The 72,089-nt window shown below is 36.9% G+C and overlaps 1 protein-coding gene and 1 long non-coding RNA gene across 5 annotated transcripts; one reads left to right on the forward strand and one right to left on the reverse strand.

The window, feature by feature from the left end:
- The first annotated feature begins 14,442 nt into the window (after nucleotides 1–14,442).
- LOC145070852 (uncharacterized) lies at nucleotides 14,443–16,681 on the forward strand. Of its 4 annotated transcripts, none has more exons than XR_013690112.1 (4): nucleotides 14,443–14,718; nucleotides 14,798–15,406; nucleotides 15,486–15,570; nucleotides 15,654–16,678. It is a non-coding gene; the product is annotated as an uncharacterized LOC145070852 (long non-coding RNA). The 4 variants fall into 4 exon arrangements; XR_013690111.1 differs by having other exon boundaries at nucleotides 14,444–15,215; nucleotides 15,308–15,406; nucleotides 15,654–16,681; XR_013690110.1 differs by having other exon boundaries at nucleotides 14,444–15,406; nucleotides 15,654–15,743; nucleotides 16,484–16,676.
- Nucleotides 16,682–17,499: 818 nt separating this feature from the next.
- Nucleotides 17,500–22,145, reverse strand: ATMPK8 (Protein kinase superfamily protein). The gene is made up of 11 exons (XM_079017521.1): nucleotides 21,622–22,145; nucleotides 20,699–21,101; nucleotides 20,437–20,564; nucleotides 20,172–20,231; nucleotides 19,692–19,841; nucleotides 19,446–19,601; nucleotides 19,231–19,368; nucleotides 18,810–18,883; nucleotides 18,347–18,457; nucleotides 18,003–18,249; nucleotides 17,500–17,774 (listed from the first exon to the last, which is right to left on the reverse strand). The coding sequence occupies exons 1-11, from the start codon at nucleotides 21,883–21,885 to the stop codon at nucleotides 17,703–17,705; spliced, it is 1,803 nt and encodes a 600-aa protein (XP_078873647.1). The 5' UTR covers nucleotides 21,886–22,145; the 3' UTR covers nucleotides 17,500–17,702.
- Between the last annotated feature and the right edge of the window lie 49,944 nt (nucleotides 22,146–72,089).

The following is a 72,089-nucleotide window of genomic DNA, read 5'->3' on the forward strand; positions in this document are numbered from 1 at the left end:
AGACAAACAATCGATTATGTGATTCTGCCTCAAGCTCACAACCAAACAAGGAACATGAAATGAGGTGGAGTCACACAGCCCACTGCAAGTCGGATCTTCAAGTATATAACTCTGAAGAATTCACTAGGTACTTACAGATTTAACTGTATTGGTCCTTTAATATCTGTTGATATTGTTCCTCAAGAAAATCCAATATTTTCTTATGAAAAGCTTGATTAAACTCATTCTTTCTATAAATACTTAGTTCATACTAGTTATGTATAGACCAATATCAAACAGACAGTTAATTGTGTGGATCTGCCCTAATGTCACACCCCGGAACCAGATGGCGGAAACGTCCTGGGGCTTGTGCGTGACTTCATCTTGAAATATCATTACAGTGAATATAATTGAAACATAACATCATCATCACACATGTAATATAACAACATTCATTGTTTACATCGAGTATTGTATTTTAATATTACATGCCAAAATAGTAAGAGTATGATGAAACAAAATATAACACAATATCCATTAGTTTGTTTCGTTCATCCTCCTTCAACGGTTTCCTGAGAATACAAGTTATTTTGAAAAACGGTCAACATAAAAATGTTGGTGGCTTCATAAGCACGTTTGTGATAATGATTTGTATAACTTTGAAAACCACCAGAAAATCCTATATTTTCTGCAAACTGTTTAGCGTGTTTGTGTCAGATCTTGTATTAATGCATGTATGTTATTGTTTATTTGACTAAAAGGGGTAAAGAGCATGTAAAGAGAATGTTCCCAGACAACCCGATGTTGTCTGTAAAAGAGAAAGCTGTCATACCAACCCCCGAGGTAGAGTACCAATACGAGAATGTTTCCGAGTAATCCAAGAGAAAAGAGAATGGTCCTCCGTAAACTTCATAACGTTAATTCCTGTAAGTGAGTTGTCATATCCATACTAAATAATGACAATTTCGCCTTTCTTGGCGTTGTCAGATGTCGGTTTTGATTTTTGATTATAAGGTTTTCCTCACCCTTGACTGAGTTAGTCTAACTGTAGCGAACAGCTCAGGTGTGGGGTGTCATCCCCGTATAGATCTATACACAAATCCTCGTTCTCCCACCAAGAGACTCTAATTATAACTACAGGCTACGATCATACACTTAATAGGTGCCAACCGACAAAACTCACTAGATCCTTAATCGAATTTACACGAAGAAAGGTATAATCTCATTCCAGGCCCATTGAACCATGTAAGTGAACCACTAAGGCATCGCTAAACATGTAAATCATTTAAAGGCTCAAATTGGAATGAAATTATATAACATGGGCCCAAAATATATATATGAAAGGACAAATAAGGCTCATTTCACATTCAAGGTATTTACAGGCCCAAATAGCACACAAATAGTATCCAAAGTTCGTCGCACATGTTAATGGGTCAATGAGGCCCAATAAACATATAAATAGTATACAGGACCTATCAAACATAAAAACGGGCCACTATGGCCCAATAACCTAGAAAATGATCAAATTAATTTGTTTGTTAGTTTATTGTTGGTTTTGGTTCAACTATTCACTAATATAGCATAAAAGCCCACTTTTTGTAAAAATGACGTTCTTGGCCCAATAAGCCAAAAATTTACAATTAAGGCCCAATTTTTGTAAGAAATACACTTTATTCTCCATTTTGTTCAAAACTTGTGTTGATGAATAGTTTGTGGTAAAAATAACATTTTAAAACCCATTTATTGTCAAAAATATCATTCTTCGCTTGATTTTTGTGAAAATACACATTTTCTGGTTTTGAGCTTTTCCGACCTAGTTGTTGGAAATTTGTAGAAAAATCATCCTAAGTCGAAATTTGGATCCGAAAATTCTGGAAGTTTGGAAATTTTGTCTACTTTTTTCACAATTTTTCTCATAATTTTTAATGGCTTCTAACAAGTGTGAAATTTCTCACCTTCACAGGCTGGTCCGTAGTTATTTCAAATCTGATAGGCAGATTTGTAAAATTCGCCAAAAATTGTAGAAAAATCGTATGAAAACGTGAGAGTAGTCATATTAAAGGTATAAATATGAAATTTATCCATGTAAAACTGTTTTGAAAAAAATTTCCATTAAGAGGGTCAAAACAGTTCGAGATTGGGCTAAAACTTTCCTGTCAAAAGCTGATCTTTTAGTATAAGTTATAGATCTTTGAGCACAACAGTCATTTTTGCTATTTTAAGTGTATAATTCCCAGATCTACAAGTTTATATGTAATATATGTGATAAAACATACTTTTATAAAGGTTCTTATGAAGATCCAAGTGATAAACTTCAAGTTCTTAACATGTTTTTAGATTAATAAAGTAATCAACACATAATCACCAAATAATTCATGGAAAACACACATAGTCATGCATATACACATAGATATACACAAAGCAACTTGTATTCTCCCCCAAAATCATATGAAAACCGAAAACAGGGGGTATGAACTCACCTTGAGGTGATGGATCGGTTTTAATGAAGAAGTGGAAGAAGATTTTTGATCCTATCAAACTTTCTTGAGTAGATCTTGAACTTAGATGGTTCTAAGAACATAATCCACAAATATATGGATGTAAGAGGAGATCTTTGAAGATATCAAGAAGTTAAATCATAGATCTAAGCAAAACTCACCAAAGATGATGATCTAGGTGAAGATCCTCTTGAAACTACCCATAAATCTCGAAAATTTAGAGGAGTAAAGAGGAGTTCTTGAGAGAGTCTTGAAAGTGTTTGAAAGGAAAAATAGATGGTGAAGAAAGAGACCCTCGGCCGAGATTTAGAGAGAAGAGACAAGAAGGAGGGAAATATGGAAGTGGTGATCTTGGATGTATGTAATTTCCTTGTTATATGGTGCGTTTAAGCATGGAAGTCCACCATGAAAAGATTAGGTGGCACTTGCATGTTTAATCTCTCTCTTTTTTTTTCTTTAGTGTTGGGCCGAGAATTGGGCCAAAGAAGGTAGGACTTGGAATAGCTTGAGCCCTTTAAACTTTATTTAGGATTTTTGGAGTCTAATCCTAAAATCTTTTGGCCCATTGGGCCTTTAGGGTATCTCACGGCCCAATAGTATAAAAGAATGGGTTCTAACGTCTATTAAGGTTAATTGGAGTTGTTATGGCCCAATAAGGACCATTAGGGTTAGAATGAATCATTCTAGACCCAAATGGTCCAAAATGTTATAGATTTTATGAATTGATGATTTATTGGTCCCTTAGGCCCAATAGGAGAATCCTAGTCCATAATGAACTTGGACTGGGATTTCTAAGGTTTCCCACCCTTATTTAAACATATGAGATGTATTTGAACGAGAATAGAGTATAGCATTCACTTTGAGTACAAGCCTTGCAATAGATGATGGTTTCATGAGAGTAGAATTTCCTTGCAAAATGCAAGTTGTGACATCATTCCCTTGTTAGAGGGAATTGCGTCCCGAAATTCTTTCAAAAGATAGGTTCATGAAAGAGAGAATATGTGAGGGTACTTCTGCTTCATCTGGCCTTCGCATTCCCATGTGAATTCCATTCCGCACTTAGCGTTCCCTCGAACCTCACTTTCCTATCCATAATCTCAACTGGTTCTTCGACAAACAGGAGATTCTCGTTTATTTCGATCTCTTCAAAAAAATGATAAGTGTTTCATCATATATGCATTTCTTCATATTAGAGATGTGGAACACGGGGTGTACGTTGCTGAGCTCCGAAGGTAGCTACAGCTTATAAGCCACTGGACCAATTCGGCAAGAATCTTGAATGGTCAGATGTATCACGGGTTCAATTTTCCCGATTTTTCCAAAGTGAATCATTCATTTCCAAGGAAAGACTTTCTAGAGTACCCGACATTAGACTTGGAATTCCAGAGGTTTTCGTCATTTGTCAGCATAACTCTTTTGTCTGACTTGTGATGCTTGAAGTTGAGTTCTGATTTGGATTATTTTCTCTGTCATTTCGCGAATAGTTTATGGTCCCTTGAGAGTACTGACGACTGATCTGCATTTATGACCATATAAAGCCTCAAAAAGAGCAACCTTGATGCTCATGCGATAGCTATTATTGTAGGAGAATCCAATCATGGGCAATCGGGTATCCCATGACTTTCTGAATTCAAACACCCAGGCTCGGAGCATGACTTCGAGTGGTTGAATGGTCCGTTCGCTTTGACTATTGGTTTGAGGGTGGTAAACAATGCTTGTGTCTAGCTATGTTCCCATAGCCTTCTGAAGTGACTGTCAAAATCTTGAAGTAATTCCGTTATCCCGATCCGAGATAATAGATACTGATATTTCATGGAGTCTCACGATCTCTTTGATATAGGTCCATGTTAATCTTTCCGTCTTGTTTGATTTCTATATTAGCAAGAAATGGGCAGATTGGGTTAATCTATCGACGATCACCCGGATAGCGCCCAACTCAACTCTTATAACAATAAGCTTTGTCTTTTGACTTCAAGAGTTTTACCCATCCATGTAGTGCTTCCTCCGTGATATTCTTCGGCTTTAATGCTTTCAAGGCCGGTCATAGATGTTGACAGGATTTTGTTCTTGCTTCGTGATCAGGCAAGTATGTTATCAATGAAAATACTGAAAAGGCCGACTAGGAATGGCTGAGAAAACTCAGTTCGTAGGGTCCATGAATACCGTGGGAGCATTCGTTAGACCGAAGGGTATCACGACAAATTTGAAATGGCCGTGACGAATTCGGAAAGCAGATATTGGAATGTCCTCTTCTCGGACTCGGAGCTGATGATAACCGGTTCTTAGATCTGTTTTGGAGAAGCAACTAGCTCCTTAAAGCTGGCCTAATAGGTCGTCAATCTGAGGGAGTGGGTATCGATTTTTGATAGTGAACTTATTTAATTTCCTAAAATCAATGTACCTTCTAAAGGATCCGTCTTCTTGAAGAACAAGACCGGAGCTCTCCAGGGTGAGAAGCTTGGTCCGATGAATCCTTTGCGTAACAATTCTTTTCAATTGACTGGAAAACTTCTGAACTTCGGCGAGAGCTAACCTGTAGGGTGAATTGTCAATTGATGTGGTTCCCAGTATGAGGTCCATTCGAAATTTGACCTGTCTCTTTGGGATACTCCCGGAAGTTCTTCGGGGAATACATCCAGAAAATCGCATGCTACTGGAATACCTTGTATGGTTACTTCTTCCTTGGTCTTGTCCACAACATGAGCTAGGAAAACGTATTTCTTCTGGTGCAGGCACTTCGGTGCCTTGATGCACGAGATAGGACAAGGATTGGTGCCATGTTTATCACCATAGATTATTAGAGTTTCGTGATTGGGGAGGTGAAGGCAAACGGCCTTCTCGCAACACATTGCATCAGCATAGTGGGGGATTAACCCATCCATGCCGATTATCACATCAAAACTCCTAATATTTACTGACATTAAATATATTTGAAATGAATGGTTGTTTAGTGTTATGGTGTACCCTATATAAATATATTTGGTTGATTTGGTTTTCCCATTAGTCATCTCCACCGTTAAGGCTTAGTTTAGCTTCTAGGGTTGTTGTTTTAGTAAGTGCTCGAATTTTTTACCAACGAAGCTTCGCTCGGCTTCACTATTGAATAAGAGGTAAGCGAAAGAGTTGTTAAGTGGGAACGTACTAGTAACAACCGTCGGGTCTTGGACTGTTTTTCCTTGACCCAAGGTCAGGATCATTTCTGATCCTTCTGCTCCTTGATTGTTATCCTTGGGGCAATGGCGCCTGAAGTGACCGGTTCCTCCACACCCATAGCAGGTGTGACTGGTCTCATCATTGGTGTTGTTTTCTAGGTTGTTGCAATTGTTGTTGTTTTCATTTGGCTGACGATTCTGGCATGGATAAGTTCTACAGTATTTGGTGGTGTGATTCTTTCGGTTGCATTTCTTACAATGCAGCTCCCGGAAGGCTCCCTTATGATGGAAATTGCACTGGTTGCATTTTGGAAGGCTTCCAGCATATGGTCTCGTGGTTGTTGGTGTAATAGGGGTCATGGTCGCATGAACAGCAACAAAATATTGCCTCTTTGAGAACCCTTGAGTGGGTTGTCCCTTTCTCTTACTTCCAGACTTCCACTTCCTGCTCTTAAGCTTGGGGTTTGGAGTTCCTTGATAAGCTGTCACTTGTTGGTTTCCAAGTTCCTTCCCTCGGGTGGAGTTTTCGATGCTATTTCCACCTATATTGGTGTTGTTTGTGTTGAGTTGTGCCATAGCAGCGGTTACTGCCGCTGTTACAGTACCTTGGAATGTAGCGAAGTCCATCTGCATGATTGGTGTCTTACGGGCATGCGTGTTATCTTTGTGGGATGACATTTTCCTGTTGCACGTTGATAAGCCAGATCCTAAGTAATGATCGTCATTCCTGGTTGTACTCTATAAATTTTTCATCTTGTTGTATAATTCTCACTGCTTCCATCTACATCCCTATGATGTATTTACGGTAGTAGGTAATCGCAGATTTGGCACGATCGTTCTGTCTATCCTTAGAGTATATGGGTTGTTTCGGTTTCGAGATCCTTAAGTATCTAGCGGCTTTGAGGGTTCGGTTGTGCATATAATTGAATTTATGTAGTAATCTGAAATAAAGATAGCACATAATTGTTCCATTGGTAAGTACCATCTTAGTACACGAAAGAGATTCATGTCGGATGGTAGGGGGAAAAAGAAAAGGCTAATCCTAATTGTGGCGGAAAGTGTCTGGTGGTGGTGATGATGAAGTTGATGCACCTCGAAGACGAGCTACTTGTTACTCGGTATCTTGTAGTTGTACCTACCAAACTAACTATCTCGCTCGTGAGTCTCCGTTCACTTCCTGTGTTTGTCTCTCATCTCTCTCAATAGCAAACCACATTTGTTTCGTTCGATTTAGGGTGTCCTGAGTTCGGTTATCAATACCTCGTGTGCTCCGGACCATGACTGGGAGGGCCTGGTCAGCTGGTCCTCTATGACTAAGATCGAAGAGACCTCGGTTCCTACCATAGTGTGGTTGTATCCCCTGCTGGTGACTCCATCTCCAAATATCGTGTGCCCATGGGGGCATGGGGCCACCGGGGCCCACACGATAAGTCGGTACTCTGGCCCTACATGGAGGATTGATGACATCGGATTCTGCATCCGAGTCATCATCATTATTTCCCTCGGACTCTTCCTCTTTGAGGTTCACTATTGACTCAGCGGGTCCATCTGCAAGTTTTACTTCGTGTTCCTCCTCTGGTTCTTCCTCTAAGTCTCCTTCTGGGTCTTCCTCTAGGTCGAGCCACCCTGCTACTCCCTGACTAGGGAGATAGGGGTTTCCTGGCTAATAATACTCGTCTATAGTGTATTGCACGAAGGGGTATAAACACTAGAAACAAATAGCATACCAATTACTCCTATAGTAATTTAATTTTGTTTAGGTTTGGTTCTATAAGCTCTTTGGATAATTAAATGGTAAGTTTTGGATTCATTTTCCATCACGATTACTCCGGAACACATGTTGGTCGTATTTTGAATGAATGTAGTTGATCAGGCTACATTCACCCCCAATACGACTACATAACTGCCCGAGTTTAATAGCAATGTTCAAATCCTCCAAAGACTCTTACTGTTCTTGTTGTGTTATTATTCTAAAATGCACACAAAGGTATGTATTTTAATTATTATATTCAGAGTTGTTTAGTCCCATTGTATTTATAGTTTCATATCCTGTATTATTAGATATGCTAGTTCACTATAAACAATGCTCAGATACCCATCTGTCACACCCTCGAACCAGACGGGGGAAACGTCTGGGGGCTTGTGCGTGACTTCATCTTGAAATATCATTACAGTGAATATAATTGAAACATAACATCATCATCATCATCACAAATGTAATATAACAACATTCATTGTTTACATCGAGTATTGTATTTGAATATTACATGCCAAAATAGTAAGAGTATGATGAAACAAAATATAACACAATATCCATGAGTTTGTTTCATTCATCCTGCTTCAACGGTTTCCTGAGAATACAAGTTATTTTGAAAAACGGTCAACATAAAAATGTTGGTGAGTTCATAAGCATGTTTGTGAAAATGATCTGTATAACTTTGAAAACCACCAGAAAATCCTATATTTTCTGCACACTTTTTAGCGTGTTTGTGTCAGATCTTGTATTAATGCATGTATGTTATTGTTTATTTGACTAAAAGGGGTAAAGAGAATGTAAAGAGCATGTTAAGAGAATGTTCCCAAACAACCCGATATTGTTTGTAAAAGAGAAAGCTGTCATACCAACCCCCGAGGTTGAGTACCAGTACGAGAATGTTTCCGAGTAATCCAAGAGAAAAGAGAATCGTCTTCCGTAAACTTCATAACGTTAATTCCTCTAAGTGAGTCGTCATATCCATACTAAACAATGACAATTTCGCCTTTCTTGGAGTTGTTGGACGCCGGTTTTGATTTTTGATTATAAGGTTTTCGTCACCCTAGACTGAGTTAGTCTGACTGTAGCGAACAGCTCAGGTGTGGGGTGTCATCCCCGTATAGATCTATATACAAATCCCCGTTCTCTCTCCAAAAGACTCTGGTTATAACTACAGGCTAGGATCGTACACTTAATAGGTGCCAACCGACAAAACTCACTAGATCCTTAATCGAATTTACGCGAAGAAAGGTATAATCTCATTTCAGGCCCATTGAACCATGTAAGTGAACCACTAAGGCATCGCTAAACATGTAAATCATTTAAAGGCCCAAATTGGAAGGAAATTATATAACATGGGCCCGAAATATATATATATATATATATATATATATATATATATATATATATATATATATATATATATATATATATAAGGACAACTAATGCCCATTTCACATGTAAGGTATTTACAGGCCCAAATAGCACACAAATAGTATCCAAAGTCCGTCGCACATGTTAATGGGTAAATGAGACCCAATAAACATATAAATAGTATACATGACCTATCACACAAAAAAACGGGCCACTAAGGCCCAATAACTTAGAAAATGATCAAATTAATCCGTTTGTTAGTTTATCGTTGGTTTTGGTTCAATTATTCACTAATATAGCATAAAAGCCCACTTTTGTAAAAATGACGTTCTTGGCCCAATAAACCAAAAATTTACAATTAAGGCCCAATTTTTGTAAGAAATACACTTTAGTCTCCATTTTGTTCAAAATTAGTGTTGATGACTAGTTTGTGGTAAAAATAACATTTTAAAACCCATTTTTTTTGTCAAAAATATCAAAATTTCTTGATTTTTGTGAAAATACACATTTTCTGGTTTTGAGCTTTTCCGACCTAGTTGTTGGAAAACTTGTAGAAAAATCATCCTAAGTCGAAATTTGGATCCGTAAATTCTGGAAGTTTGGAAATTTTGTCTACTTTGTTCATAATTTTTAATAGCTTCTAACAAGTGTGAAATTTCTCACCTTCACAGGCGGGTCCGAAGTTATTTCAAATCTGATAGGCAGTTTTGTAAAATTCGCCAAATATTGTAGAAAAATCGTATGAAAACGTGATAGTAGTCATCTTAAAGGTATAAATATGAAATTTATCCGTGTAAAACAGTTTTGAAAAAAACTTTCCATTAAGAGGGTCAAAACAGTTCGAGATTGGGCTAAAACTTTCCTGTCAAAAGCTGATTTTTTAGTATAAGTTATAGATCTTTGAGCACAACAGTCATTTTTGCTATTTTAAGTGTATAATTCCCAGATCTACAAGTTTATATGTAATATATGTGATAAAACATACTTTTATAAAGGTTCTTATGAAGATCCAAGTGATAAACTTCAAGTTCTTAACATGTTTTTAGATTAATAAAGTAATCAACACATAATCACCAAATAATTCATGGAAAACACACATAGTCATGCATATACACATAGATCTACACAAAGCAACTTGTATTCTCCCCCAAAATCATATGAAAACCGAAAACAAGGGGTATGAACTCACCTTGGGGTGATGGATCGGTTTTTATGAAGAAGTGGAAGAAGATTTTTGATCCTAGCAAACTTTCTTGAGTAGATCTTGAACTTAGATGGTTCTAAGAACATAATCCACAAATATATGGATGTAAGAGGAGATCTTTGAAGAGATCAAGAATTTAAATCATAGATCTAAGCAAAACTTACCAAAGATGATGATCTAGGTGAAGATCCTCTTGAAACTACCCACAAATCTCAAAAATCTAGAGGAGTAGAGAGGAGCTCTTGAGAGAGTCTTGAAAGTGTTTGAAAGGAAAAAGAGATGGTGAAGAAAGAGGCCTTTGGCCGAGATTTAGAGAGAAGAGAGAAGAAGGAGGGAAATATGGAAGTGGTTAGCTTGGATGTATGTAATTTCTTTGTTATATGGTGGGTTTAAGCATGGAAGTCCACCATGCAAAGATTAGGTGGCACTTGCATGTTTAATCTCTCTCTCTTTTTTTTTCTTTTGTGTTAGGCCGAGAATTGGGCCAAAGAAGGTAGGACTTGGAATAGCTTGAGCCCTTTAAACTTTAGTTAGGATTTTTGGAGTCTAATCCTAAAATCGTTCGGCCCATTGGGCCTTTAGGGTATCTCACGGCCCAATAGTATAAAAGAATGGGTTCTAACGTCTATTAAGGTTAATTGGAGTTGTTATGGCCCAATAAGGCCCATTAGGGTTAGAATGAATCATTCTAGACCCAAATGGTCCAAAATGTTATAGATTTTATGAATTGATGATTTATTGGTCCCTTAGGCCCAATAGGAGAATCCTAGTCCATAATGAACTTGGACCGGGATTTCTAAGGTTTCCCACCCTTATTTAAACATATGAGATGTATTTGAACGAGAATAGAGTATAGTATTCACTTAGAGTACAAGCCTTGCAATAGATGATGGTTTCATGAGAATAGAATTTCCTAGCGAAATGCCAATTGTGACACCTAAACCCACAACAAAACAAGGAACAAGGAATAAGGCGGAAACCACACATTCCACAGCCTATCGGATATTCTTCATACGTAACTCAACTGTATAGACTAAGGATTTATAGAAATAATAATGAATATTTGTTAGTTGAATTAGAAACCAATTGTTTTAAAGTACTGATGTTTATCCTAGAAAATCCTATATTTTCCCTAAATGTAAGTTATTGAGTTATCTGTTACAAATCGAAAAGTATAAGTATCTACCATACTTATGATGTTTAAGCATTGTTCTGTTTGAAAGCACTAACTGCCACCAGTAACATATAGTAGTTCTATTACATAAATAAAACTAGTTGAAAACGTGTTGTTCTGTATACTGAAAGTATTGTTAATGCCCTCCAGTGATCACTTAGTACATACGAGTTATAGAAAGCAAGATTAAACAGACAGTCGATTGGGTGATTCAGCCCTAAACCCACAACCAAACAAGGAACAGGGAATGAGGCGGAAACCACCCATCCCACTGCAAGTCAGAGGTTAATTTCGTATCACCCTGATGTACATACTAAGTAATCCACTAGTTATTAACCCTGATGACTGATTGTTAAGTACATTATTACGTGAACGAGTCGTTGTTTCCCCAGTTAGTTCTTATAACCATACTATGGACGATAAACATTACGATGTACTTCGGACGTCGTGAACTAAATGACGTTTGTCACCCTAGGTTGACTGGAGCTAATAGTAAGGGTGCGGGATTGTCACTCCCGTATAGATCTATACACAAACTCACGCTCTCCCTCCAGGAGATCGGGTTACAAAGAGTAGACTTCCCAGAAGACGTGTCTCACATTGTAGTTCTCTCAACGAATCCACAAATAATATTATGAAAACCCCTTTTTGTTGTTAACATGAATCCTTATAAAATAGTATCTTTCATTTTATAATTCGTAAGTTTGTTTCCTTGTTTGAAAAACTGTGTTTGCAAAGTTTGTATCTTAACATGTTTATAAAACTGTCCGCAAATCTAGTAGTAACTATGTTTATTATGTTTAGTAAGTTCTACGTTCGATGTGTGCTAATGATAGGAAAATATATAAACCAAATTATATTTTTAAACACAATATTACCCGTGCTTTTACTTGTATTCCCCCCTGAAAACGTTAAAAATCATAAAAGCGTAGGGGTATGAACTCACTGTTAGTTTTGTGCAAGCGTCGAATCAATGAACTGGAAAAGAAGACCCTCGAGTTGTTGTATGTGGAACTTAACGGAATCCTAATAATAATTAAATACATATATGTATCTAAATTGGTGATTTCGTTAGATAATGTGTTAGAAAAACACTTGCTTTCGGTTAAGGAATCTTAATGGGACTTGATTGAATCGGGGAAAACGGGTTTCCGGTCTAATTTACCACTTAGGGAGGGTTTGCGGCCGTGAAGGGGGTTTACGGCCGTGAACAGTGTTCTTTAAGGAATTATGAATCTTTGAAGGGTTTACGGCCGTAAACGGTTTGCGTCCTTTGAAGATTTGAAGATTTGAAGGGTGTACGGTCATAAACTCAAGAACAATGATGTTGGATTCGATGAAAAACGCGTTTTAGATACTCCAAAACAACCTCTAAAGGTGATTCTTGATGATTTTCAGAAGAAAGAGGGTGTTTTGAGTGGTTACGGTTGAGAGGTTAGAGAGAGAAAGAGGGAGTTTTCGGCCAAAAAAGTATAAATGAAGGGTAGGGGCTCGTATTTATAGAGGGGTTTAATGGTCGGTGGTGGGGGCCACCTGTCACTAGCCGTGAAAAAGGTTACGGCCGTAAATGGGTTTACGGTCGTGAACGACAGTTAGGCTGTGAACTGTTGTTTTGTTCGAAGGAAAACTCGGAATTCTGCGAGGTTTTGGTCCCGACTCATATATATAAAGTTCAATTATATAAATTAATGATTTTCCAAGCTATAAAAGTTTGTCGGAACAAAATAAAATTCAAAATTTATTTAATGAAATTGGGCTAACGTTAACGGGAAAAGTTTTGGGTTGTCACACTTTCTTTCTCTGTCTCTCTCCTTCACCTAATCTATTTAGTTTATCCTCAAAAAAAAGTTTTCTCAATGACCGATTTATGTTGTGCTTCTCGTTTAAATCATAAATTGCACAGCGAAATGAAATCATGTTTTAAACTGTTAGGAACCAATCAAACGATCAAGACACCCATATGATTTCCCTTTCCTAGTTTGAAGATCTGGGTATGCAACTTCAAGATCACTTTTAATCATCTCATCTAGGGAGTTGTGAAGATCGAGGAAGCTGGAGAAGTTTTAACCACTCCATGAAGACGATCTATAACTCAGTTGCTACAGAAGAAGATTCCAAATTGAATCCTTCAGGAGACGAAGAACACCCCCCACTACCCCTTCATCTGTCTACATCTCTCTTCTTCTCTTCCTGTCACCCTTCTCGTTTCCTGAAACCCTAACACCGCCTCCTTCTCATTTCAAGATCTGTAAGAACGAGTCTATATTAGGGTTTTGTTTTGGTTTCAAGATCTGAAACCCTATCACCACCATTATCCTAGTACAGGTTTATGAAACCCTAACAATGGCATCGGAGGTGAAGAAGGTGTAGACAATGATGTATTTGTTCAGATGGCGGACCTTCGATCTTCTTATTTGTCTTCGATCTTTTCATTCGTCTGACCACATCCCTATTATCAGATCTGTAAGAGAGATGTTGATAGAGGTGGCGTCCATCTCTGAAATCGTCTCTAGATCAAAATCGATTTCCAGATGAAGCTGAGGGATGAACACCCAAGAATTGATTTCCAAAAATTTAGAGCACGCACACACAATCTTAAATTAATTTCTAGAAACACAAACATGCACGATTTTAGTTTTTGATTCGAATTTAAGAATCCGATTCTTAAGTTACCCTCGAAAAAAAGAACTCAAATGATTTCCATTGAGTTATGATTTAGAAAAACCAAATGAAAACGAGAATGGAAAGATAGCTAGATGAGATATTTTCTTCAAAAGTAGAGAGAGAGAGAGAGAGAGAGAGAGAGAGAGAGATTTGGCTTTTTTAATTTTTTTAATTTATCTTTTAATCAGAAAAATATTTAAATAAATAAATAACTAAAAAAAAGCAAAAAACAAGGGCAAAATCGTCTTTATAAAAAAAGTTCAAAGTAAATTGTACCAAACTCGCAACAAAATGGAAAGTTTGGACCTCAAGTGCTGGTCCAAACTTTTTTAAACCAAAGTGACAATTTTCAGCTAACCATAGGGACCATTTGTGCAGTTATATAATATATATATATATATATATATATATATATATATATATATATATATATATATATATATAGAGAGAGAGAGAGAGAGAGCGCTAGGTTCAGGTGTTTAAAGTAAGTATTGTGTTATTGTATACATAAATATGGGTCAATCATTTTAAAAGGGTAAATATGTAATCTTATATTTAATTAATTATGGTAAATATATAAATCAATTAATATCCCTTTAATTTAAGAATATTAGTTTTAAAACCTAATATATATCCTCACGTCCACCTCTTCTCTCTTCTCTTTTATTCATCGTCGCCCCCAACCTTTTCCCTCTCATCTCCCTCTCGTACACGATCAGTAACCATCGAGAAACCTTCATCGAATTTATCATCTTCTTCCTTTAAACACCACCGATTTCAGAATCGGGAAAAACTATTTACCCAATCGAGGTCTTTTAGATCCAGATTATTGCCCACCATAACTCTATGTTTTACCAAAAGAAACACCATTGCCATCTCCAGAACCAATCGCAACTCTTATTTCCCCAATTTTATGGCAGGCATGTGATCATTAATTAAAAAATTTTATCTGTCTGAAACTTTTATGCACAAATTTAGGGTGGATTCATTCTATTGCAGCTAAACAATCTGGATTACACAGGTGGATTGAAGAAGATGTTGACACAGTTGGGGCAGTCGACCACCGTGAACGACTGCAAGGCATGGGCGGAGGCACGTGAGGGCTAGGGTAAGCCCAGGCCCACCCTCAAAATTAATTTTCAATTTTTTTACTAGCCCAGGTTCCAGACATACCCTCTTTCATAGTTCAAACCCGTTGAATTAGGAAGTCAGAAACCCAAAGTAAAAGACAACGTTGCGTATGTAAGAGAAGAAAAACAACAACGCCAAATCAGAAGGTAGATTCGAAAGTTTGATTTTGCTTTTGTTTCTTCGTCGATCATTTCGGTGATGGAGTAATGCTCGCCGGAATGATGAGATTTCTTCCTGTGGTGAATCGGAAACGAGCAATTCAGCACCAAATCAATGTTCCTTACTTGTAAAAGCATCTTCAATCCCCTTCGTATTAGGTTTGATTCTATATTTTTTATCTCAACTTTTAAGAGGTTTTACTTTTTTCGTGGTTGTTAGGTGTAGAGTATTGCTCTATATGGAACAAAAATAGTTTTTCTACTTGCAAACTATATGACGATCAACTCTCTTACATTATTGCTCTCTTGTTCTTGTAAGGTTTGTTAATCAAGAATCACTACTCTAGATACAAACTAATTTTATAAATCAGTTGTTAAGTGTATTTGTTTATCAACAGGTAACAGGTCACGCATGATGCTAATGGAACTACTTAAGGATCAGGCTTTATTGCATTTTCCACTTCTGAGAAAGCTTCTAGAACAGTAAGCAGATATTTGCATTTATTATTTTTATTATATTCGAATAGTATATGTAAAAAGTTAAAATTTTGTATCTAATTTTATAGTTGAATGAGATGAATGGAACGATGGTTACTGGCAAGCCTCTTTATGTTGCATTTTCTCAACACAAAGAAATCAGAAGGGCAAGATTGCAGGTTTGTCTAAAAATTTTTTGTATACTGGATTTGTTGCATATATAGAAAAACTGAAAAAATATTTTAGTGGTTAAATTTGATTGCTTGCAAGCCTTTTTATGTTGCACTTTTAGTTATTTCTTGTTATGAATTCCAACAAGCTATAAAAACAAAACTTTTTAATAGTTAAATCACATAGAAAAACTAAAAAAATATTTGAGTGCTTAAATATGAACATTCATCCTGTTGCATTCTAATAGAACTTTTGGTGCTATTGGAACTAGTAAACTCAATTCATAGTTTTTGGGTATGCCAAAATGACTTGGATTTTGCCGACCAACTTCAAGATTTGGACCTAGTAGTTGCAGTTTAAGAACAACATTTCTTTATTATTCTTTTAAAAAAAGTTAGTTTCCTTTATTAGGTTCAAAACATGAAAATGGAACTGTCCTATTTATTTTTGCAAAATTCAATGTCAAATTGAAACCTTTCTAAGTTGGATGTTTTTGTATTATTTACTGTGTTTTTTTTTTGTAATGATGACGGTAGAACTGTAAGTAAGGTTTTGAAAACCAGCATTCTTAAAGAATATGAACTTAGTAAAGATTCTAATATGAACTATTATGCAATAATGTAACATTGTTATTTTTTATATCAGTATATTCTGTCAAAGTTACTATAATTTGTTTTATTATTTGTCATATTAAATCATTCTCACATATTTTTATTCTACATAATTTGATCTGCAATTATTCTCATAGAATGTGTGAAGGGAATGTGATGATCAAAGGCTTCAAGAAGTTTTTTTAATCAAAATATGTATAATTGTATTAAAATATATAAGGCTATTATTTTGTAAGAATATGTATGAATCAAATTTCTGTAAGAATATGTATGAATCAAATTTCTATGTTGGTGAATATATAAGGATCTTGTTATTTTTCAACTATGGTTCAAGATTGTTGTCTTTTTTCAAGAAATGTATAAGAATATGTATGAATCAAATTTTTGTAAGAATATGTATTATGTCAGAAATGTGTATCTTAGTGTTCTTATAAAATATTATTCTAACAAAATATCATTCTGACAGAATAAAATCGGATAGAATTAAAAAATACGTTAGAATTAAAAAAATCAGGTAATTCATAAAATCGGATTTTTAAAAGTAATAGAATCCATGATCCCTTAAAATATGCAAATTTCCTTTATTAAATCTATATTAATTGACTAAAATACATTTCTAGTTAAATTAGATGGTATTTTTCAATTATATTTAATTCAATAATATGTATTAATTACTTTCTTAAAATATGTAAAATAATTGGTCCATATTTATACATACAATAACACAATAATTACTTTGAATAGAATAACCTAAGCCTATATATATATATATATATATATATATATATATATATATATATATATATATAAAATAAATTAGGTTTATAATTTCATGTTATGTAGTTTTAATTTAAGGTTATTGTTTAAACTTAATTATTAAAAAAAATTATTTAATGCATGTCATGGTTACCATTCCTAGTGTGGCAAAAATAAACATGGCAAAATTGAGATGGCCGCTAATGTGACAAACAAAAAGGAATGGTAATAAGTTAATAAGACCACTCCCTCCCTCTGGTCTAAGAGGCACAACCCCCATGACCACCACTGGCATTCATCATATTCGGAATCAAATTAGCCTGACACAACTATGTACATTACAAGACACGTGACTTATACTAGACTAGTGGAGAAGCACTAGAAATTTAATAGCCAATTAAATAAAAAAAATTATGATAACCTTAAGAATAGTTGAAGGACAAAACATCTTAAGTCATGAAATCTTTGTAGTTTTATACTTGGTAACTTAAACATTGTATTAATTAACAGAATATCAACACCCTCAGGAGTCCTACCCGTGTAAGAAGCTAATCTCAGAACACGAAGACTAAAAATAGAGTAGCTTTTTCTAAAACATCGTCATGCTTTTAGAACAGCAAGCTTTTGTGTTAACCCATCAATCTCCTCTTGGTGTTCAGTTGTACCTTCTTCCTGCACCACCATTTTAATAGTTCATATAATTTGATGTGGAAAAAAAAAAAGTTGAAGTAGAATGCTATAAATGGGTAAAGTCCATAGTGTTGCGAATAATAAATGAAAGTAAACATGTAATAAAATAAATAATAGTAAGTTGGTCTGTTGTTGAAGGAAGTAGCATGTTATGTTAAAAATAATATAAAGTTGTTGAATGATATTTAGAAGTGAATGGTTGAAAGTTACCTGGGGATCTGTTCTTGTTCCCTGGACACCTATGCATTTGGAGGCACTGATACTGGCACTCTTCATCAAGCTGCGAGCGCTCATGTTTCCCTTTTGTTCATCTGCTGCTGCTGATGGATTGTCTGATACTCCTGTAGGGCTTGACGTGTCAAGTTTTGTAGCAACAGAAGCTGCATTCCGCTTTTCAGTATCATCAGATGTTTCTTTTTCTTTTTCTGTTTCTGCCTTGGGTGCAGGAACCCTTTCCCTGAAGAGAAAAATAAACATATAATATTAAAACATACTGTTACTGTATAAAACTTATTGCGAATTAAATTTGCTGATCATGTAGAGTAGAAACTTACCTAGGGAGTGAGGCATGCTGTCTTTGCAGGGGAGGAGTCGAGCTTTTCTCACCTTTTTTACCATAATGCTCCTCTAGATGTGCGAATTGTCGTTTAAACCGATCAACGCCACTATTGTATTTGTAAATTACAAACATGGGTGAGAATTTAAAATGGAAAATGTTATTTATGCATAAGAATAATCTTTTTCAGATGGATTAAAGCATTGGACTGGGACTTGGGACTCAGAACCATGTATGTCATTGTAATTTTTTTTTCTCCCACCCAAACACTTACAACAATGGGCTGCCTCTCGAGCAAAAGACATCTATCTCATCCTCTTCATTGAAATAGACCTAGAAATCAAAGGGCATTCACGTCTTTTCAACTGTTATCAAAACTAACATTTGGGTGGGGACAACTATTGTATTTGTCAAAGTCAAATACAGTACAACTTGTCAAGTGGGCCCAGAAAGCATATGACCTTGGGTACATGAAGCTAGTTTGTTCTCCACCACGTAAATATTCCTGAAGCATCTGAGGATGATACTCTAAAATCTGATACAATTACAAATAAGACAACCTTAACATTAACCAAGTTTTTTTCATATGAAGATTGCAAAAATATCCTATTCTAATCTGGCAAAATTTAATTTATCTACCAAATATTATCATTACTAATTTGTCACAAAAGATAACAGGAAGGCCTTGTACCGACAAAAATTGCAAATTTTTTTGTCTCACTTGAAAAGGTGAGACTAAGATTTGCTCTTAATCTCTATTTTGTGTGAAAGGAAAACAGTCATAGAAAGCATATCCCATGTGCATAATAAGAGCATTTGGTTGATGATATAAAAATTTAACTTCAAAATGATGTATCAAAAAAAAAAAAGTTGCAACCAAACCTCTCGATAGATGAGCTCTCTAACATCATCTTTTCCCAATTTCCTCCTCTCAAACTCAAACTCCATCTTTGATATGGCATGAGTTGAAGGTTCTCTCTCCACATTCGCCAAGCCTTGAAAGTAGGGATCCGCCAGTGCCTGCAAAAAGCAAAATCAATCCCCAATTCTTTCTTTCTTGTCAATTGTCATCTTTATAGAATCAATCATACACCTACATCTTCAGCTGATGGGCGATCCTTTGGATCAAAAGAAAGCAGGCGTTCCAATAGGCGAAGGGCCAAAGGATCCACATTAGGAAACTTGTGTGTAAATGGAACAGGCGCTTTCTTGCGCATATTACTAAGATACCTTCGTGCCTTTTCATTGCGAATCTGCACTTTTTTAAAGATTAGATATAACTCATTTGAAGCATCATTTTGAATGATATTAAAAAAAAAAAAAAAAAAAAAAAAAAAACCAACCCTTGCAATAGATTCAGAGGAAGGAGTGCCAAGCAAATCAGTCATGAGATCCAACTGATGAACTACATTTTTTCCAGGAAATAATGGTCTTCCAGTAAGAATCTCAGCAAATATGCATCCAATGCCCCAAATATCAATGCCAGGAGTATACTGCAAACAAGACATCACATGATGAAAAAAATATATAATTAAAAGACAAAAACAGTGGGCAGGTAGGTGCCTATGTAGTTTTTACTTTTCACATACACACACATTAAATAAATCTTGTTTCCTTATTACTATAATATCACAACGTAAAAAAAAACCACATTCAGTTTTTTGAAACAACTAGTAAATTCGTTTCAGGGTGAAATCAGTGTCAACAATTCTTAACAGCTTCAACAATCGGTGAATAAGTAATTTTAGCTTTAGAAGCTGTTAAAAAGGTAAAAAGTTGGACTACATAAAAAAAATGAAATGGAGGAGGAGGAGGCATTGTACTTTTGAGAAAAAGGATCCACAGAGTTCAGGAGCACGATACCATCGAGTTGCAACGTAGTCCTGCAACAATTAAATTAAATTAAATTAAATATTGAAATAAGAAGATACAAACATATGAGTATGACTGATGACACATACATAATCTGATAATCATAATCATATATTTCGATTTTTGAACAACAAACCAAATGTAGTAATATATTATATACAAATACAAATGAGAAAAGTGACTGAAGACAAAGCATACATATAGGTTTAAACATACCGTCCAGAATATGGCTGATGGTGCATCATTAAATGACACACGAGCAAGCCCAAAATCACAAATCTTCAATTTACAGTCAGAATTAGCAAGAATGTTTTTAGGTTTTAAATCTCGATGAAACACATTTGCTGCACAAATGACAAATAGTCAAACACAAAAGTATACATACATACATACATATATTTGCACCATTCTTTCATACAAGTATTTGTAGTAAGTAGGTATCAGGCTTGTAAATTATCAAGATAAAAAAAGAACCAACCTGCATGAATATATTTTAACCCACGAAGAAGTTGGTACAAGAAGAACTGATAATGTTCAGGAGTTAGATCATCATTTGCCCTGATAACTTGGTGAAGGTCAGATTCCATCAATTCAAAAACTACATAAATATCCTTAAACTCTCTTCTAGAAGGAGGGAGCATTATATGCTTGATTTCTACAATATCAGGATGCTTCAGCAACCGAAGGAGTTTGATTTCTCTAAGAATCCTAGTGGCATCGGAAACATGCTCAAAAACATCATTGATCTTCTTGATTGCAACCTTTTCGCCTGTGTGAGTATCAACAGCCGACCCCACAACACCATAACTTCCTTTCCCAATAACTTCTTGAACTTGGTACCTACTTGCCTCTCCATACTCTGTGAAGAACTCTGCTTCAATCTGGGTCAACAATAACAAACACACCTTTAATCCACAAAACAGAAACAAACTAGAGATGCATCTTGTTAATGCAGCCAAATGGGCCAAACTTTGTATTCAGTTGAAAGTCTGTTTTTATGCAACATTTACGTCATCTACAATGGGGTTGGTTAGACAAATCAAATCAACTATATTACAGTATACTTGTTCTTGTGGCCAGTGGGAGCCACTGGTCCTCATACTTACTCCCACAAAACTGTCAGTAGAGGGATCAACTTATCAACAAAAGCAAGAAGGAAAAGGACAAATGAAATCAATCATCAACTTATTCAATTTATCGTCTTGTTTGATGGTTAGTTTGTGTATTTTGCTATATATGGTTTGTTCTTTAAAACCCAGAGTACAAATTACTAAAAATCTATGACGTCATGAAAACAGCGACGTTAAGGATCCAAATTGACATGAATTAATCGCAGCAAAACTCATTACTGATATTCATAATAAAAGATCTGGAGAGCGTGAGAGATGAAAAGAAAGAAACCTTTCTGTTATGATCCATGGGGGCGGAAGGTGAGGGGAAAACAGGTGGAAAACTGATGCGTTTGGGAACCCTAATAACCTTAAGTGCAGAAAAATCAAAGTCTTCGGTAATGGTGAGTTGATTCGAAGATGATGACGACGAGGGTAATGATTTTGTTTCAGAATCGAGATTCACATGGCCATCAGGATTAGGAACAGAAGAGGATCGACGATTGTGATGGTGAAACCAACGAAGGACCCCGTCCACAAATGTTCCACTCCCCATAAAACCCGCAAAGACCTACAAGTTTACTAGTTTTCAAAGACAAAAAACTATCGATTCGTCTTTTGGTTTCACAGTCAATCGATCTCAGCATCCCCTGTTTCTTATAAATCAACAGATACAGTTGTCTCCCATGGAGTTTGCTTGATAAGGAAAGAGAGGAGGAAGATAGGAAAATAGAGCTGTCGCCGCGTTACGTGAAAGGGGAGAGGAGAGGAGAGGAGATGGGGGAGAAAGGTGAGAAGTGAGAGCTGAGATGTGAGATGTGAAAGGCGATAGGTCATAGAAGGGCCCACTCGTCGTGCTTTATTTTATATTTCATTATTGGCTGTCTTCATTTTGTCATATGGTTTTTATTTGTTGTCGCTTCTCGTGTCTATTAAAAAAAAAGTTCGATTTTTGGTGAACTGCAAAAATAGTCCTTCAGCTCTATACAATTTGCCATTCTTAGATATTTAACAACTCATATTTTGCAATTGTTTTTGAACGACATTATTTTATTATTTTATTATTTTATTAAGAAATAACAATATGTCATACATATTATAAAGATAATATCTCTAAATATTATTAAAAGAGAAACTTGATTACATCATCTTCAACAATCAAATTCATTGATTGACTTTCCTTTATAGTTTTCCACCATTTGATCAATTTGATAATGTCATCTAAAAAAAATTAAAAACTCCTTTTCTTTTGAAAAAATGTGTACACAAATCGTAACCTCTCCATAGTTTCCAAATTTGGATTGCACTAGTAACCTAAAATCACACAAACCTTAACCCTATTTCGGCTCCACCATTACAACTTACACCCGCGATGCTTTCTCTGCCGACAAATTATGTACACCATCAGCCATCCTCAAACAACATCTCTTCTGTCTCTCTCCTTTTTCTCTTGAGTCTCTAGCATCCATTTGTTACGAGTACCCTCCGTACGTTGTCGATTGACTCGGTTTCGAGCAAGAAACTGCAATATCAATGGTAGGTAAGCTTCACAATGTTCCCTTTTAGCACAAGGTCATCTCCTTGACAATGCTCACAATCTTAATCTATGGCTAATCCTTAAGATTAACTACATTTTTTTTATTTTAGTGTAGGATTTGGAGTTTCTGTTTAAATCATGACAGAGTTTGCAAACCTGCAATTGCAATTCCAAAGTTATTTAGAACAAACAGGTATTTTAAATTACTCTTAAGTGTTCAAAAAATTCTTTTGTTCATTATTAACCTAAAAATTTGTTTTTTCGTTTGTTTTAAAGAGTAAGTGAAGGTATTATCCATGGCTACCTGTGGATACCATAAGGTCGTGACAAAAATCAAGACTATATATAACATGGCCACCGCCTTTAGTTTGAGGTTTATTTTTCTATTTTTCATTTTGATTTCTATTTAATTCATTAATTTTTATTGAACTCGACTAAACCATTGTTTGTGATGTGAAAATGTCATTAACGGACAAGGAAAAGTTTAAAAGACACATTTTTAAAGTGATTTTATTAATATGCCCACCAATTGTTTGGTAAAATGCCTTGCTTACAAATTTTTCTTATCATCTTCAGGTAACTAACTTATCAATGCCACAAAAGTAATTTTTAACTTACTTGTTCTGATCTTTATATTTTAGTTTATTTTCATAATTTTATTGAATGATGTAGGAACAAAGCTGAAAGAAGTTGGTAAGTCTGCACTAACTAAATATTTCTACCGAATAACTCAATTGTCATATGAAGAACATATCGATCAAGAAGATGCTTCAGCATACAAGAGATCATTGATAAGTCCTTTACAACAAACTTAAGAAGTGAATAAATTCTAAAAGATAATCTACAAAGAATTTTATAATCAAAATGCATGGTCTTGATTATGCATGTGTTTTGGGCTACTGGATAATTACTCTGTACATGATTATGTGGGCTATTGCATTTGTCATTTTACAAAATTTAGATTGGTAAATCTTGGAGCATATGTGGGTTTCATGTTCGTTCTTTGTCGTCACTGCTATATTGGCACTACATGGTTGGATGTTGGCTATTGCATTCGTCTCCATTGTTTTTGGTGATTGATAAGTTAGTGTAAAAAAAAGGGGGGGGGGGGGGTGTCACACCCCCAAAACCTGAGAACGGCGGAATACGTTCTGGGGTGGAGGACGTCATGTACAGTATCATAACAATTGCATAATAGTAAAAACAAGCGACAACAACCATTGCATTAATATAATGAATTTAATTACAAGTGTATTCTGTATAGTTTTGATAGACACCAAAAGTATAACAAAATAAAAGATGAGTCTTGTATACACTCCATCTTCTCAAAAGCTGCACCAGTACCTGTCTATCTTTGACTTAAGGATACAAGTTATTTTGAAAACGAGTATCAGCATAAAGCTGGTGAGTTCATAAGAATTTAGTGTCGTAGCTTGTATAAAAGTGGTTACATTCATGTAATATAAAAACTGAAATTAACGTTTAAGAATAGTAGAAATCCCTAAAAAATCCTATATTTTCTAGAATTGAGCATATGTAAGTTAAATCCTTCGAATGTGTAAAAGTATTTCCATTGAAACTTTCAGTTATAAAAATAAGGTAATAAATTTCATTCAAGTAACGTAAATGAAGAAAAGTATTGCCGGTTGGCTGTAGTAGTGTTGCAGACTTCATTTAGTAATATATGTTTATTTACTTCGGGAAGTTAGCTTAGACTTTAAGTCTTAGTGTGTTAATTTGGATATGAATATGATCTCTCATGTAACCAAACTGGATGATAGTAGAGGGTCCGATGACCTTCCCGGTCATACGTAGTGTAGCGATGTAGTGCCACCCCTGGGCCTAGACGGCTCGGACTGTAGTTAACAGTCGGGATGTAATAGTGTTTGTCATGTATAGATCTATACATGTAGTGTTGCTTTCCTTTCGGGAAGCTCTGGTTACATGGTATTTGCGCAGTAGAGTGTCGTATAGAGGGATAGTGTGTTATACTCTGGATTAGTGTATTCTCTTGTGTTATAGTATATTAAACTTTTAGTATAGTACATAGAGTGTTCTCTTTAACGTGAATTAACTTGTAATAGTAGCAATTATAGTGAGTATAGTAGTAATAGAGGTAACGAGCAGTAGTATTAACTATACCTATTATAGTTAAATAGAGTGTAGGATTGCATGCCTTTGATTTACAAGGTATTAAATAAGATGAAGACTTTCATATCTAACACAAATATATATGATATATAACTAAGAAATCAACGACAGTCGGATGGATGACAATATACCCTAAGACCACAATCAAACAAGAACAGGAAATAAGGCGAGTTATCGGTCCTAAGTCCTTCAAGTCTTACTTATATAAATATATTAGTATAGATATAGTTTAAAAGGAAAGTAGTTTAAACACAATTTGAAAATAGTTTAACAACAATCTATCCTTGAAAATGCATTTGATAATTATTTAAAGCAGTTTTATTGATAAGTAGCTAGAAGTATAGAAAATCCTTTTTAGTTGCAAGTTATAAATCACATATGATTTGATACTAACACTTGTTGCAATTAACTTGTATCCCCCCCCCCCTAAAACATGTAAAAACATTTGAAAAGATTCATTAAGGGGTATGAACTCACCTGTAGCGTGTGGATCGGGTGAAAATGTCGGGTAGGATGCTAGGTGTCAAATGAGAATTTGAACACTTACACGGATCCTGTGAAACATGTAGTGACACATAATGATGTCTAATTAGTTATATAATCACTAAATAAGTAAGTAAGTAGACCCTAATGCATGAAAACACTTTGTTTTATGTGCTAGAAGGCTATTGGGTTGCAAGGAATTAGTGTAAGGCCTCACTATGGAGTTTACTCCTCAAATTCTCACCTCAGGTGAGTTTACGGTTGAGGGACCAATTCCCCCATGAGTTTACGGTCGTAAACTCAATGACACTTGTGCTGCCGTCCTTACAGACTACAATAAAGCCCTAGATGAGAAGAACATCGCTTCACATGAGATGTTCCATGTTAGAGGATGTTTGGACAATAAGAGACTCAAAATTGCAATGTTAGAGAAGGATTTAATGTTAGAAAAGGATGCTAGAATGCTTAGTGAAACTCAATTAGAAATAGCCTTAAATCAAAGAGATCTAGCACAAAATGAAATTGTACGCTTAAATCTTTTAATTGAAAAGCCGTTTAATGAAACTGAGGCTATTGAGAATCTTGTTAATAATGGGAATGTTGATAACACTTTTAACTGGGGTTGGTCCAATGGTTACCCAACCGCAACGGACTCATCACCTCGGTCACACCAGAACGTCCCTATGTCCCACCAGACCGCAACTTCTTATTTCCAGTCAATGACAAAACATTTCCTGAGGATATCCAAGCCCACTTTGGAAAACTTCATGATCTGAGTAATAATTGTGTTATAGTAGAAATTCTCCCTGAATCTTCTACTCATGTCAACAACACAGATTCTCAGACATCATCCGTAGTTGATGAGGAGATTCTTATTGAAAGTCCTGAAGTCTCTTTAGACTTCCCATCCTTACAGTCTGACCGTAGTGTCTCTAACTGCAGTCACATACCGCAATCTGTCTCATTACCTAATATCAATTATCCCAAAGAAGTATTCACCAAGACTTACTCTACGGTAGTCCAAAGCACTACTCCACTGATCGAAGTCAAGAGTTATGTGATTATTGAGCCAATTAATCATGAATTACCAATTGAAAACTTTGAATTTGGTCAATGTTCTCAAAGTCCCAACTTTTCAAGTTCAGATGAATCGAGTCACTATTTTTTAAAATCTTCTAAAGATTCTAGGAAACCGCAATTAAATATCACTAACTGCGGTTCTCCTAAGACCGAAGCAAAAAGAGTTTTTAAAGAAGAATTTCGCTCTCGTGACAAGCAACGAGAAATTTGCTCAAATGTTAAGAAATCTGTGAAATGTCCTAAATCAAAAAGTCTTGAGAAGCTTACTTTTTCAAATTATCTTTTCAAGAAAACTGTTTCCAAGAAAACAAAAAGAAAAGAGTTCACTTTTTCTGACAATACTCAAAAAATATCCAAACATGAGGATAAGTCTTTTCGTTCAAATGGATTTCAAATCTATTCTATCAATGATCCAAAATGGAAAGGTATCTTACCTACTCCAACCTTTTCAGTGTCAAAGTCTCAAAAATGGAAAGGAATTTTGCCAACTCCGGCACCCAAAAGGTCATCTCAAACGTTTAAGAAATCACATCACAAAAGCTTTGCACGTGCCTTCACACCTGCCAAACCTGCACAAAACACCTTTTCAAAACACACAAACAAAAAGGTCAAATCTGACAATCCTCGGAATGGACAAAAACATACTTTTTCTTTAAAAACTCAGAACAGGTCAAATGTTAGGAAAAATGACAAAAAGTTCTCTTGTCAATGTCAATGTAAAAGAATTCAAAGAACTTCCAACACCTAGGATTTCAGGGTCAATCCTTATCTCTTCAAAAGTACTCATAATTACTCACAATCTCACAAAACTCCAAAGAACTTCAAACACCCAGGACTAGGTTTGAAAGTTGACTTAAAACCTGTCCCTGCCACCTCGCATCATGCATCGATTAACAAATCGTATGTGACCACGGGCTCCAAACTCACTTGGGTGCCCAAATTAACCACTTAATTTTTGTAGGCATTGTGCAAGGAGGATCAAGAAGAAGAATGGTTGATCGACAATGCCTGCTCCTTGCACATGACCGGAAGGTTAGAATACCTTCGAGATTTTAGGCCTATATGCAATGGTGGAAATGTCACTTTTGGAAACAATGCAAATGGCATCATACGAGGCTACGGTGTTCTCACCACGGGGAACTTTTCCATTCAAAAGGTTACTTATGTAGAAAGCCTTAAACACAATCTCATCAGTGTTGGCCAATTATGTAAAGCAGGCCATCGAGTGGAATTTGATGATCAATTCTGCTACATAATGACGGGTGACAGAAACACTTGCTTAATTAAGTCTCGCTCCGAAGGCACAATGTATCCTCTGGATATCCCTCTCATCATTGGTAAACCGCAGTTGTGTTTTCTTTCTAAAGCTGTATCCGAAGTCAGCTGGCTATGGCACCGCAAGCTAGCTCATCTCAACTTCAGATACATCAACAATCTAGTCACTAGAGAACTTGTCCGCGGTCTCCCTATTCTCAAATTCAGCAACGATACTCTCTGTCCAGCTTGTGAATGTGGAAAACAAGTCAAAGCAAGTCACCCTCTGATAATGGATTCGTCCATTTCAGAACCTTTGGAATTATTACACATGGATCTCTGTGGTCCTTCAACTGTAGCCAGTCTCCACCACAAGAAATACATATTGGTTATTGTTGATGACTTCACTTGCTTCACATGGGTCTTCTTTCTCAAACTCAAATCAGAAACACCGCAGATTCTCATAAACTTCATCAAAGAAATAGAACTTCAGATCAAGCTTCCAGTTAGACGCATCCGTAGTGATAATGGAACCAAATTCACTAATCATCTTCTCAATAGTTTCTTGGTGTCCAAGGGTATTTCTTACAACTTCTCAGCACCCTACACTCCGCAACAAATGGTGTCGTCGAACGAAGAAATCGCACATTAGTAGAAGTAGCCAGATCCATGCTTAACTTCGCACATCTTCCTCTCTACTTCTGGGCTGAAGCTGTAGCAACTGCATGCTTTGTCCAAAACCGAAGCATTGTGTGCAAACGTCTCAACAGAACACCATACGAAGGTCTTAACAACCGCAAGCCGAATGTTCGTTTCTTTCATATCTTTGGGTGTAGATGTTTCGTGATCAACAACAGAGATCAGCTTAATAAATTTGCACCTAAGTCTGATGAAGGCATCTTCCTTGGTTATTCCACTAACAAGGTTGTTTATCGAGTGCTTATCAGACGTACAAGGCTGATCATTGAAAGCTTCGATGTGAAATTCGATGATTCTCACATCCACGATGCCTCTTCATCCACTGAAACCACCGCAATCATGGAATGTGACATTCCTTCCTCTTCTGGTCCTTTAAATTTAGTAGAAGTCAATTATGATGATCTCTTCGAACCTGTTGAAACGGAAAAACTATCAGAAGTTCTTGTGTCTCCAGCAGCTCAACAACAACATGCTAACATTTCTGGACCATCTCCATCTGAAGCAGTATCTCTTAATACTTCCACCTCTCCGGTTGAGGGGGAAAGCTCTACTCCAGATCTAGCCGCAACCATCGAGGTTTCGGTACTTGATGTTTTTCAAATTCCTACCCACAGAGAAGCATTACCATCAAACGTATCTTCGGATTCGGATGATGAACTCATAGAGAATATTGATACTCAAACCGATCCAAGAATTGTCACTCTCCCATCCGCAGTCCAAGGGGAACCCTCTCAGGTTCCAGATAGACTCCCTTCAGCAATCCAGGGGGAACCTATCAAAGAAAATGTCTCTCTCACTCCAACTAGTCAGGATGACTCAGCAGGGTGTTCTCAAATCCAGGGGGAACTTCCTTCCTCATCCGAAGCAAATTCTGATATTGAAAACGTTCCTTCTACCGCAGTTGTTGATCATCTGATGCCTCACCTACATGTATGAACGAAGGATCACCCACCAGGTCAAATTATTGGCAATCCGTCCGCAGGTATCCAAACTCGATATGCCAAAGATTTATCTGATCACTGTCACTATGCAGCATTTATGTCCACAGTCGAGCCTCGGTCTATCAAAGAATCCTTAATGGAACCAAATTGGATTTCTGCAATGCAAGAAGAACTGGAAGAATTTGAAAGAAACAAAGTGTGGCAACTTGTTCCCATTCCACAAGGTCATGCTATTGTTGGTACAAGATGGGTTTTCAAGAACAAGCTAGATGAGTCTGGTGCATTCGTCAGAAATAAGGCAAGGCTAGTTGCTAAAGGTTATAGCCAACTAGAAGGTGTTGACTACGATGAGACATATGCTCCGGTAGCGAGAATGAAAGCAATCAGAATCTTCTTAGCATATGCCTCTCACAAAAACATCAAAGTGCACCAAATGGACGTCAAGAGTGCTTTTCTCAATGGGGAATTAAAAGAAGAGGTTTATCTTCAAAACCTCCCGGATTTGAAAATATCGAGTTCCCTGATCACTGCTACAAGCTTCAGAAAGCTGTCTACGGTCTGAAACAAGCCCCTAGAGCTTGGTATGAAACTCTTTCTGAATTCTTAGTCTCTTCAGGATACAAAAGAGGAGTGATTGATCCCACACTATTTAGAAAAGCAAACGGGACTCACCTTATGCGTGTACAAATATATGTGGATGATATCATCTTCGGGTCATCTGATCAAGGAATGGTGGATGAATTTGCTAAGCTCATGACAAACAAATTTCATATGAGCATGAATAGAGAGATTAACTTCTTTCTAGGTCTCCAAGTCAAACAAATTCAGCAAGGAATATTCATTCATCAAGAGAAATACATCACTGAACTTCTGAAGAAATATTCTATGGACAACTGCTCTTCTGCTAAGGTCCCTATGGCCTTCAGATATAAGATCTCTGCTGATCCCTCTAGTGAATCTGTGGATCACAAAACTTATAGAGGTACCATTGGTTCGCTAATGTACCTCACCGCAAGTAGACCTGACATTGTCTTCGCAACTGGTGTGTGTGCAAGGTACCAGACTGATCCAAAAGTGTCACACATGAACACAACCAAACAAATTCTTCGGTACCTAAAAGGAAGCAAATCTCTGGGTCTATGGTACTCCGCAGGCAATGACTTCAGTCTTCAAGCATTTACTGATGCGGATCATGCCGGATGTAAACTTGATCGAAAAAGTACATCTGGTGGATGCCAATTTTTAGGAGGAAGACTTGTCAGCTGGTCCTTGAGAAAACAAAGTTGTGTATCTTTATCTACCGCAGAAGCAGAATACGTGGCCGCAGCCAGCTGCTGTTCCCAAGTCCTTTGGATGAAGACACAATTGCTAGACTACGGGTACAGAATGTTGCGGATACCAATTTACTGTGACTTTGAAAGTGCCATAGCGATCTCTCATAATCCTATTCAGCACTCCAACACAAAACATATTGAGTTACGACATCATTTCATCAAAGATCATATTCTGAAAGGTAATATTGAACTCATATTTGTTCCTACTCATGAAGAGATTGCTGATGTTTTTACAAAAGCACTTGACTCTACAAAACTCAATGTATTCCTGTAAATGCTAGGGATGATGAATCCAGACCCGCAATTCTTTTTAAATTGTTAGCTACCGCAGACCATCCTTGGTCTCCGTTGCGGTTCTAACTGAGAATTACATATGATAGATGGTTTTGGTACCGCAGTCTAGGTACTGCAACCATATGTCATACGTATCTCTCATGGGTCCTAATGGTCTGTTATTACTAATTTTTGTTCAAAGTGTTTTCCTCAGTTCCTCACTGCAGTCTTTCTTTTGTTCATCCGCGATGGCGATTCTCAACCGCAATGAAGTTTCCATCCGCGATCATCATGATAATTTCCAAACGGTTTCATTAACTCTCGAATCTTTGTATGCCATTTAATGATCCTTCATTAAATAAAATAAAACATTCCGTTAGACACTGTCACATTCTCTTTCTGAAAAATCCTTTTATCAGACCTATTTTAGGGATGATGACAAAAAGAATGTATTTCCAATAAACTCATCCTTAATTTGTCCTTTCCTCTCCCAAACACGTCCCATCTCCCAAACACGTCCCATCCGTTACCCCTTCCTCTCCCATCACCCCCACGATTACCTGACGTATAAACATGTGTTCGACTTTACATTAAATACAAACCCTTTTTGGAAATCTCCCAAAATCTTTTCCAACCCGTTTTAATATCTATGGTTGAGATTCAATCCATAATTCATCGATTCCCCCCAAAAACCCCAATCTTCGTTTTATCCTCTCCTTACCTTTTACCTAGGGTAAAACCTTTTCACCCTCCCTTTATAAACCCATCTTCTTCCTCATCAATCCTTTACGCTTTCTGAATATCGATTGTCTCTCTCAACCTTCAAAAAACCTCCATAACTCTCAAGAACTTTTTTTTTCTTTTCTCACAATGGTAAAATCAGGTGCATCCAAGAAGCAATCCAGGGCTTCAGGTTCTGTGAATCCAACAGGTTCAGACTCTCCGTCAATCGCTTCAAGCAATTTCCGAGCTGTATTTGAAGATCATCCTTCATACAATGCTCCCATCAAGCTCATGATCAAGTTCCTCAAGAATTACCCTCTGTTTGGACCTTTTGATGCATTTACAGAAAATCATACCAATTTCAACCTTGTTCAAATGTGCATTCTCGACATATCGACCACTCCAAAACCCTCAAGAAGTGCATCTCAATCTCATGAATGACGCATTGGTCATTCTGACCAAGGAGAAATTTCTAAGGTCCATCAATCTACTGGTTCATCCATCGATCAAGTTCTTCTCTCCATCAATGGCGGATATCACTGCTTCTCTATACCAAATGGGATACCAAAAAAGAATCAAGGGTATCGGTGAATTCAAGAAAAATCAATTGCCCGCAGTGTGGCAATATGTGTGCCACTTGATCATCTGAAGCCTATCTGGCAGAACCGGAGGAACCGACAATATGGGGCTTAAGCTCCTTGAATTGGTTTGGAGCATATTCACAGGGCACGATGTGAATTACGGGCAAATCCTATGGGATGACTTCCTTCAATACATCCCTAAGGAACACCACAAGGAAAACCCAACATAACTCACCTTTGCTAGGTTCTGGTCACTGTGCATCCTGGATCTTCATGCAGATGCATACATCCCCATGGGCAACGACACCAATCTTTTTGCTACAAAAGATCTCAAAAGGTACAATCCTTCATCCGATCAAACTCTTTTTGGACCAATCCGCAGGCTTCCCACCCGTATTCTCTCTACTCTTGGTCCTAAGACTGCTGATGTCTCAGACCATATTGAGGCTACGGAGGGTATTGCCCCATACCCTTCTACCCCGCCTCTTCCATCCGCAACCATTATCCCTGAGGGTACCGCAGTCCCCTCTGCCACTACTTTATCCAACCTTTCTCAAAGAAGAAAGCAGTTAGTTTCCAAGAAGAAACAAAGAACACCCAAGAAGGATGCTACCAAACCAACTGCACCCACCAAGAAATGCAAATCCAAACCAACCATTGTATTAAGCAGTGATTCTGAAGAGGACAGGCAACCAATATTGATCCTCAAGAAAAGAAAAACCACCAATACCTCTAGCCAAATGCGTGACCGGACTGATACGTCAACCTTTGCACAGGCTCGGGTAGTCCTTGGGATTGCCGTAGCTCCATTCAATACCACCATCGAATACCACTCAAACTCATCAAGTGAGCCTATTTCCTCATCATCATCATCTGAACATGGAGACACCCCCCCAGTTATATCTCAAGTAGATAAATTTAGTCATCGCCCTAAGATCTCCAGGGCTTCCCGACTGCATTTCTTTTCTCCCGAGGAGTTAGACTCCATCCTTTTGAACATATCCCAAACACTTCAAACACCTGACCATTCGCAGGGCACTTCTTTCCCTGACTGCATTACTTTTCTCCCGAGGAGTTTAAGACTAATTGGTTGCATATATGTGTGATTATATGTTCATTAGGATCATAGTGTGTGTACAAGTTCTCACTTGACACCTAACAATCCTACACCGTTCAATTCATCCAAACCACCATCTTCAGGTGAGTTCATACCCCTTAATCAATGTTTTAAATGCTTTAATGGGGGGATACAAGTAGAAAACAACATGTTCTTAAATCACTCATATGTATTTATAACTGTGTTTTCATCCAGTAGATTTCACATACTTCAAAATGTGATGCATGAAATGGTTTTCTGTCTTAAAAATACCTTGGTAGCAAAAGTATTACATTTGAAATGTTTATTAAAATGACATCAATTCATTGTTAATTATTGTTCAAAACTCATAGATGTCTCGTAAAACCATTTTATCTTCTTGAACAAAACTATATCTATACACTTATGTTGTTATATATGTATTGATGTTATAGTTTTCAGCCTTCATTCAGTTTCCCACACTCTTGTGTAGCAAGGGTGTATAAACCTGCTTGAACAACCAATTACCTTCCAGTTAACTATTATAGGGATAGTTAGAAGATACAAAACATTATTCATATTACAAGGAATTACACCAGAGTCAGTTCATTCATGAGTCTATACTATACATTACATGTTACATGAATACGTCTACATAGATACGCTTACATGAATACCTTACATGAATACCTTTACATAGATACATTTACCTGTATACACTTACATGGATACTTGTACCTAGATTCACTAGGATGATTTACTAGTATATTATGTGTAAATTGTCCTGCCTATCCCAGTTCAACGGGATATCTAGACGGGACTAACCATTCCGGAACCCACCTGTTAGCAACCGTGGTAGGTGAACATCTACGGATGCCTACGGTTATTACTTATACTAGGGGTACCTTTACGGGACTAACCATTCCTTTAACCTGCTGTTCGCTACAGAGGTAAATGACCATCTACGGATGCCTACAGTTAATACTTATATTAGGAGTACCTTTACGAGATTAACCATTCCTTAAACCTGCTGCAGCTATAGAGGAAAATTGAACAATCTACCGATGTTCAAAGGTTATACATTTCGCTTTACGCGATGTCGTGTTAATCCTAATACAAAAGGATAACACTTACATGATTACATTTTTCCTATTACTTTATTTTGTGATACATTAACATAAACGATGAGTTAGACTAAGTACTGTTTGTAATAGTCAAAAGGAAGGAAAAACTATCATTTTAGTAGCAAAACATTCGGGTCTTGGTAGAAGACTACATTTCATACTAGTAGGAAATATGGGATTTTCTAGGGTTTTTCATACTTATATCAATTGTTTCATTCAAAGATTTACATAGCATACATAACAGCTTTCCAAAACAAGACAATGACACTTAAATACTTATGAATTCACCAGCTTTAGGCTGATACTTGCTTTCAAAATAACGTGTATTTTCAGGTCACCAGTAGACAGGTATGATGGACAGGTTTTGAGAAGACGGAGCACAAACAAGACTCGTCTTTTATTTTGATTACATATTTTGGTGTCTTATTACAATGAAAGAACACACATGTATTAAAAATTTACTTTTAATGCAATGGATGATGTTGTTGCTTGTTTACTACTTTACACTGTTGTGACACTGTACATGACGTCCTCCACCCCGGAACGTTTCCGTCGTTCTTGGTTTTGGGGTGTGACAGATTGGTATCAGAACATTGTTTATAGTGAATATAGTATATCAACCCATAAAAGATATACTAACTATAAATACATTGGGATTAAAATACTTCTAAATAATAAAATATTTAAGTAAGTATACGTGCCTGCATTCATACTAAAATCAATGTCACAATGACAAGAACAAAAGTATTACGATTGTTGAATATCACAAGTAAGCCTGGGGATATATGGTCAGTCTTGGGAATGGCATAGCCTGATCAACCATGCTGGTCCAAGGAGTGATTAGCATATGCCCAAGAATGGTTGTGATGTGGCAACAAGTCTAAAAACTTACCAACACAACCATAAAGAAATACCATAGGGGTATTTGGTCTTACTGTAATTATCTTAGTCAGTTTGTCTATTTAGCTATTTCTTATATCCTTTTTCTCGCGTAGATTTTAATGGCTGGATTTCATCACGGCGATCCATACTTCCCAAACCAAGGCAACGCTGGATGGCTAGGGGAAGAACCAGAAGATGATCACCCAATCACTTTTGATGATCACCATGCTGAGGGTTTTTCCGATAGTTCTGACTCGAAGCCTGAAGTCAACAACCTACTCCCAGCTGCTCAAGACCCAAACCTGAACCCTCGTCCCGCATTTCAAGGACCCACACCTCTATGGGCCACTAACTTGAATAGATGGAGCAGGAACAGGGTCAACCCATTCCCTACAACGGAGACAGAAGTTTCTACAACCTCACTGAGGGAGGTTCTGCTGACAGGGTCCTACCCATCATGGTTCGTAGGATCTTTAGGAACACGATACTGGGTCAAGCAACTATCGATCGAGTCTTGGAGATCGACGCCAACTCTGGCGTTAACACTGTCCACATTCGCCAACTAGAGTCTGCTCATGAAAGGACTCTGGTCCGCAATGCAGCTCTGCAGAGGGAACTTGCTGAAACTCAAGCTGAAGTTAGGGAACTTCGAGCTCAGTAAGTGAGAGCTGACAGGCATATAAGGGACATAGAACGTCTACTGTCGGGATCAAGAACTCATGCTAGCAGTTCTCGTCGCCGATAGAATCTCGACGACTCATCTTTTGGATATAACCTAGTTTATGTAAAAACTTTGGTCTAATTTCCTATCTTTGTAAATCTTAGACCTGTTAGGTCTTAATCTAGTCATAGTTCTGTCAAAATTTTCCTATCTTGGTTGATGTAGGCCTACTTATAGGCCATTTTTCCTGAACTTGTTACATCTGTAATCCCAGTATTTTTGACAAATATCTAATCATATGGAAATTATTATCCAAATGCTATCATCTTCATTTAGTTATACTATTCATTGTGTTGTTGGACTATGGAGAGTTAGTCCATGAGACACACTCATTATTCATTTATTCTTATCCATGTCGTCATCTTTTAAATGTATAGTTAAAGATGCCGCCACTCAGGAATCCCAGGCGTAACCCAAATAATGAAACACCGATACCACCACCTCAACCTCCTCAACCACCTTCTCCTTTCGATGCCACTATGTTCCAGGCAGCCTTCACAGCAGCAGTAGCAGCTGCTATGTCAGCCATCAATGCTCCTGTCCCTAGTGGATCGGGATCAGGTGCACATCCCTCAAACCACGACGAAAGCCATGGACATCCCCGGGAATGCACCTACAAGGACTTCACGAACGCCAAACCACGAAGCTTCAATGGAACTGGTGGGGTTATGGTGTTAAGACAATGGATTGAAAAGATGGAATCAGTCTTTGAAATTTGTGCTTGCCAGGAGGGCAACAAGGTCAAGTATGCAGCTTATACCTTCTTTGACAGAGCACTAACATGGTGGAACGACCATGTTAAGTATCTGACTTTGGTGGTGGCTTATTCCATTAGTTGGGAACACTTGAAGAAGATGTTGATGAGAGAGTACTGTCCTCGAGGTTAAATACAAAAACTCGAGCAGGAACTTTGGGGTCTACAAATGGTTGGATCCGACATATCAACCTACACAAATAGGTTCTGTGATCTGGCAATCCTATGCCCTGATATGGTTGCTCTCGAGAGCAAGAAGATAGAGAGATATATCTGGGGACTATCGCCTCAGATCTAGTCAAGTGTGTTAGCTTCCAAGCCTGTCACCTTCGATAGTGCCAAGGAGCTGGCACAATCTCTCATAGATCACGGGAAACAACAGAACCAAATAATCCCTACACCCGGACCACAAAAGGTCAACAACAATAAGAAGGGGTGGAACAAGAAGAAAAGAGGGGCTTCGCAAGAATCCTCCAAAAGACAACAACTTGTGGCAATCAATGCTGCCACGGTAACTCCCGTTGTCCCTGCGAACCCCCTACCAGCAAAAACTTATGCTGGAACTCTCCCGAAGTGCAACAAATGCAGCTTCCACCACCACGGACCTTGCAAGGAGATGCAATGCTCTAACTACAACAGGAAGGGGCATACACCCCGTTTCTGCAAGACTCCAACAGCTCAGGCCGCCCAGGTTCCTAACGCCGGTATGGGCCAATCTTGCTATGGTTGTGGCGAAGTGGGCCACTACAAGAGGAACTGCCCTAAAGCGGGGATGGTTGGAGGAGTAGGAAGAGTTATGGCCTTGGGCCATGAGGAAGCGGTAGCTGATCCTACGATAGTTACTGGTACGTTTCTCCTCGATAACTCATATGCTTGCATACTTTTCGACAGTGGAGCAAAGAAAAGTTGCGTAAGTCATAAATTTGCACACCTGCTTAAAACAAAAACCATGTGCATTAGATAATTCATTCACGGTAGAAATGGCTAATGAGAAAACAGAGAGTACTAACTGCATATACTTAGGTTGTACTATCACTTTAGATGGCCATACTTTCAAGATATACCTCATGCTGGTCCCAATTAAAAGTTTCGACGTTATCATCGGCATGGATTGGTTGAGTCTTCTTCGCGCTGACATCTTGTGCTTTGAAAAAACAGTTCGTCTTAACCTTCCTAACAACGAAACCTTAGTTATCTATGGCGACAAACCTAGTACGAGCCTTCGCATCATTTCGTGCATCCAAGCCCAGAAGTGCTTGCAAAAGGAATATCATGCATTCCTCGCACACATCGTCGATACGAGTCAAGAGGTGAAAGACATTCAGAAAATCCCCGAAGTACGCGACTTTCCCGACATCTTCCCAGAAGAACTTCCCGGATTATCACCACAATGCCAAGTCAAGTTCCGAATCGACTTAGTGTCAGGAGCTACTCCCGTAGACAAGTCTCCTTATCATCTGGCACCGGCCGAGATGCAGGAACTTTCCAGTCAGCTTAACGAACTTCTCAAGAAGGGATTCATTAGGCCAAGCTTCTCACCATGGGGGAGCACTGGTCTTGTTCGTCAAGAAGAAATATGGATCGTTTCGCATGTGCATCGACTATAGAGAACTCAACAAGCTTACCATTAAAAATTGTTATCCTTTGCCCCGCATTGATGATTTATTTGATCAACTTCAAGGAGCCAACTACTTCTCAAAGATAGATCTACGATCCGGATATCACCAACTACGAGTGTTAGAGGAGGATGTTCCCAAGACAACCTTCCAAACTCGTTATGGACACTACGAGTTTGTGGTGATGCCGTTCGGATTAACTAACGCGCCCGCGATATTCATGGATCTAATGAATAGGGTGTGTCGTCCTTACTTGGATCAGTTCGTCATTGTTTTCATTAATGAGATACTTATCTACTCTCGAAGTAAGGAGGAACATAGTCAACATCTCCATAGAGTCTTAGAAACATTGCGAGAGGAGAAGCTCTATGCGAAGTTCTCCAAGTGCGAATTTTGGATCCGACGAGTCGAATTCTTGGGCCATGTTGTTAGCGAAGAAGGAATACACGTGGACCCTTCCAAAATCAAGGCCATTGAGAACTGGTCAGCACCGAAGACACCTACAAAAATTCGTCAATTTCTAGGTCTCGCTGGCTAGTATCGCAGGTTCATTCAGAACTTCTCCCGCATAGCAAAACCTCTTACAACCCTGACCCAGAAAGGCGTGGCCTTTGACTAGGAAGAGAAACAAGAAAGATCGTTCCAAACGCTCAAGCGAGCCTTGTGCACAGCACCAATACTATCCCTCCCCAAAGGGATAGAAGACTTCGTTGTCTATTGCGATGCATCAAATCAAGGACTCGGATGTGTTCTGATGCAGCGAGGTAAAGTCATAGCCTATGCCTCAAGACAACTAAAGACACATGAGGTTAACTACACCACCCATGATCTTGAGCTAGGAGCATTTGTGTTTGCTCTTAAGATCTGGAGACACTACCTTTATGGTACAAAAAGCACGATCTTTACAGACCACAAGAGTCTACAACACATTTTCGACCAGAAAGAGCTCAACATGTGACAACGACGGTGGGTCGAACTACTTAGTGATTACGAGTGCGAAATTCGTTATCATCCGGGTAAAGCCAATGTAGTAGCCAACGCCCTAAGTCGGAAATAATATGCTGGTCGTAGAGTCAAATCTTTGACTCTAACTATCCATTCACACTTGTCCACACAAATTAAGGAGGCTCAGCTCGACGCTTTGAAACCTGAAAACATGGCAGGTGAATCCCTTAGAGGGATGGATAAGAACTTGGAAGTCAAGGGTGGCAGAGCCTTATACCTCATGGATCGGATCTGGACACCGAAACACGGTGGCTTTAGAGACTTGGTCATGACCGAGGCTCACAACACTCGTTATTTCGTCCACCCAGGTTCAGATAAGATGTATCTGGATCTTAAAAAGTTATACTGGTGGCCTAACATGAAAGCAGATATTGCTACCTTCGTGAGTAAATGCCTTAGTTGCGCAAAGGTCAAGGTCGAATACCAGAAACCCTTCGGTCTTCTACAGCAACCGGAGATACTAGAATGGAAGTGGGAGCGGATCACTATGGACTTCATAACCAAGTTGCCCAAGACGACGGGTGGACTTGATTCCATATGGGTCATCGTTGATAGACTGACCAAGTATGCACACTTCTTGCCAATCAAAGAAACCAACAAAATGGAGAAACTTACGAGAACCTACATTAGGGAGATTGTACGACTGCACGGTGTTCCCATATCCATTATCTCAGATAGAGATAGTAGATTCACTTCGAGGTTCTGGCAGTTGTTACAAAGTACCCTAGGAACTAGGCTGGACATGAGTACAGCCTACCATCCACAGACCGACAGACAAAGTGAGAGAACTATCCAAACCTTAGAAGATATGTTGCGAGCCTATGTGATTGACTTTGGGAAAGCATGGGATACCGATTTACCCCTTGTCGAATTTTCTTACAACAACAGTTATCACACGAGCATAAAGGCAGCTCCATTCGAGGCCCTCTATGGCCGAAAGTGCAGATCCCCTCTGTGCTGGGCTGAGGTGGGTGATACCTAGTTAGCTAAGGGACGAGTTCCTGAAAGCACTCTCACGGGTCCAGAGATCATTCGGGAAACGACAGAGAAGATCGTTCAAATTCGTGAACGATTGAAAGCCTCTAGAGACCGATAGAAAAGCTACGCTGACAAGCGAAGGAAACTGTTGGAATTCCAGGTGCGCGACCGAGTTCTACTGAAGGTCTCACCCTGGAAGGGCTTGATACGCTTCGGAAAGCGTGGGAAGCTCAATCCAAGATACGTAGGGCCTTTCGAGATCCTTGCCCGAATCGGCCCCGTAGCTTACAAACTCAATCTACCACGCGAACTCAGTAACGTACATCCTACCTTCCATGTCTCGAACTTGAAAAAGTGTCTGTCTGACAAGACTCTTGTTATTCCACTCGACGAGATCGAGATCAATCAGAGCCTCAACTTCTTGGAGGAACCAGTAGAGATCATGGACCGATAGGTCAAGCAAACAAAGCAGAGTCGTATCCCGATAGTGAAGGTTCGTTGGAACGCCAAACGAGGACCTGAATTCACTTGGGAACGAGAGGATCAGATGAAACTAAAATATCCTCATCTTTTCGCTTAGTTATTTGTAACTTCTTATTTGCTTAAATTCTAATTTCAGGACGAAATTCCTTTTAACGGGGGGATGATGTGACAACCCGAAATTTCCATTTTGTACGAACTTTATCAATTCAATAGAAGTTAGATCAGTCGCAGTAAAATTTCAGAATTTTCCGTATAAGTTTGAGTATTTCAGGGTTTACGCTTAAGGAGATATCAGGAGAGTGGATGCACTAGGGTTTTGTGCAACTTTGTTATTCCAAAACTCTATTATATTAGAGTTCATTTCGTGAATAAAATATTTTCTGCCAAAAATCCCAGGACTATATATAGAAATCTGAGCCATATTCATTCATTAGTTACATTTCCAACTAGAGAAAAGCCATTTTCTCTCTCACGGATCTTCGGGTTTTCATCCCAAATCGTGAGTAACTCTCTCTAGTTGTATTATATGGCTTATAATGTGCTTAATAACATAGATTTCATAACAAAACAGCAAGATCCGAGAGTTTACCGCCCAAGAACACCTTGGGGAGTAAACTCTTTTATAAGGGCAAAACGATGCCTAGTCCTTTCCCCTTGATATATAACTACCTTAGACTTGTATGCTAGTGTATATAGGACTAGAAATCAACCATGAACACCAAGAGTAAGGCGTTCACGGCCCAAGAAGTTCTTGGACCGTGAACTCCAAACTCAAGGGCCAAAGAGTGCCTTAACCACTCCTAAAGCCTTGGACAATTACCTAGATTTACTCCTAGTTAAATTAAGGACCTTAAAACATCAAAAACTCATCCCAAAGAGAGATTACAGATGTAATCTCTTATGGTTTTGGTCTTTCGGCCGTGAACATCAAAGGGGGGTACCAAAGTGTGCCTAAGGCCTTCATTAGCCTTAGATAATTGTCTAAAACCTATCCTAGATGAGCATGGGACTTGAAAACGTAAAAACACCCCTGTCCATATGAGTTTACATCAGTAAACTCAAAAGGAAATGGCCTTGGGGCCGTAAACTCCTCAAAGGAGTGTATTAATGCCCTAAACTCTTCCAAGGATTAAAACACCAAGTAGGAATGCTTCTAGGGATCATTTAGAACTTCAAAACACAAAATGGCATGAAGCTTAGGAGCTTACGGCCGTAAACTCAAGGGTTTACGACCGTAAACTCCTTGTGTGAGGTTATTGGAGAGTAAACTCATGTATAGGGTCCTTTGGAACCCTAAACCCATTTGCCTTGTCCCACAACAACTTAGATGAAATCCTTAGGGCTTATAACACTTAAATAAAGTGTTTATCATGTTCTAGTATGTCTTAACATTTTCAATTAGTAGTTTAAGACTAATTGGTTGCATATATGTGTGATTATATGTTCATTAGGATCATAGTGTGTGTACAAGTTCTCACTTGACACCTAACAATCCTACACCGTTCAGTTCATCCAAACCACCATCTTCAGGTGAGTTCATACCCCTTAATCAATGTTTTAAATGATTTTAAATGCTTTAATGGGGGGGGGGGGAATACAAGTAGAAAACAACATGCTCTTAAATCACTCATATGTATTTATAACTGTGTTTTCATCCATTAGATTTCACATACTTCAAAATGTGATGCATGAAATGGTTTTCTGTCTTAAAAATACCTTGGTAGCAAAAGTATTACATTTGAAATGTTTATTAAAATGACATAAAGTCATTGTTAATTATTGTTCAAAACTCATAGATGTCTCGTAAAACCATTTTATCTTCTTGAACAAAACTATATCTATACACTTATGTTCTTACATATGTATTGATGTTATAGTTTTTAGCCTTCATTCAGTTTCCGACACTCTTGTGTAGCAAGGGTGTATAAACCTGCTTGAACAACCAATCACCTTCCAGTTAACTATTATAGGGATAGTTAGAAGATACAAAACATTATTCATATTACAAGGAATTACACCAGAGTCAGTTCATTCATGAGTCTATACTATACATTACATGTTACATGAATACGTCTACATAGATACGCTTACATGAATACCTTTACATAGATACATTTACCTGTATACACTTACATGGATACTTGTACCTAGATTCACTAGGATGATTTACTAGTATATTATGTGTAAATTGTCCTGCCTATCCCAGTTCAACGGGATATCTAGACGGGACTAACCATTCCGGAACCCACCTGTTAGCAACCGTGGTAGATGAACATCTACGGATGCCTACGGTTATTACTTATACTAGGGGTACCTTTACGGGACTAACCATTCCTTTAACCTGTTGTTCGCTACAGAGGTAAATGACCATCTACGGATGCCTACGGTTAATACTTATATTAGGAGTACCTTTACGGGATTAACCATTCCTTAAACCTGCTGCAGCTATAGAGGAAAATTGAACAATCTACGGATGTTCAAAGGTTATACATTTCGCTTTACGCGATGTCGTGTTAATCCTAATACAAAAGGATAACACTTACATGATTACATTTTTCCTATTACTTTATTTTGTGATACATTAACATAAACGATGAGTTAGACTAAGTACTGTTTGTAATAGTCAAAAGGAAGGAAAAACTATCATTTTAGTAGCAAAACATTCGGGTCTTGGTAGAAGACTACATTTCATACTAGTAGGAAATATGGGATTTTCTAGGGTTTTTCATACTTATATCAATTGTTTCATTCAAAGATTTACATAGCATACATAACAGCTTTCCAAAACAAGACAATGACACTTAAATACTTATGAATTCACCAGCTTTAGGCTGATACTCGCTTTCAAAATAACTTGTATTCTCAGGTCACCAGTAGACAGGTATGATGGCCAGGTTTTGAGAAGACGGAGCACAGACAAGACTCGTCTTTTATTTTGATTACATATTTTGGTGTCTTATTACAATGAAAGAACACACATGTATTAAAACTTTACTTTTAATGCAATGGATGATGTTGTTGCTTGTTTACTACTTTACACTGTTGTGATACTGTACATGACGTCCTACACCTCGGAACGTTTATGCCGTTCTTGGTTTTGGGGTGTGACAACATTCGAGCATTGAGTAATCGGTATCAAGGAATAACCTAAACTAGCCATCCAATCACTGATTGATCAAAACTAGCATGCAAGTCTACAAGCTCATACAATAGGCATATAAAGGCTTCTTTCCTATCATTCTATCATACAAATCATGAGCAAATCCTGAGCCCTGATCTAGCATGTGATTCGCAGATTCTCAATTCAAAGCATAACACAAAACATGTATAGGTATTTTGGGAAAACTTACGTGAGCTCGCTAGATTACATGCACCACACCCCTTTCTTTTATTAGAAAAATCCTCTTATAAAGTATTTCTTTTTATGAAAATTTTCCAAACCCTCAGTTTGAGTTTAGACATACCCGAGAGTATGTCCGAACCCGTCAAACCTAGGCTCTGATACCAACTTGTAACGTCCCAAATTCAAAACCCAAATTTTTTTGATTTCATATTAACTAAAACATCAACCAAACATGTTTAATAAAACCAAGAGAGAGATCATAAAGATTTCATAATCATCCAAAGCACATTAGAGTCAAATTAGTTAAAAATCATGGTGTGTACAATCCGATCACCCCGAGCACTTCCGCTTCAATCCTGAAGTACCTGAAACATAAACTAAAAACTATAAGCACAAATCTTAGTGAGTTCCCCATAATACTGCATACCATACACATATGCTAGCTCAAGGTTGTGCCAAGTCTATTTCACCCCCGAGTCTATTTAAACTCATATGTCAGCACAAGGTTGTACCGGGTCTAGTTCACCCCATATACATATAGCAAACATGCACATAGGCATACAACACATAAAGTAGGAGTCATAAAGACTACAAGAACATAACATATCCTAGTGTCCTATAGTATAGTGAGCAAATTCACCGCAGTCGGTTGTCAGTCAATAGATGTTAGGGCTGCTGAACTAGAGAATCCCCGTACTAACCAACCAAATAAAATTCCAATTAATAATTGAGTCATAATCCATAACCAGGAATCTAGTTCATTGGTCCAACACCCAGGGTAAAAGACCATTTTACTCGTTCCTCACTTGACCTAATATCTAAGACCGAAACTCAATAGCACTAAAAGCCCAAAAGTGGCCCACTTTCCTAACTGTTACCCCAAAGCCCAATATGGACCCAAATCCAAAAGGAATGAAGCCAAACAATCACACAAAGTCAAAAAGGCTAGTGGCCCAATAAGGCCCAAAACCCTAATAGACCAAATATGGCCCAACCTATAAAAGCCCATTGGTCAAGTACGCTAAGCGTACCCCTAGTACGCCCGGCGTACTAGGTTACTTCACGGAGTCAAGGATCCAGATGCGTACACTTGTGTACGCCCAGCGTACGCACCCGTTCATTTGTTTTTGCCATTAAGCAGTTAATGCTTAAAACCAATGTTCATACCTCAGATCCAGACCTTGTGGAATGTCTTAATTCATAAAGTCATCATGTGACATCCCCAATTTCATGGCCAGAAAAAACCGATTTGTTTATGCTTTATTTTCAAAATCAGAGTAATCGTTTAAAGAAAATTGTTGCGGAATTTGTCCCCAAAATAAATATGATAAGAATTTATCAAAACATTTCTTAAAGAAAAGTATTTTCATTATATAACAAAATCTCGGGATGTCATGTTCCGATACAGACACATAACCATAAACATAACTTACATTTATTTACACTAATGATTTACATCTCCTTTATTCTCTCAATGAAATATGTCTTCGTATTGATACCTGTGATACAAAGAAAACTGAGTGGGTCAGGCTTGGGAGCCTGGTGAGCATATAGGGTTTTCAACCCACAATAATACATTTATTATATTCAATTATCAACAATCAACCCAAATACCCATCCCCATTATCTTCTTTATTTATTAAGGTTTTACCCTAAGAATCGATTATACTTTCTTCATTCATTCCTAAGGGTTTACCTAAGGAACTGACACACAGTCCATTTGCTACCACGGTTTATACAATAGGCACTACGTCGCATAGTCACCAGGGTTCATACAATTGGCACTACGTCTCATAGTCACCAGGGTTTACACAATAGGCACTACGTATCATAGTCACCTGGGTTTACACCAAAAGGCACGAAGTCACATCGTCAACAAGGTTTATCAAATAGGCACGAAGTCGCATCGTCACCGAGGCTTACTCAATAGGCACGAAGTCGCATCACTATCCCATCTACCCATGTTCTACCCAACATTTTTGTAGATATAAATACAAACACAATTTAAATCATTTAACACCCGTATAAAAACATCAATTCCAAATCCATCTCAAATAGATAATTAATATATAACACATAGCACGTATTTCATAGCTAATACTTTATATTTATGTATTAGAAGAACGTAACTATGCACTCACGCATATAAACAACAATATATATATATATATATATATATATATATATATATATATATATATATATAAATATACACATAACACGTATTTTATAAAATACTTCATATTTATGTGTAAGATGAAAGTGACTATACACTCACTTGATCAGAAGATGATCGGGCAGCACTATGGCTTGCAGAAGTAGTGTTTCTCCGTAGATCTGGAAGATCTTCACAAAAACCTGCTCCTCGCGGGCAGCGCTTCGGCTCGGGAATAACGCTCTTCGGGATGCTCGGGGCTTCGGATCTTGCTTCGGGGCTCGGAAATATTACCGGGGCTTCGGGGTATAAACGGCACGCAAAACGAGGCAAAAACTAGAGAGAAGAAAGAGTTTGAACAAGAGAAAATGGCTGATTTCGAGTTCTATTTATAGGCTGAGGGTCTGGGATTACGCGGGGCGTAATCTCAAATTACGCAGGGCGTACTCGAGTTACGCAGGGCGTACTTTGACGTCATTGCGTGCGTCGACTGATGGCACTCGAGTATTGGTCAGACAAGTTGCACCCCTTTGAGTACGTTGGGCGTACTCAAATTACGTTGAGCGTAATTTGACTCGTTGAACTTCTAAATTGCGTAACTTTCGTATACGAGCTCCGTTTTCGATGTTCTTTATATCCACGTGTAGGTGAGACTACGCTCTACAACTTTCGTTTAGACTCCGTTGGCTAATTTTGACTTTATTTTTATTATATTATTTTTAGTAGGCCGGGACTGGAAAACTCCGTTATAAATTCATAGCTTCTTCATCCGACGTCCGTTTTCGCCTATCTTTTTATCGTTTCACTACAATTGACGAGATCTTCGATTCTCGTTTAGATTGTTTTGGCTAAAAACCGCTCGATCTCAAATCGAGTATTCGGGCTGCATACTGCTAAGCTGAAACTTAGAAAAATCATAACTTCCTCATACGAAGTCAGATTTGGACGTTCTTTTTATGCACGCTCACGGTTTAACGAACTCTACAACTTTCGTTTAGATCACTAAGGCTAAATATCGCTCTAACATAAATTCACTTTTTACGTCATTCAGCGTCGTGCCGGTTCTGTCGCGAAACTTCGACAAGTCATAACTTCTTCGTTATAATTCGGATTTCGACGTTCTTTATATGTACGGAATCCTTGTAACATATACTATAACCTAGTTAAGATTATTCATTCTAAATAATCTTCTATCAGAAACTCATTTTTTGACGCTTATCGTCTTTAAATTGACTAGCCCTGATCTACGGGCGTTACAATTATCTCCCCCTTAGGATGATTACGTCCCGGAATCATCAACGAAATAGGACTTGCATAATGTTTCCACACGTTATTTCTTCATCCTAGGTAATAACCGTAACTTCTATGTTTCCTCGAAAGAGTATTTAACTCTTATGGCTTCCTTGACCGCAGAAGATGGCCAATCTTGCATCTGCTTATCGTATCATGTTGTACTTTCAATCGTAACCTTCAAGTTGCCAGATAAGTCCTTATTGTGGACTCCTTCTTCTTCTTAGGATAAATACTTTCCTTTATCTATTGTAACATACCAATGGGTCGTGCTCTAATGACCTCTCATCGAATGATGTAATGTTTAGACTCAGGTCTCTTAGAGTTAAATTCCAAAATGGAATATACCTTCCTTTATATTCTAATGTGATATAGTCACATTTCAGCATGTAGCATTTCTGCCTACAAACTTCTTTTAACAACGAGCGCGACACTATCAATCGCATTAACTTCAACCTTCTGACTTAAGTCAGATGTTACATCTAACTTGGTCCTCTAGACCACGTAACATACTCCTCGTAGTCGAACTCAAATTTAAACATGACCACTAGGGTCGGAACAAGGACCATCTTACTAGTCATTATCGAAACAATGGTAATGACATACCAGAATAAAATGGAATCAATCACTAGCTTCTTGGTAACCTTGTGACTTTCCCTGATCCAAGTGCGAGTCCTGTGCTTCCGGTAGTATATGCATCTACTACCTTTCACACCTACTCATACTCGTCCCAAGTATTGTCCCGTAGTCGACCAAGTCACCATACAAGAAAATCACAAAACAATTTAACACATACGAATGTGTCCAAGTAATCATAAACAATTTCCCTAGACTCTACTAGGACTTCTTCATTGCTCAATCTTCAATCATCAACTCTACTTCAACTCGATTGGTGATGAAAATATCAGACGATGAAACAACTTCAAGAATTTCACCAATCGTTCCATCATCCTGCCAATCGAAGGTGTACTTTAGACGTACCGTACTCCTCTAAACGTACTTTTATTTCATAAGACATACTCTAAAGGCAAGATACCACTCTTATGATATCTTCCGATAGGTGTCATTCACTATCATAGTCCTTCTTCATTTCCTCCATTTACTCAATTTCTCTACGAGTCTTCACCATGACCCCTTGTACATCCAAGCAGACATTCGGTGTACCAAGCGACAATTTTAAGATAAGAAAGCTTTAATTACGATAAACGTATAAATCTCCTTATCACCCCGAAACGTTTATATGCTAGTTCTAATATCGTAGCCATACGCTTAGAATCCTAAACACATAAGGTTTCCAGATCCGGTCGGCAACAGACCATAGATCCGAACAAATAATAGCATCAATATAGCTATCACACAAAACATTTTGCACATAAAAGCATTTTAGGCATCATTCCTAAAATAAACTAGTGTTTGTGTCAATTTAGGTGTATTACCTAACATATTTTAGACACACTCCTCACAATCATTACTTAGAATTCTAAGTTTAAGTCTAGAAATTTCCTACAAATTCCTAGTTCGCTTAAACTAATGCTCTGATACCAACTGTGACATCCCCAATTTCATGGCCAGAAAAGACCGATTTGTTTATGCTTTGTTTTTAAAATCAGAGTAACCGTTTAAAGAAAATTGTTGCGGAATTTGTCCCCAAAATAAATATGATAAGAATTTATCAAAGCATTTCTTAAAGAAAAGTATTTTCATTATATAACAAAATCTCGGGATGTCATGTTCCGATACAGACACATAACCATAAACATAACTTACATTTATTTACACTAATGATTTACATCTCCTTTATTCTCTCAGTGAAATATGTCTTCGTATTGATACCTGTGATACAAAGAAAACTGAGTGGGTCAGGCTTGGGAGCCTGGTGAGCATATAGGGTTTTCAACCCACAATAATACATTTATTATATTCAATTATCAACAATCAACCCAAATACCCATCCCCATTATCTTCTTTATTTATTAAGGTTTTACCCTAAGAATCGATTATACTTTCTTCATTCATTCCTAAGGGTTTACCTAAGGAACTGGCACACAGTCCATTTGCTACCACGGTTCATACAATTGGCACTACGTCGCATAGTCACCAGGGTTTACACAATAGGCACTACGTCTCATAGTCACCTGGGTTTACACCAAAAGGCACGAAGTCACATCGTCATCAAGGTTTATCAAATAGGCACGAAGTCGCATCGTCACCGAGGCTTACTCAATAGGCACGAAGTCGCATCGTCACCAACTATTCCATCTACCCATGTTCTACCCAATATTTTTGTAGATATAAATACAAACACAATTTAAATCATTTAACACCCGTATAAAAACATCAATTCCAAATCCATCTCAAATAGATAATTAATATATAACACATAGCACGTATTTCATAGCTAATATTTTATATTTATGTATTAGAAGAACGTAACTATGCACTCCCGCATATAAACAACAATATATATAAATATACACATAACAAGTATTTTATAAAATACTTCATATTTATGTGTAAGATGAAAGTGACTATACACTCACTTGATCAGAAGATGATCGGGCAGCACTACGGCTTGCAGAAGTAGTGTTTCTCCATAGATCTGGAAGATCTTCACAAAAACCGGCTCCTCGCGGGCAGCGCTTCGGCTCGGGAATAACGCTCTTTGGGATCCTCGGGGCTTCGGATCTTGCTTCGGGGCTCGGAAATATTACCGGGGCTTCGGGGTATAAACGACACGCAAAACGAGGCAAAAACTAGAGAGAAGAAAGAGTTTGAACAAGAGAAAATGGCTGATTTCGAGTTCTATTTATAGGCTGAGGGTCTGGGATTACGCGGGGCGTAATCTCAAATTACGCAGGGCGTACTTTGACGTCATTGCGTGCGTCGACTGATGGCACTCGAGTATTGGTCAGACAAGTTGCACCCCTTTGAGTACGTTGGGCGTACTCAAATTACGTTGAGCGTAATTTGACTCGTCGAACTTCTAAATTGCGTAACTTTCGCATACGAGCTCCGTTTTCGATGTTCTTTATGTCCACGTGTAGGTGAGACTACGCTCTACAACTTTCGTTTAGACTCCGTTGGCTAATTTTGACTTTATTTTTATTATATTATTTTTAGTAGGCCGGGACTGGAAAACTCCGTTATAAATTCATAGCTTCTTCATCCGACGTCCGTTTTCGCCTATCTTTTTATCGTTTCACTACAATTGATGAGATCTTCGATTCTCGTTTAGATTGTTTTGGCTAAAAACCGCTCGATCTCAAATCGAGTATTCGGGCTGCATACTGCTAAGCTGAAACTTAGAAAAATCATAACTTCCTCATACGAAGTCAGATTTGGACGTTCTTTTTATGCACGCTCATGGTTTAACGAACTCTACAACTTTCGTTTAGATCACTAAGGCTAAATATCGCTCTAACATAAATTCACTTTTTACGTCATTCAGCGTCGTGCCGGTTCTGTCGCGAAACTTCGACAGGTCATAACTTCTTCGTTATAATTCGGATTTCGACGTTCTTTATATGTACGAAATCCTTGTAACCTATACTATAACCTAGTTAAGATTATTCATTATAAATAATCTTCTATCAGAAACTCATTTTTTGACGCTTATCGTCTTTAAATTGACTAGCCCTGATCTACGGGCGTTACAATTATCTCCCCCTTAGGATGATTACGTCCCGGAATCATCAACGAAATAGGACTTGCATAATGTTTCCACACGTTATTTCTTCATCCTAGGTAATAACCGTAACTTCTATGTTTCCTCGAAAGAGTATTTAACTCTTATGGCTTCCTTGACCGCAGAAGATGGCCAATCTTGCATCTGCTTATCGTATCATGTTGTACTTTCAATCGTAACCTTCAAGTTGCCAGATAAGTCCTTATTGTGGACTCCTTCTTCTTCTTAGGATAAATACTTTCCTTTATCTATTGTAACATACCAATGGGTCGTGCTCTAATGACCTCTCATCGAATGATGTAATGTTTAGACTCAGGTCTCTTAGAGTTAAATTCCAAAATGGAATATACCTTCCTTTATATTCTAATGTGATATAGTCACATTTCAGCATGTAGCATTTCTGCCTACAAACTTCTTTTAACAACGAGCGCGACACTATCAATCGCATTAACTTCAACCTTCTGACTTAAGTCAGATGTTACATCTAACTTGGTCCTCTAGACCACGTAACATACTCCTCGTAGTCGAACTCAAATTTAAACATGACCACTAGGGTCGGAACAAGGACCATCTTACTAGTCATTATCGAAACAATGGTAATGACATACCAGAATAAAATGGAATCAATCACTAGCTTCTTGGTAACCTTGTGACTTTCCCTGATCCAAGTGCGAGTCCTGTGCTTCCGGTAGTATATGCATCTACTACCTTTCACACCTACTCATACTCGTCCCAAGTATTGTCCCGTAGTCGACCAAGTCACCATACAAGAAAATCACAAAACAATTTAACACATACGAATGTGTCCAAGTAATCATAAACAATTTCCCTAGACTCTACTAGGACTTCTTCATTGCTCAATCTTCAATCATCAACTCTACTTCAACTCGATTGGTGATGAAAATATCAGACGATGAAACAACTTCAAGAATTTCACCAATCGTTCCATCATCCTGCCAATCGAAGGTGTACTTTAGACGTACCGTACTCCTCTAAACGTACTTTTATTTCATAAGACATACTCTAAAGGCAAGATACCACTCTTATGATATCTTCCGATAGGTGTCATTCACTATCATAGTCCTTCTTCATTTCCTCCATTTACTCAATTTCTCTACGAGTCTTCACCATGACCCCTTGTACATCCAAGCAGACATTCGGTGTACCAAGCGACAATTTTAAGATAAGAAAGCTTTAATTACGATAAACGTATAAATCTCCTTATCACCCCGAAACGTTTATATGCTAGTTCTAATATCGTAGCCATACGCTTAGAATCCTAAACACATAAGGTTTCCAGATCCGGTCGGCAACAGACCATAGATCCGAACAAATAATAGCATCAATATAGCTATCACACAAAACATTTTGCACATAAAAGCATTTTAGGCATCATTCCTAAAATAAACTAGTGTTTGTGTCAATTTAGGTGTATTACCTAACATATTTTAGACACACTCCTCACAATCATTACTTAGAATTCTAAGTTTAAGTCTAGAAATTTCCTACAAATTCCTAGTTCGCTTAAACTAATGCTCTGATACCAACTGTGACATCCCCAATTTCATGGCCAGAAAAGACCGATTTGTTTATGCTTTGTTTTTAAAATCAGAGTAACCGTTTAAAGAAAATTGTTGCGGAATTTGTCCCCAAAATAAATATGATAAGAATTTATCAAAGCATTTCTTAAAGAAAAGTATTTTCATTATATAACAAAATCTCGGGATGTCATGTTCCGATACAGACACATAACCATAAACATAACTTACATTTATTTACACTAATGATTTACATCTCCTTTATTCTCTCAGTGAAATATGTCTTCGTATTGATACCTGTGATACAAAGAAAACTGAGTGGGTCAGGCTTGGGAGCCTGGTGAGCATATAGGGTTTTCAACCCACAATAATACATTTATTATATTCAATTATCAACAATCAACCCAAATACCCATCCCCATTATCTTCTTTATTTATTAAGGTTTTACCCTAAGAATCGATTATACTTTCTTCATTCATTCCTAAGGGTTTACCTAAGGAACTGGCACACAGTCCATTTGCTACCACGGTTCATACAATTGGCACTACGTCGCATAGTCACCAGGGTTTACACAATAGGCACTACGTCTCATAGTCACCTGGGTTTACACCAAAAGGCACGAAGTCACATCGTCATCAAGGTTTATCAAATAGGCACGAAGTCGCATCGTCACCGAGGCTTACTCAATAGGCACGAAGTCGCATCGTCACCAACTATTCCATCTACCCATGTTCTACCCAATATTTTTGTAGATATAAATACAAACACAATTTAAATCATTTAACACCCGTATAAAAACATCAATTCCAAATCCATCTCAAATAGATAATTAATATATAACACATAGCACGTATTTCATAGCTAATATTTTATATTTATGTATTAGAAGAACGTAACTATGCACTCCCGCATATAAACAACAATATATATAAATATACACATAACAAGTATTTTATAAAATACTTCATATTTATGTGTAAGATGAAAGTGACTATACACTCACTTGATCAGAAGATGATCGGGCAGCACTACGGCTTGCAGAAGTAGTGTTTCTCCATAGATCTGGAAGATCTTCACAAAAACCGGCTCCTCGCGGGCAGCGCTTCGGCTCGGGAATAACGCTCTTTGGGATCCTCGGGGCTTCGGATCTTGCTTCGGGGCTCGGAAATATTACCGGGGCTTCGGGGTATAAACGACACGCAAAACGAGGCAAAAACTAGAGAGAAGAAAGAGTTTGAACAAGAGAAAATGGCTGATTTCGAGTTCTATTTATAGGCTGAGGGTCTGGGATTACGCGGGGCGTAATCTCAAATTACGCAGGGCGTACTTTGACGTCATTGCGTGCGTCGACTGATGGCACTCGAGTATTGGTCAGACAAGTTGCACCCCTTTGAGTACGTTGGGCGTACTCAAATTACGTTGAGCGTAATTTGACTCGTCGAACTTCTAAATTGCGTAACTTTCGCATACGAGCTCCGTTTTCGATGTTCTTTATGTCCACGTGTAGGTGAGACTACGCTCTACAACTTTCGTTTAGACTCCGTTGGCTAATTTTGACTTTATTTTTATTATATTATTTTTAGTAGGCCGGGACTGGAAAACTCCGTTATAAATTCATAGCTTCTTCATCCGACGTCCGTTTTCGCCTATCTTTTTATCGTTTCACTACAATTGATGAGATCTTCGATTCTCGTTTAGATTGTTTTGGCTAAAAACCGCTCGATCTCAAATCGAGTATTCGGGCTGCATACTGCTAAGCTGAAACTTAGAAAAATCATAACTTCCTCATACGAAGTCAGATTTGGACGTTCTTTTTATGCACGCTCATGGTTTAACGAACTCTACAACTTTCGTTTAGATCACTAAGGCTAAATATCGCTCTAACATAAATTCACTTTTTACGTCATTCAGCGTCGTGCCGGTTCTGTCGCGAAACTTCGACAGGTCATAACTTCTTCGTTATAATTCGGATTTCGACGTTCTTTATATGTACGAAATCCTTGTAACCTATACTATAACCTAGTTAAGATTATTCATTATAAATAATCTTCTATCAGAAACTCATTTTTTGACGTTTATCGTCTTTAAATTGACTAGCCCTGATCTACGGGCGTTACACATCAACTTGGAGCCTTTCCATGGCTCAAAAGAACTCAAACCCTAGATTTAGCATTCTACTTCACCAAATGGACATAAACAGATGCATGGTTTATCCTCAACCATCAAGATACTAACTTTATGGACTATGGACCTCAGAAACATCAAGAGAAGCAACTCCTAACTTCTGGAGTGGAAGAATTCCCACTAGATCTCATTCATAGGACTAAAATGACCAAAACTCCTTAAAGACTAGATCTAAGCATACAATGAGCAAGTTTTAAGCTTTGTACCTCAACGAAGTTGGAAATGATGAGTAGAATCTGGATCCACAAGCTCTCCCTTGATCAAAGATCCTTCTTCAAGATTTTCTTCCTCAAGGTTCACCAACACACACTAAAACACACACAAAGAAGGTAAAATCTTCACTAGAGGGTCTAGGGTTTCGAAATGAGGCTTAAAGGGTAATGGAGGCTAAGAAATGAGGGGATCATGGTTCATAATGTTTCTTAAATAAGGTCCAATCCCTAAAAAATAGAGTTTGTCCCCTGGGTGATTACGCCCAGCGTACGACTACTTTTCTGAAAATGGCAATAATGCCCCCTTGGGACCAAATCTGCAAACATTATACACACCAAGGGTCAAAATGAAAGTACCTTGAATCGGGTGTTACAACCACATTATCAAGCTAAAAACAAAAAGGAAAACCATAAAGGTGGAAACTTTTCATCTTACCAAGGTTTAGAAGTTGTTTACATGAAGATGAACTCCAAGAAAGACAACTCACTAACACTAAATGATCCTTCATCTTCTTTAATCTTCACTACAAAGCTTTAAGAACACCAAAACATGCAAGGAATGAAATAAGGATAACATGGAGGCTAGGGTTTTCTCCCAAGGAGCTCTTTGATGTAATGAGGGCTATAAATGACCTAATACAAGGACATATTACCTTTAAATATGAGATTAACCCTAAAACAAAGTGGGCTTTGGTTGCACCACTAACCGCGTCGCGAGAGCCTATCCACCGCATCGTGGTGGGCTTAATCCAACAGAGCCCAAAATTCGATTAAACCTAAGTGCTTCTCAGCCTAAAGTAATCCCTTAGTCCAAAAGTCTTATACTCATAGCAAAAAAAATATATTCCTTAAGGTCTAAACCTGATTAATAAAACCCTAGACCTTCCCTTGACTAAATTAAAGTCCGACTTTTCAAATAATGAAATCTCACAAAACCATGTGTTACAGTTTCTCTCTGGCCATCCAACCCCATACCGATAATCAAATAAAGGGGATAAATAGAGAGAATGAAGACGGATAGAGATGGAAATGGCCATTGTGGGAATGTCTCTCGTGAAACAACTTGGTTCAAGAGTAATTGAAGTTGTTTGTGAATGATTATGTAGTTGATTCTAAACCTTAAAAAAGGTTGGAGCAGCTTGGTTTGATTCTGAAAATGATGACAAAGACAATGATAGTAGTGAGGAGTTTGTGGTAACACTAGTGAGAGTGAGACAATGTAGTCACCAGCAGTGGTAACACCATTGGAGGTTTTATTGTAGCTGATTTTACACAAGGGCTTTGTCAAAGAGGCGTCATGGTAGAGGCGTATCTTTGAAAAAACGAGAGGAAAAAACAAGATAAGAGGCATGGAGGAGGATATCATTACCAAGTCGTCAATGGACCTAATGGGTCAGTGTTGAGCAACAATGTTAGGTGAGATGAGCGTCATAGAGAGATCGGAGGAGGACGACAACACATGGAAGGAAGAGGACAGGGATTGTGGTGGTGGAGGTTTAGGTATTAGGTTTCCTTATCATGTTTATAGTATATTTATAATAATAATACAAATTAAAGGGAAAATGATCATTCTAGCACATTTAACAGAGTAAAATAATGGATGTTAAATTTAGAGATCACAACCGCCACCAAACCTTCAAATAAGGACCATTTTTGCAAGTTAAAACAATTTTGGACCGTATCCAAAAAAAATTACAAACCGCAGGACCATTTTGCAATTTTGTCTTATAAATACATTATCGCTGACATATATGTGTTAAATATAGACCTGTTGAAAATACCCAATACTCGATTACCCGACCCGACCCGTTTTGAATTTGGGTAGATCGAGTCGGGTAAATCGGGTTCCGGGTTTGAAAATTCGAGTAATCGGGTAACCCGATATTTAAATAGGTCGGGTATTGGGTAGGTTTAAAAAAATTCGGATATACCCGAATACCCGATTTAGAAAAACAAAACTAATTAATATACTAGTTATAATAACTATTAAAGTTGTATCATTATTTTACATAATTATTGTTCTTTATAGTTTAAACCAAATGTTATATGACTTCGTTATTTGAACTGTATATAATAAATACAAAAGGAATTGTTGAAAATGAAATGAAGTTTTGAATAGAATGTTGCAACAAATATAATGAAAATGAATAAGATGTTAGATTCCTCTTCATTTTCTTTGTGCACTACGGATCTATTTCTTTTTTTTTTTTCCAACTATGCACATGTTTCTTTTTTGTCATTTCTTCTTTTTGAATTGAAATATAGCTATATAATTGGTCCCTGCAATTTAGATAACATGCTAAAAAAAATTTATTTATAACTTTTATGTACTCACCTTTTGCATTAAATCACGTAACATATTTGGTTAATCCAAATTTGATCATTGATCATGTACTCCATAAACTGCTTTTTTATCAAAATTTGAAATGGATTGCAAAAATCACATAACATATTATAGTGACTTGTATTATTATCGTATATGTATTTGTTAATTGTATAGAATATTTTATTACCCAATTTTTTATTAAAGCAACTGAAATGCAAAAAAGAATTAAAAAAAAATCAATAAGTGAAACTTAAGTAATTTTCGAGTATACCCGAAAATACCCGACTCGACCTAAAACCCGAATACTCGAAACCCGAGAACCCGAATTACAATATAGGTCGGGTATCGGATATTATTATTTTAAGAAAATACCTGAACTACCCCACCCGTTCTATCCAAAACCCGAAAATTTTACCCGATCAACACCCCTAATTAAATATGAGATCCATTGACGAAATAATTTAGGAATGGCATTTATACTATTTATAATCATTTTACATGACATTTTGAATGTTGCTCTTGAACTTCTGTTCGATGAGAGATAATCGAAGATGCCTTGAATCATGTGGTCATGTAAGGCAACTTGTTAAAATTATTATATTCGTAGCCACCCTATCAACAAGGATATTTGACTTCCTTTCCCTTTTATTCTTTTAATTTATGGAACCAAATATATCATGGTATATATCGTAAACTCTAAGAATTATTAATATTTTATATTAAAATATTCTAAACTCGGAATTTTTATTTTTAAATTATTGTCCATCAATTTTCTGTTTGTTACGTCTTGGTCCTTAATGTATTGTATGTATATCTTTTTAAAGAAATTACTAAAATGATCATAAATAAGGTGTAAGTGTCACCAAAATACACATTTTCTATGACTCATAAAATGATCATTCAATTCCTAAAAAAAGTCTTTTGAATTCATGATATCACATTTTCAAATATAAAGTTATTTCGTGGATAACTAGCGGAATGTATTAAAGTAGGTGATATGTTCGTATAAACACATACTCGATAATATTAAACTTCCAAAATAGTTACCACATGCATACACATACCAATAAGTATAAAATGAAATATATATATATATATATATATATATATATATATATATATATATATATATATATATATATATATATGGATTCAATTGAGAAAATAAAAAAGATTGAGAATGGGGGAATCATTCTCAGCCACTCATTTAATCTAAGCATAAAAAGACACGGTGACAAACTTGTAAATAGGATATAATAGCCTTCAATCACAAATACGTAAGTATAGAGAATTAGATAACAGTTGAAATTCTTTCTAATTGATCGTTATCATCCAAATTTCTCCTCCGACCTTCAACAATCCAAATTTCTTCAATTAAATCATCGATCAACGTCATCCTGTGTTAATCAATCATCAATCTTCGTTAATAACATATTTATCAACAACATTCAACAGTTGACAACAAAAATTCATTTTTTGTTCTTTCAATCCAACCTTCAATTCTGCTTGAATACGAGCATATCTTCAACATCTATGATTAATTATACTTTCAGCATCATTAGATCAACATCATCGATAATCAACAAAAAATTAAATTCGTATCATTCATTCAACATCGATCATCAAATAAAACATCGAAATTAAGGTTAGAAAAAGATCAAATCATTTTTTGTTTGAAATTTTTCATATATTTCTCTACCAATCTACTATTTTATAAGATTTAAATAGTCAAAGTATCATATTTATCACATTTTTAAAAAAGTTAACTTGTATGCACTCCAACTGTTTGATGAAATGCATAAACTAAATTACCACGTTATATTCATATATGAATATGTTTTCTCACCTGAATCAATATGTGATTATTAAAACACAAAACAAATATGCAAGTCTGTATGTTATTCATATGTGAATAACATATAAAAATTATATATATTTCTGAAAACACCTTGTAATATTCAGATATGAATATATTGTGCAATATTCACATATGAATATACCAACTATTATTCAAAAGTGAATATACGATCTAATACTCACAAGTGAATATACTATGTATTATTTTCATGTGATATACCATGTAATACTATATGCAAGTCTGTATGTTATTCATATGTGAATAACATATAAAAATTATATATATTTCTGAAAACACCTTCTAATATTCATATATGAATATACTGTGCAATATTCACATATGAATACACCAACTATTATTCATAAGTGAATATACAATCTAATATTCACAAGTGAATATACTATGTATTATTCTCATGTGATATACCATGCAATACTATATAATATTCACATATGAAAATATCATCTAATATTTATAAGTGAATATACCATCTAACATTCACAAGTGAATATACTATGTAATATTCACAAGTGAATGCATCGTCTAATATTTAAATATGAATATACTATGTTTAGTATATGCTATATTCATATATAAATGATACTTAAATTGTAAAAAAAATTAGTCATAGTTTTTATTCATAATTGAATAACGAATGTACTGTAGTAAAAATCTGATTCATTTTTATTCACTTATGAATAACGATAGCTGAAAATATAAAAAAAATAAATTTTTTTATTTTATCTTAAAACTATATCAATATGGATGTCTATTTGTAGAGAATAAGAAATCATGAATTTTGGTATATTTAAAATCATTTTTCGATAAAAATAGTTTCTTAAAAGTTCAAAAAAAAAAAAAACAAAAAAACTATGTTTTTGTATATATTAAGGTAATGCTTAGCATAGTTTAATGAAACATATTTTATTGGAAAACACATGTGCGTTCCTTTCCCATTTCCGTCGGTAGGTTGGAGGCTTTTGTTGGAAAACATATTTTGTTTTTTTCTTTGTATTCTGTAATCTTTCCAGCTTGGAGCAGGATCTTTTGTGGTGCATAGCCTCTCAGCATTTCTGAATTCATTTCTCCAAAACTCTGGGATAAGTCAAGAAGTCCAGAACCCAGTAAGTCCCTCATTTTTATATTATTGGTTACTTTACGGTTTAGAATTATAATCTATTGATCTTATAGAAAAGTTTATTTAACCTTGTAGGTTTCTGTTTTTGTGGTGCTTGGAATCATTTTGTTAGGAGTTGGTTTCGGATATTGGCTGGTGAGGAAATATATTATTTATGAAGATGGAGAAGTTGATGTTGGAGTTGCAGTCACATGTATTATCCTGGTAGGTTACTATATTCATTAATTAAACTCATATTTCCAAAAGTGGTTCATGATTTAATGAATTCTATGTTTTACTTGCTTATATCTGAGGCTTGTGTTATCTTTTTCAGAGCACGAAAGACACCCCTTTGGCAATGGCTGCAGTGGGGTCTTGTTTGGGTATATACTACATGATCACGAAGATTGTAAGGAAAATGCCATGTAGGATCTATGCAACCCTCAAGAGCTTAGCCTTGGTATGATGGAGAAGGAATGGAATGTATCATTCCATTGGAATGGATGATTCCTGACTGAATGTAATTCCTTCCATTTTCTAGAATTTATGAAGAGGAACAATTTTGTTAGCCCTAAAGTTGCTTATAAAACAGCAACTGCTTTGTAGGTACGGTTAGATGAATTTTAATAAATTCAACTATATATATGAGAAACTAATATCTTGCTCTTTGATAAAACTATTACAAAAAAAAGTATGCTAATTTCCTATATTTCTTCTTGCATTTGTAGATTTGCTCTTGATATTGACCTTGATGCTCCAAAAATTAGAATTCCTATAAGATTAAATGCCTCATCAAAGTATAACAATCATTTTTGTTTGGATTTTGGTCATTTTACATTGAGGAAATAGGTATATTTTAATTAATCTTTGGGATATTTTCTGTACCATCATTGATTTCTGATCCGGTGACCAATAAACTAATCCATTAGTATAATATATAAATGAAAATATAATTTTATTGAAGTATTTTGGTTGCAAACTTTACATATGAATTACATGTGATTCACATGTAAAGCACAAGTGAATCACATATGAATTACATGTTATTCACATGTAATTTATATGTGATGTAAATCACAAGTGAATCACATATGAATTACATGTGATTCACATGTAATTCACATATGATTCACATTTTAATCACATGTAATTCACATATGATTCACATGTAAATATGACTCACATGTAATTCACATATGATTCACTTGTGATTCACATGTAATTCACATATGATTCACATTTTAATCACATGTAATTTAAGCTTCCTCTATTTTCTTCGATCCTACAAAACATCAAAATGTAATCTTATTACATCATGTATTAAGAATCTAGAATAGGAACTTAAAAGAGTTAGATAATGGATTTTACCTGAAGTAGAGCCATACGTCTTGGCTCTCCCATCTCTTAGATCTCTCAGGTAAATAGGGCAGCTTCGTCTCTAATGCCCCTTCTCTTGGCAATAAAAGTAAATGGAATCTTTTGGAATGCCACAAGGAACTATCTCAGAGTTTACCTTTTCTGGATCTCCAATGTCATCATTTTCAATGTCCATTGAAGTTTGAGAGTTTGATTCACCAGACAAATTTGCTTGACTAGCATGCCAAATCATTGCTGATTCAGCAGCTATAAGCAAACAGGTGAGATCAATGAGGGTCATGTTGTGATCCATCATATAGTACTCTATAACGAACTCACTATATGATTCAGGAAGTGACTGAAGAACCCAGTCAACAGCCAATATCTCTGAGATATCGACACCCAACATCCTTAACCTATCAATGTGTGACTTCATTTCTAAGACGTGTGCACACAAAAACTTTCCATCTTCATGCTTAATTGCCAATAGGGCTTGAGTGAGCTTGAACTTTTCAAGCCTTCGAACTCGTGGGTTAGGGAGAACAATTGGAGGAGGTGGAGGAAGTGAAGCATGATCTCTTGTTCCTCGATCATATCGTGGAACATCATCTTCATTTGGAAAGCTTGTTCCATGGGATTTGGGAAGACCATGATTGTCAGAACTAGACATCTACAAAACGTGAGAAAATTCAAGTTAAGTTGATTAGAGTTCTTGATCTATCACCCAAATGAAACATCAAGGCTAGGATCTAACACAATACTCTACAACCTAGAAGAGGGATGCTATAATCTAGTCGCATAATATTTGAAGGTAGGTAAATGATGATTTACCAATTTCCACCATGAAAAACGAAAAGGAAGTTTAAGTTTTAAATGAACTGAAACTCCTAGATCTTTTGAGATTCATTGAACTTTTCAATGGCATGTTTAATCTCGATTATTCCCTACAATTTGTGACTGGGATGCCGAAGATCACAAATAAGGTGTGAATAACCATACGAATCACGTGGTGCAATCAATGCTACTATCACCTAATCAATGTGTCGGTTAGCCACACATGCTCCATTGATCTATGACAAACATCGAGTCACCCTTCGCTACCAATGTCAACCCCAAATTAGTGTGCTGGTTAACCACACACATCATTGCAATAACGTTTGACAAGGGTACGAAGTGTAATTCCATGGATTAGCATACAATTTCACATTTTGCCTAAAGTAACTATGATATTGGAATTTGTAAAAGCATTTACTTACTTTGTACTTCATTATACTTGTAATGGAAGGTTTCTGTCTTATCCTACCCGTTCGGCTAAGAACCCTCCACTAGTCAAGAGTGCGGTGGGTAAGAGTGGATACCCATTCAACCGCCATTTTATAGGTAATTTCCTTAAACACCCCTTATAGACCAGCTTCGTGAATGAGGCCTACTAACGGTAAGACAGACTGTTTACTCATATATATATATATATATATATATATATATATATATATAATATTAGACTTTTAATGTTATATATAGTATAGAGTGTATTTTACACTTTTAAAATACTAGGTGGTTTAATTTAGTAAATTATACTTTTAATTTAATTAAATGTAAACCAAAACTTTATGGGTTAATAAAATCTCTTTTAATTATACACTTTAATTAATTAATAAAACCATAAGGGTGTGATTTGAACTTTTCAAATTACTAGGGTTTTAGAATTTAAAATTTCACAAGATAATTCAAATCTAAAATACAAATAATCAATATTTATCTAATAAAACAAAAGATTATCTAAATTTGACAATTATCTTCAATTTTGGCAAGCATAAACTCAAAATATTGATAAAAATTGGATTTTATTAATATAAAACGTTTTAGGTAATTATCTACAGCCAAAACAGGAAGAAAATCACGAAATATAACTGTCAGACCCGCTGACTCGTCGAGTATCCTGTGGACTCGACGAGTTTAGTCATGGACTCGGCGAGCCTAGCCCCAAAAAGTCAAAAAATTCGATTTTTTATTCAAATAAGCATCAAGTTCATTAACAAACAACCCTAGGCTCTGATACCACTGATGGGTTTCAAGCAAAACATCAATCGTATGGTGTACATGCAAACCCTAATAGCTTTTGGATCTAGTTTGTCTAATGAACATGCAATTGAATATCCAAAGCTATAAACCCTAGATCTAACATACAACTAATCATATTAACATAAAATAGGGTTTAGATCTGACCTTTGATTGTTATATAGCAATAACAATCTAATCCTTGGCTTCAGAAAGCTTAGTGCCTCAAGTGTTGCACCTCTAATGGAGTCACAAACACCACTAAGCAACTTGGATGAAGAGGTAGGAGAGAGGAGGCACCAAAAACGGCTGGAAACCCTAATCCTAGTGTTGGCCATGTTTTTGGTGCATAGAGGTCCTTTATATACATGTAGGCTATTAGGGTTTACGACTAGCAAACCCTAATCTGGTTGCTTAAGCCTTATGCATCCCATGGACTCCTTTAACATATCTCTTGGACGAATTCCTTATGGGCTTCCCATAGAATTCGTCCAACCTATATTATTTAGGTAATCCGTAGCCCAATTGCAATTATCTTATAATTACAAATGCAGTCCCCTAAGTTTAATTAATATCTTTTAGCCACAAAATTAATTCTTAATTAATTCTTGACTAATATCAATTAAACAATATGATTTCTCCTTTAATATATTATTCTCATAATATATTAATAAATCATAATTAAACCTTTCTCTCCTTAATTCATCCTACATATATCTATGGTGAAGGCAACCCAAAAGGACCATGCTCACAATCGGGTCAAGTACATACCAAAATTAGTTATGGACTTAGACACTAATCCAACAGGAACCTCATTTGACTACAGTAAAGTGTATATTTTGTTATCTCAAAGGAACAACTTCGTTAGGATTGTGGTATCCTTCGAAGTTAGGATTTTTCATATAGGCATTCTCAGATGCTGATTTAGGAGGATGTAATATTGATCGAAAAAGCACAAGTGGTGGGTGGCAACTATTAGATGAGAAGTTAGTAAGTTGGCAGTAGAAAAGGCAAGCATGTGTTTCGATTTCTACAACAAAAGCAGAATATGTTGTTGTTACAGCTTGCACTTCACAGATCATATGGATACAAAGTCAACTGCGTGATTATGCAATCAACATGAAGAAAATTTCGTTGTATTGTGACTCATAAATTTCCATTCGCATATGTCATAACCCTGTGCAACATTCGAAAACCAAACACATTGCTCTTCGTTACCATTTTATAAAAGTTCTTGTTGAAGATGGAAACATAGAAGTTCATTTTGTAAGGACCACCGATCAGCTTGTTGATATCTTTACAAAACCTTTGGATGAAAAATCTTTTGTAAGAATTCTAAATGGCTTACAAATGATAATTGCTAATTTTGTTCCTGGACAACTTTCGTTATAATGACAAGCGAAAGTTGAAAACGAATGTCGATTCAGCGGTTACTGTTCATAGTCAATGCTTCGACATGCTTCGCTTTCGACATCATGCTCCATGGTTTGACAAAAATCTTCGTTACTTTTACTATGTTTTAAATTTTTGTTAGTCAGGTAAAAAATTTCCCGTTTTCAAAAATCAAAAACAACAAAAAGATTTTCATTCTTGTCATTATTTTTCAAATATCAAAAATACCAAAAAGATTTTTCGTTATTTTTGTTGTTTTCATTCAAAAACTAAAAAATCCGAAAATATTTTTTTTGTTTTTGTTAATCTTTTTGTGTGTAGGTATTAGCAAAGATTTTTGGTGGTTCATGCTTGCTGCTTAAGGGAAAAATATATTTTCGAAACTATGTCCTGGTTAGGATGTTCCTAGAAGCATGCTGTAGCATGTCGACCCAAGCCTCCATGACTCAATGGGTTTCGAAGCCATAATGAATTTCTCATTCTGAGGATTCTTCCCAACTAGGCTATATTCCCATTAGTCATTGAGCTACCATACTCTACTCAACAGAGTTTAGAGTTTTCTGCTTGGTCAATGAATAGCAGGGGTACTTTCGAATCTTTAAACCGATCTTTTTCATCCTAAAGTTCTTTCACGATCACACACAATGACATATGTCCAAGAGATTTCTGGTATAAACCAATCAGGATCTAGACATATCAAAACTTTATGTTTATGATATAACATCATGACACCGTGATGAAAGTGAAACCTAAACATTCAAAACATAAGGAATTAACGGGGAACTTTGTTCCGGATATTAGCGAAACTTTTGTTTCGGTACCCATTTTCGATACTCAAAATCATATTCTTTCTTTTGTAGTGATCTTGATCAAATGTTCGAAACCCACAACATTTGTTACCCAACAGGATTCAGGAATAATTTTGGTTAGAAGAATATGGCTTCTGTATGAGTGTCATTCTTAACCTTCGTTACTTAATAAAATTTCCAAAAGCTTACTTGTCACTGACTACACTGGTCAAACAGGTAATTTCGTTTACAACTTGTCACTATTATGTTCAGATGTGCTTTGTTAAAAAATTTTAAACAACCTTCAAAACATGATAAAAGAATCCCTTCAATACTTCTCTACAAGTATTCGATTGTACTTTACGGGAAACCACACAAGCTATTAATTATCTCTCTTGATAATTAGCGAAACGATCTTTGCTTGGGATCTAACTGCCTTCGTGTCGAAATTTTATTTTCAACATCACATGACTCAAATTTTTTTAATTTGTTTCTTATCTTTTTCATTGGCACACATTGCACTCATGAAATCCTTGAGGTTGTGAGTAATACCAACTAAGGGTGATGATTTCGCAAGTCTGGCATATAACTTTGCTTATAAACCCAAAAGTGAAAGAGCCCAACCTCCATGTCGAAGGTTTTTGATACTTATCAACTGGGTACTTTCGAAACGAAGTTTGATGTGACGGTTTGATTAATGTGTGCTTTTCTAGGGTATAGTGCTCATCACTTTTTCCTGACATGGTGTGCTTTACGGCTACGCGTACAACTTTCAAGGAATACGTGGCAGGTCTATTAATGCTAAATGTTTGGGATTCAAATTGTGGTTACATATAAAAAGAGAATTGGGGATTAATTCCAATTTTACGCTCACAATTTATTCTCAAAATATTTGGGCTATCATATTCTTTGTTTCTTCAAGTTCTTTTCCAAACCCTAATCATGGATGCTCATCAATCGCAAACCACATAAAATGTATCGTCTCAACCACTGATGAAGATTCAAAGCACAAATTACCAAGTTCAAGGTGATGAAAGTGTTTATCTAGAGGAAGTATAGATGCTCGTTGTGGCCCTCAAAAGTTCGTTGTTGTCTACTGCCATGTTCAACTCTTTTGTTGTTCCAATGTCTAGGCTATCTTTGGCTAGTTCTACTGCAACCTACAATAAAACTATGATGATTGTTCCCTTTCAATTGACGAATGAAAAGAAGTTCAGATTGTCAAAGAAGTTGTTCGCCCAAATCTTGAACATCCCTAATTTTGAACTGTTGTTTTACAAAGTCTCGAATGAACAAGTAACTCACATGTTCAATGAGATGGGTTATCAACCTACTCTGACCAAGATCAGTGAGTTCAAGAAATAGGGGTTGTCGTGTATTTGGAATTTTTTGGTTGGAATCTATCTTTGATGCTTGACAGGTCGAAGTGTGGGGTTAGATAAAGCAAGGTTGGAAGTCTACGCAATGGTGGCTGGCATATGTTATGACTTACTAGTTGATTATGCTACTCAAATGTGGGATGAATTTGTTAAAAGTATTAGGAATACTAATGCCAAGGATGGGATTTCATGTGCAAGGTACTGGAGTCTTATTCTTTAGTTCGTATATAACAAAGAGGGTATTCAAGTCCCTAAAAACGAAGAAACTGCTAGTTTTGCTTTATATCAGTTTCCTAAAACTGTTGAAGATGATGCTGAAATTTTTCCAAGTATTGCTAGAATTCCAGATGCAATGATTCGAAAGGTTGATCTTATGAATCCTGTGTTGGTGCATTATTTAACAACGATTAATCCTGATGTTGAAACTAGGGTGTTGTTTAAAAAGACAACTGAAGGTCCATCGAAGAAGAAGAGAGGATCAAAGAAGGAAGCTCAGCCAAGCCCTTCGACAGTTGTTCCAGTTGAAAAAGAAGAGAAATCTACATAGAAGGTCATTGTTAAAGTAACGCTTCAAAGAAAATATCAAAGCCTGTTGTTACTGAAATTGTTGATCCTTCAAAGGATGCAGTACCTTCGAAGACTGGTGTTCTGAAACGACTCAAGAAAATGGCTCATAAACCTCGCCATTATCCTGAAAGTCTGGAAGTTTTTCACCTTCCTTTGTTAGGAATCCACAGATTAGTCGAAAGGGTGTTCTCATTCATGAAATACACGTTCCTGTTTCCCCACAAACGTAGTAAAGAAGAGCAGAAGATATTCAAGGTCTTACACTGTAACATTTTGATGAGGAGTTATTTTCAATTTTAACCTTGAGTATGAAAGAACATTGCATTTTGACCATTGGGTTTGAAAAGATTGCAAGAATGGCCATAGTGGCATTTTCATAATTTTGGCCAAGAGCTAGTACGTAGAGCATGTGTTGTGTACGCTAGGCATACCGGGGCGGACCCTAGTACAATGGGCATACACCGCATACACAAGATGTACATGGTGGAACTTCAAACCCAAATTTTTAGGGTTTTATCCATATTTAAGCATCATTATCTCTCATTTCTCATTCCCTCACCAGCCTCCATCTGAGAAAAACGACTCCCAAGCTAACCCTAAGTAAGAAGAGTGCATCTTGAGCTTATCTTTGTGTTTTGTGGAATTCTTGACAAAGAAGAAGCTGGTGAGAAGAGCTTAGATATTGGAAGCAACATGGATCTGAGATTATCACCTTGCTAGCAACCTCCAAGAGGTAAAACGTTGATAACTTGATAACTCTATCTTCTAGATCTAGTTATTTATTTATTTAGGGCACTATTGGTTCCAAATATAGTGACTCTTGAGCATGGCATTTTCTGAGCCAAATAACTCGTAAAGTTGGAAACTTTATGACTCTTAGTGGTATTTTAGCATTGGATTTGAAGTTTGGACGTAAGAGCTTAATGCATTAAGCTCTTATTAAGAAAAGAAGATTATGGGAGTACGTCGTGCGTACCCCAGCGTACGTCGTGTGTACATAGTCAAACTCCCAATTCTGGTCAAGGCAGGAGTACGCCCAACATAGGAGCTGAGTACGCCCTACGTACTCAGATGAGTGGACCAAGTGGGAATTTTGGGTATTTTGAGCTACAGGTGAGCCTTGGTCTCTATTTGTTGAATATGTGACATGCAGAGCTGGTATTTAGAGCAGTATATTGTTCAGGTATTCGTCAGACTGTGGGTGAGTTTCCTCACTGTTCTTGTGGGTCGAAGACACCGATACCAACCCCTTTAGTTATGTATCCTGGTATATAGGATATTACTATACACTAGTGATATGTAGATCTTCCTGCTATTATGTTAATTGATTATATAATTATATGTTGTTGAATATATGTTATTTGTTGTGTGCATGTTAATATGGTATGGTGGGGGTTAAGACTATACTGCTTTGTGTTGTAAGTAAACAAATTGGGGTATTCTAACTGTAAGGTTGTGGTCCAAGGCATTGCAACCAGAAGGTTGTGGGCCAGAGAAGTCTAAATGGAAGGTTGTGGGCCAGGGGTAATCTAACCAGGAGGTTGTGGACATGTTATGTATTAGGCATTCCAACCATAAGGTTCTGGACTGGGGCATTCTAATCGGAAGGTTATGGGCTAGGGGTAATCCAACCAGGAGGTTGTGGACCTAATATATGTTTGATTATATGTTTGTGTGGTGGTACTTTGAGGGAACTCGCTAAGGTTTGGCTTACAGTTTTAGTTTGTGGTTTCAGGTACCTCCGAGGATCATGGGAAAGCAAAGGCGTGATTGCACATAGCTTCCTATTTTGTTACTGGATTTTGGGGAAAAACTCTTATTTAAATTAATACTTTGAAAATAATGAATATTTTGCAAACAATTATGATGAATGGTTGATATTTGAAAATTTCAATTTTTTGTGATTTTTCAGTGTTACAAGTTGGTCTCAGAGCCTTGGTTTGAGCGAATTGGATGAGCACTCGTGTCAATCCAGCCTCAAACAAGGGAACTGCAAAAAATTTTAAACTGATTTTTTCAAAAATTATTTTCAAATGTAAACAAAGAAGGCTATGATGTGTACGATCAGTCGGATAAAGAAAGTATACCCCAAATTACCTACACTGTTATTTGCTATCATGTTTATGATAGAACAACATGCTAGTAATAGACTATGGTTCTTCAGGAATTGCATGATAGAATTTCTTGATAATTGATGCCTGATAGCCTAGTGTTTCTTTCTTGTATGGAATTGACATCATTACTGTAGCTGCTTAGTGTGTGCATCATAGTTGTGCATAACTAAGATTCTGTAGCCTGAGAATTTTTGGTTTAGCCTTATTTCCTGTTCTTGTTTGATGAAGTGCTTAGGGCAGAATCAGGTATTTGACTGTCTATAGGATCTAGTGTTATGTATGATTAGCATACACAAGTGTTGCAGGGTTGGTGGAAGTTTCATGGATGAGTTATGTGGGGTCAATCAGGCAGTTAAGGAATGTCTAGCCTTTCTCTAGGAAGTGAGAATATAATGTATGTTCATTCTAGTGTGTACTGTTAGGGTTGTTGTGATGATCTTCTAAGACAAATATGGGTAGGTGCGGAACGTAGTATGGGTCCGTACTACTGGAAGCACATGAACCGTACGCATAGCATAGAAGTCACAACCCCTAGGGTTTATTTCTTGGAATATCTCATATGGTATGATATGCGCCTCATCTAATATTTTCTGGTTTATTTTCAATGTGGTGGTTACGAGGCGATTTGAGTCAGGATCTGGATTAGGAGCCGGTGCAAGTGGCTAGGATAGGCCAGGGTTGACTAAGGACCGGGTTAGGGAGATGATTCTGTTGGAATAGTGTCTAAGGCTACAACTATATTAGGCAAGTATTTGACCCGGTTGAGCATGGTCCTTTTGGGTTGCCTTCACCATAGCAACTTGATAGGATGATTTATAATGAGAGAAGGAATATTATTAATATATTATAAGAATAATATAAGGAATAATAATATTATTATTTGATTAATATAAGTCATAAATTAATTAGGAATTAATTTGGTGACTTAAAGAGATTAATTAAATAAAGGGGTATAAACTGTCAATTGTTTGATAGTTGCACTTTGGGCTATATATCCTTTATGGATAAGGGTGGACGATTTCTAGGGCTAAGGATAGCCATAAAATCGTCCAAGGCTTATCACGGAAAGGATTTGGATTGCTTAGGGCTTAAGTTATCCAATTAGGGTTTAAGGGTGAAACCCTAGGAGCCTTACAAGTATAAATAGACCCCAGGGGCTAAGGATTTTCGGGACTTATGCTTTGAGTAGAAACCCTGGCCGATTTGATCCTCTCTCCTCTCTCCTAAATCATCTTCTTGCTAGTTGGTGTTTGTAAGCCATTAGAGGAGTGACAATTATGACTCTAAAGCCTTAAGGACAACAAGATCAAGCAAGTGATTCAAGGTAAACTTCTAATCTATGATTTCATATTGTTGTTATTGTATATTAGCCATTAGAAGTCTTGGATTCAATGTATGATCAATTAGAGAAACCTAGATCCAAGCATTAGGGTTGCATGTGCACATAGGGATGTTCATATGGCTAAAACCCATCAGTGGTATCAGAGCCTAGATTGGTTTCTATTGAATTCATACTTTGATTGCTTGTTTGTTGCTGAAAAAATCGATTTTTTGTCCTCTGGCTGATGAACTCGGCGAGTCCCATGGTGGTACTCGGCAAGTAGGCTCAACTCGGCGAGTCCATCTGGGTACTCGGCGAGTTCGAGCGTCAGAAGGAGGAAACTTCGGGATTTCTTGCTGTTTATCTTTGAGATACTTGCCTT

This window comes from Lactuca serriola, chromosome 8, assembly GCF_051521515.1.
Source record: "Lactuca serriola cultivar US96UC23 chromosome 8, Lser_US96UC23_V15, whole genome shotgun sequence".
Classification (NCBI taxonomy): domain Eukaryota; kingdom Viridiplantae; phylum Streptophyta; class Magnoliopsida; order Asterales; family Asteraceae; genus Lactuca; species Lactuca serriola.

Coding starts and splice junctions, on each gene's coding strand:
- ATMPK8 (XM_079017521.1), bottom strand. CDS start 21,885: ATGGGGAGTGGAACATTTGTGGACGGGGTCCTTCGTTGGTTTCACCAT. Junction 20,565..20,698: donor GTTAAAATATATTCATGCAG/GTTGGTTCTTTT, acceptor TCATTTGTGCAG/CAAATGTGTTTCATCGAGAT. Junction 19,602..19,691: donor CCTCTGAATCTATTGCAAGG/GTTGGTTTTTTT, acceptor AAAAAAGTGCAG/ATTCGCAATGAAAAGGCACG.